This window comes from Crinia signifera, chromosome 5, assembly GCF_055691185.1.
Source record: "Crinia signifera chromosome 5, ASM5569118v1, whole genome shotgun sequence".
Lineage (NCBI taxonomy): Eukaryota > Metazoa > Chordata > Amphibia > Anura > Myobatrachidae > Crinia > Crinia signifera.
The window spans coordinates 305,822,989-305,895,077 of NC_139221.1; the positions used below are offsets into that span (position 1 = coordinate 305,822,989).

General features: G+C 42.3%; 1 protein-coding gene across 1 annotated transcript; it reads left to right on the plus strand.

The window, feature by feature from the left end:
- The first annotated feature begins 18,702 nt into the window (after positions 1-18,702).
- LOC146081305 (sterile alpha motif domain-containing protein 9-like) lies at positions 18,703-34,889 on the plus strand. Its single transcript, XM_083189452.1, has 2 exons — positions 18,703-18,795; positions 29,136-34,889. Exon 2 carries the CDS (start codon positions 29,161-29,163, stop codon positions 33,910-33,912), a length of 4,752 nt encoding a protein of 1,583 aa, XP_083045578.1. The 5' UTR covers positions 18,703-18,795; positions 29,136-29,160; the 3' UTR covers positions 33,913-34,889.
- The last annotated feature ends 37,200 nt before the right edge of the window (positions 34,890-72,089 follow it).

Consider the following 72,089-nt stretch of genomic DNA (forward strand, 5'->3'; position numbering starts at 1 on the left):
TCGCATCCGATGGTCGCATGCGATGCGATGCGATGTGCCCGATCCGACCCGATTTAGAAATCGGGCGCCCAGATAACTCACAAGTACCGTTAAATCTTATTGTATCGTCAATCTTGGTGCACCAACAACAGACATTCTTTTTCTTTCAAAAATTTTGCATACAGAAATTGAGACCAGTACATATTTTAAGGCTGTAGATAGTAATAACTACTTGGACTTTAAAAGGTGCCACTTTAAGAACTGGAAAATTAATTTACCCTACGCACAAATTCATAGATTACGGTGGAACTGTAGCTCTCTAACTAAGTTTGAAGAACAGGTTCCAGTTTATGTAGAGAGGTTTAAGGAAAAAAGGTTATCCGTTAGATTTGATATCGGCAGCAACTGTTAAAGCACGCAATCTGGATAGGAAGGAGTTAATTAAATATAAAACAACTGATCTAAAGACGCAGAATAAAAAAGGAACCCCTCTTTGCCCCTTTGTAACACAATGCAATGTACAAAATAGACATATACTGTATGGAACATTCTTACTAAATATTTGCACATAATTAAAATGGACTCTATTTGTATTACAGGTCGAGTATCCCGTATCCGAATATCCGTTATCCGAATTATTCCGAAATACGGACATTCCAGAAAGTGAAATTTTTTTTTTTTTTTTGCTAAAAACTCACTGGGGACATTTGTAACAGCATCACTGGGGACATGATATGTAACTGGCACTATATATGTGCAAGACAATGATTGCTTGGCATTCAAATTCAGTGCTGAGATAGTACACACATTTTGTTTCACGATTTGAAACCTTGTTTTTTGAACAATTAAAATATATTTGTGTGTATTTTATGTGGTAATAAAATATATTTGTGTGTATATTATGTGTTTATACAGCATAAATGCAAGATACTTCAAAATACATCATTGAAATATTAAAATATTCCGAAATACGGAATAATCCGTTATCCAAAATTCTCCTGGTCCCGAGCATTTTGGATAAGGGATACTCAACCTGTATATCCTTGTGGTAAAGATTAGTATATATACCCTTAAAAAAGGAAAAAAAATCTTCATATATCAGTGAAAAATGTATCCTATATATAAGTGAAGCATATAGAAAATATTGGTGTATTATTTATTTGTTCATATACATTATTTTAAAGTTAATTATGTGTGTATCCTGATTTTTATGTAGGTTCTGTGGTAGAGATCATCCCTTAGAACTTTTTAAAATGTTTTTTTAGAAAGTATCTTTCCCCTTTTCTTGCATATAATCCTCTTTTTATGTATAATTGTCATATATGTATTTTAATAATAATTGTGTGGATATAGCTATGTGCTTTTTTATCTTATTGTATCAGCAATGAAAACGTGGACTAATAGATTAATGTGTAACATCACGCCTGGCTCTTTCTGGTTTAAACTGACAGCCTGCCGTGTGAGTATTCAAGTGGCATCTAATTAACACAGCATTTGCTTAATGAATAAGCCAGAGTGGGATATATAGAGGAATCTGGCTGACGCTAGGCCAGCCCTCTGATGAAGTCCTTGATGATGAAACGCATAACGGGTGTGGCCTAGCGTCGTCTTGCTGCAGGAGTTTAACCGCTCCATCTAACTGTGAGGCTCACAGAGATTCATGCTGAAAATCTCTACATTTGTGCTAACCGTCACAAAGTGTATGTGACCCATTGCTTTTATATTGTGGAAAACTTCTTGTGAATAAAACTTTTTATCGTTGATAATGCACTATGGAGTGCCCCTGTTTGTTCTTTTAGAATAATTTGACCTGTGAATCTGGGTATATTGGAAATGAGCTGCCGGTCTTGAGAGTGCTGGGAACAAGCCACATTGGGACTATTAGTTCCTCAATTGGACTTTAAAAGGAATTGTGCACTCTCATTTGTTCTTTTTTGATTGATATATATATATATATATATACAGTATATATATATATATATATATATATATATATATATATATATATATATATATATATATATATATATATGATGGAAGAAGAAAGGCGGCACTCTCAGACTTTTCAGTAAAGTCAGACCTTCACAGGTATATCAATGTTTCGGTTTATATAGAACCTTCTGTTAAAAAATGGGAAAACTCTCATAAAATCTCTCACTTTCTCCACACCCTATTACATTTGGCCCTGGGTCTTAATCAAGCTCTATCTCAGTTAAATGAATTTACATACCCTCCAACATGACCCATTCCATTAGGTACAAAATGCTCTATTCCTGCCAGTGGCAGTTACAGAGGATTGACTGCAGCACAGTCCAATATTCAAAAAGGGGAGCCACTCCTAATGCCACTCCAAACATCACTGGCAGTTGATGTGACTCCCCCCTCTTTGAATTTTGGATTGTGCTGGTGTCCAACCTCTGCAACTGCCACTGACAGGGAAGTCCAGGAACAGAGCATTGTGTACCTAATGGAATGGGTCATGTTGGAGGGTATGAATTTATAGACCAATGGTCCAATTGAGAACAGGGCAGATACATGTTCGTATGTGATGTCACATTTGATAAAGTTACATTTGATTTGATTTTCTAACTTTTTTTAATTATAGTGAATAAATAGGACTCTGCTCTGTGATCAATAACTGTATATTCAGTTTCAGATGCAGAAATCCCCAAATCGTCCATTTGTGCTTCGGCATAAGCTGACAAATCACAGGGCTCATAATGGGAAGGGGTGGCAGCGGTAGCAGCAATCATTCACCCTGAAACACCGCAAGGCTGAACATCTGCCCCCGCCGTCGAATCCCCCCGGTAACATGCAAGGGGATGTAGGCAAACACATACCCTCACTTGAGGCTGAAGAGGGAGAGAAAACATTAGATGGAATATAAGTCAGTAAGTCTCAACTTACTTTCATTTCATTTGGTGTCCGCCAAAGAGGCGGCAGACACTGACGTCATGCAACGCCCTTCTGCGTTCCCAGGGTGTCAATGCCTAATTTTTCCCAGCATATAATTTCCATAATTATAATTATAACCATGCCCATAACATTAATATAGTCAGGGATAAATAATCTTTTATCCCATAGGCCAGGAAATATTGCATATCAAGTTACACATTTTATCCCATATATGCCAAGTTTGGTCTCTAAATGATCAGAATTATATTAGCTGTCAGATGACAGTTATTAGAATTCTATATCATGTTACACTCATATATTACACAAATTATAAATTCACACTAGATTAAGGTACAGTAACAAAGGGGCGTGTCTATAGGCTATTGATAGAGTGTGATGAATGGTTCCCGGGGAAAGACAAAAGGATTCACCTGAGCCAGTCACAGGATACCGTAAACAAATGTGAATGAAAGGATCAACCCCTCCCCCTAGATAGTTTTCTTGAGGAGTAAAAGATTGAGATACACTTACTTGCTTTTGGAACCTTGCCCTGATAAGATGCAGTGCAACAGTCCTGGAGAAGATTGGAGAAGATTGGACACATGGCTTTGAGTAATGTATACTTGTAGGACTGATCGAATTGTGTACTAGGACCCCGGTTATGGAACATGGATTATGTTAGAAAGTAGGAGCAGTTAACTTCCATTCTTAGTTACTTTCGGACATTAACATGTGCTTAGGCCCAGAGTATGTTTACACATGGTTACACAAAGAAAGCTTCTGTCTGTAGTTGAGAGTGACCTGTATGAATGATGTTTAGCTAGGATCATTGAGATAAGGCATTGTAACAGAGGATCTGTTTGGCTTGTTAGATTGAGATACTATCCTATATCATACCAGAGGGATAAGCAGAATGAGGCCTGGAATCAATTATAGACATGTTCTCAGGCCCCGGCCTGCAGTGTGTCCTTTGTGTAGGTAAACAGTTAACATTGGTGTTTGGACTAGCCCATGTGTGTCCTAGTGTGGTTGTAAAGGAGTTCTGTAGTATATTGTATGGACTCTTTGTATGCAAGTGAGTATGTTTGCTCAAAGGGACGCATGTATTTGAACGCATGTGTAAGGCTATGCGTGAGCATGAATGGACTCTTTGTATTGAAGAGTGTGAATGCTTTGTGTAATATCCAGTGAGAATATCTAGATAAACTGGTGGATAAAACCAACTTATATGTAACAAGTGTTGTTAGCATGATGCTCGGATGGTGTGTGTGTAATGGCATGTAATGTGATTATGGTATAGCTAGGCCTGGAAGTGTATAGTACCAGTTAGGTGTTCTGTACAGAGAAGTACATTGTAGCTTAATGATATTCAAATAGTGTATGCTGCAGGGATAGTGTGTTTGATGAATGTGCAAGTTATATTCAGGATTGTGAGTATCGCATGATGCAGGTTAGAGGTAATTTGGAGTAAATGTTGTGGACAGAATATATGAAAGTACAGGCAGTTTATGTGTGATTGCCAGGCAGCTGTTTGAGCCTGTAGATTGTTAAGGTTCCTTTGTGTGCCATGTGGAGGAATCCAAAATGGCGGAATGCCATGCGGCATCTTGAGGCCCAGTGTTTTGTGTTACCTTGTGGTGCATAAGGCTTGGGCTAAGATGGCCGACAATTAGTTATTATAAAATGGCTGCTGCCTCATAGCCACGCCCCCCCCCCCCCCCAGCACTGTATTCACATACACATATATATATATATCACAGAGGTTATCTTTATTAAAGGATGCTGGAGTAATAATCGTTATTAAGTATAATACTTGTATTGTTATATTTATTATCCATGATACAGTTTCATCTGGTTACACTCATAAATAATATTCATTGATTATAAATCTGGACATTCACTTATTGGTTGCGTGCGACATGAATAAATTAGATAGACTTTGCATTTATAAATAAATGGACTTCCATAGATGCGTGCTCGTCATGGGATATTATATACTTAAAGATATGCAATATTATGCAGATTTGAGCCAATCAGCAAGGGAGGGATCACATATAGAATAGAAATAATTATTTTAAATTTTTCGGTTTGTTTTGGTTTTTTTCTAATGCTGATAGTCCAGGCCTGCATATGCATAATCTGTAAGATACTAATTTGAACTTTGGGACAAAAGGAAAAACATTTATTTATATTTAAATACCAAGATGCGATTCTATAAGTATATATGTTATAATAATTTGTTTTTTCACATGCGATGTTATCCCCTTTTGATGTTTATCTTTTAAATAATAGTCAGATATGATTGGCAAGGGCTATTTCAGGTTGAATTGTTTTTTTTTTTAAATTTAAATTGTTTTATAAGCAGTGCAAATTTTAAATAAATGCACATCTTTTATAATTGCCGCAGAAGCGAATTATAAAGGAATAATGTATAGCCATAAATTGCAGGTATTTTACTGCAGACCATCTCAACCTGAGAAAGCCATTGTATAGTTGTATGTTGCAAAGAACTCTGGGTAAAAATGCTATTTCTACTAAATAAATTTATTTTATTTTAGTATACCTTTCAACATATGGTAATGAGAATAGTAGGCAAGGTAGAAAGCATTGCCAGTGTTAAAGTGTACAGTGCTAAGAGTAAACTTAGTTTAATGGTAAACTTTCATTCCCATAATTGATAGGATTGAGTCATAAGTATTTTTACTTTAGAAAGATAAAAGTAGAGAGAGATAAAATACCAGTCAAGAAAAAAATCAGGTACAGTTAAAATCAACAAATTCCAAGCAGTATGAAATTTGAATGTTACTCTAAAGTATTAAACCTGAAACTGAAAACTAATTGTTACCAAATATGATATATAACATTTTTTCTTTTTTTTATTCCAGGCTAAAAGACAGATTTCCCCTAAACATATAATTACACAGCACAAAGATTCTTAACTTTTAAAAGTACCAGCCAGAGGGTATTTAGATGTAAATTAAGGTGTTGAGACAATAGACTTACAACCATAGCCAAAAGTAGAATTTGAATAGGAATGGCTCATTTATACTCTCCCAGCAGAGACTGTAGTTTCAATAGTTCACAATAGAAACAAAGTTTTTTTTTTCCTGTTGTGATCTGTTACCCCAAATGCATAAGTGCATGAAAATTGGTAAGAGGTATTGTACTGTGTGGAATTTGTACCTGTTAAGAGTAAAATTGCATTTGTTTTCCCCTGTGAATGTGAGATATCTACAGTATTGTAAGAGGTGTTAAATTCATAGTGCCATATCCTTGATAACCACAAATGTTATAGAAAGAGTGTGCTGTTTAGATTTCTTGAATAGTTAAGTTAAGTAGAAGTGCAAATATGTTTGCGAAGTATGCAAAAGAAGGCGGGACTCGGACACATGGGTGTCAACGTCTGCCGCTCAGTGAGACACTGTTTGCGTGATGGACACATGTGCTGGCGCGTGTGATTGCCTACATACGCTGTACAGGTAAATGCCCAACATGGGTAGTGATACTTAAGTGAGTGATAATTACAATTCATATATTGAGTAAGACTCCTGTTGAGTTACAAACAGGATTCTTTTATTATTGTTCAAAATTCAAGAAATTCAAATAGTATTGATTAAATTCCCATTGATAGTCAAGGGAACACTCGTGTGACATCCAGAAGAAGAGCTACCAGCCTAGGAAGATTTTCTGTACAGAAATATTTCAAGTTTAAGCATAAGACCAAGGTGTATAGCGCCCAGTGTGAAACAAAACTGAGGCGAACGGGTGTGTGACGGCACGACTCAAGCGCAGTGTAGTCCAGTGTAGGACAGTCCAGTGTAGGACAAGGGTGCACGTGGCGACGTGCCCATAGGAACTGCCCCTTCAGTGGAACTACCTATTTTGATCCACTAGGAGGGTACAAGAAGCTACATCGGAACCCAGCGATCCGATTAGCTGATTTAGGAAATCCAGTTTTTGGGGGTACAGGAAAACAAGTTTGTTGTACCCTGGAAAAATTAGGCCGCACCTTGCAAGTTGACTAGAAGTTCGCTGCTAGTTGAAAGACTTGGTGATTGAGTACATTACCTCGCATAGTGGGCTTCACGCTTGATTGCGGAATAGTGCCATTTTGTGGAGAAGTGAGTGTTTTGGGGGCCCTCAACTTAAACAACCCACCGGTATCTACTAGCTGTGAACGTCTATTCCTGTAATTATGGGTAATAACGGGTCACGCTGTGATACCGAGTCAGTTAGGGAGGAATCTAGTCGACCCAAAGGGTCGGCGGCTTCCATAATGTGTTGGAGCACAGTGAACGAGCAGTTGTTTACCAAAAGAAATGGAAAAGAATACACAAGGCAGCAAGTTAGAATTTCCCAGTGTTGATAGCTTCGAACCGGATGAATTACACAATAAGAATTGAAAATATGTCTGCTCTCATCAACGCGAGGTAAGAAGAGGCATAGTGATTGTTTAAAACTGTGGTATAGGAAAATGGCAATAGGAAAAGTGATGGTACAGATGCAATTAGACTGTTAAAGCGGAATAGCAATACCCCCCCCCCATTCGTATATAATGAGACCAGTTATTCTAAAGTGTCTGATGAAATTGTGAAACTGACTAACCTATACCCTGTGTCAACTCCTTGTTAAGGATTAGTAAGTGTTGACGTAATGTTCCAGACCGCTGTCAACTTCGAGACGAGAGAAGTCAAATGTAAGGCGGAGTCAAACAGCCAGAGAGGATGCTGTTTTTCCCCAAGTGGTAAGGTACGGTCGATGCCAAATTGACACAGATGGAGAAGTAGGTATACTGGTTTCACACTGACTCAGGTAATAAGTATTAAGGTAACAAGATAAATTGAGAATGCCAAATTGTATTTAAAATTAATTACATCCCCAGGTTAATAACTGCTGTAGGTATAGAGAAGCAGAGATGTCGCACAAATGAAGAACGGTAACTAGCAAGACTCCTAAACTTTCTTTCTCCCCTTTTAGCAAGTAGATTAAAGATTTAAGAGTAGAACACAATATTACAGCGAACACATGAAGGTTTAGACTATGGTAAGACATACAGGTATAGAACACAAGGAAAGGTAGAGAACAAGATAACATGTTCTATTCAAAGGAGTACTGCATACGATCCGCCCTCGGTACCAGGGATGACGTATTGGGAAATTTGTTTTTGAAACATGCTTGTTCATCACATGACATATAGTTCCCATGACACATATGTATGTAAACACCTGGATATCGGGAAGTGGTTAAAAGTTAATAGCCACCTAGTGGTGACTTGTATGTGATGTAATTGTCAGTCCAGGTTCTTAGGAATCAAGTAAGGAGAAAAGGAAGGTAGCCTATACGTACTCTCTTTTGTTTGTTTGATTGTCATTGTTTGTTTTGATGGTTCTCAGAATCAGACATATGTCGTGTAAGGTGTCTAAAGATTTGTTTTTCTGTTTGTTGTTTAGTTAAGCCGGAAAGAGCTGTGATTGGACCCGGTCAAATGTGACGCATTGGATTTGGAAACCCCTGTTGCTCCTAATTGCATGGAGAGCGTATGGACCTAACATTTTGAAAAGTTTCATCCCCTAGACAACGAGATATATTACAGTGTTTTTTAAATGAGATTTCAAGATATTGATAGTGTTAGGTCCAGACGTCAAGTAACTGATAGTCCCTAGTGATTGGACAGAGAAGAGGAAAAGGAGAACTTGAATATTGGAACGGAAGCTGAATATCTCAGATTTCCTCTAGTCACATTTTTCCGAAGAAGAACGCAGATTATTTGGCTCAGACAACTGTATTTGTAATATATGGAGTGGTATAGAGGTTAAATTGAAAGAGGTTTGGTAGTACAGGGTAGAAATATCCTTAAATAAATTAGAGTGCCACCTAGTGTCAAAAGACAGTAAGGCGAGGGTTAAACTATAGCACTCTAGAGTGTAGAAGCTTCGCAGATGTGGGAGGCGGGATACTTTTAACGCTTGGGAAGTTCTTTCTGTTTATGTCTCTGCAGGGAAACAAGTCGACAACAGAACTATCGGAAGTCTACAAGTGGATCGGATGGAATACAAGAAGCCAAGAATGGTAGGGAAAATAGGTGGAAATGCAAAGATATTGATACTTCTTTTTCCTACAGATGCAATGGATAAGAAAAGACAAGCCCAGCTGTAGACAGATGATGGTCCTCGAGATGACGACTTGGATACCAACAGATGACTGGACAGGAACCCAGCTAGAAAGCCCCAAGAGCCGACGAAATACACAAGCCAACCAAGAGAATGATGACCCCTAGACGACCCCACGTCGTGATGAGCAGAAGACCCACTAGAGACTTTTTAGCCCTTAGTTTAATGTCAAGAGACACTAGGAATGACCCAAAAGTGCGTTAGACGGTTTTTATCCTGGGAGGTCTAGCCAGGTTTTTTCATCCACTAACTGCACTAGGAGAAATGACTGTTCTCCACTCTTTCAGGAAGTCTTTATAATACTCTGTTAAATTGTTTGTTATGATTGTTCATCCATGTTTTCCCAGCATCCTTTGTAGGACATATGAAAGGTGTTCACCCCTGTACATCCTGCGGTAGGTAACACAACACCTATGCAGGAACACTACACCCACATAGACTACACATACATTCCCCAAATGTATCATTCAGTCGTGTGTGTCTGGGCTGTGGCCCTACAACTATTGTGAGGTCATGGTCTGGACATGCCGGCGTTAAGTAAACGCACTCCCCCATTTATTATTAATCTAGGATTAAGCCATTGCGCAAAAATGATACATCCCCTTCTTTCTACATATACACATATGCTCCACACTTCAAAATTCTTTTTTTTATCAATGAAAAATATTTTTATGAAAAATGTTGAAATTTATGAATTATGAAAATTAATGCGGAAATTATGCATTATTAATTTTAATGTGACAGTTGTATATACTGTCAAAGGGACGACTGTCAATGCCTAATTTTTCCCAGCATATAATTTCCATAATTATAATTATAACCATGCCCATAACATTAATATAGTCAGGGATAAATAATCTTTTATCCCATAGGCCAGGAAATATTGCATATCAAGTTACACATTTTATCCCATATATGCCAAGTTTGGTCTCTAAATGATCAGAATTATATTAGCTGTCAGATGACAGTTATTAGAATTCTATATCATGTTACACTCATATATTACACAAATTATAAGTTCACACTAGATTAAGGTACAGTAACAAAGGGGCGTGTCTATAGGCTATTGATAGAGTGTGATGAATGGTTCCCGGGGAAAGACAAAAGGATTCACCTGAGCCAGTCACAGGATACCGTAAACAAATGTGAATGAAAGGATCAACCCCTCCCCCTAGATAGTTTTCTTGAGGAGTAAAAGATTGAGATACACTTACTTGCTTTTGGAACCTTGCCCTGATAAGATGCAGTGCAACAGTCTTGGAGAAGATTGGACACAGGACCCCGGTTATGGAAAATGGATTATGTTAGAAAGTAGGAGCAGTTAACTTCCATTCTTAGTTATTTTCGGACATTAACATGTGCTTAGGCCCAGAGTATGTTTACACATGGTTACACAAAGAAAGCTTCTGTCTGTAGTTGAGAGTGACCTGTATGAATGATGTTTAGCTAGGATCATTGAGATAAGGCATTGTAACAGAGGATCTGTTTGGCTTGTTAGATTGAGATACTATCCTATATCATACCAGAGGGATAAGCAGAATGAGGCCTGGAATCAATTATAGACATGTTCTCAGGCCCCGGCCTGCAGTGTGTCCTTTGTGTAGGTAAACGGTTAACATTGGTTTTTGGACTAGCCCATGTGTGTCCTAGTGTGGTTGTAAAGGAGTTCTGTAGTATATTGTATGGACTCTTTGTATGCAAGTGAGTATGTTTGCTCAAAGGGACGCATGTATTTGAACGCATGTGTAAGGCTATGCGTGAGCATGAATGGACTCTTTGTATTGAAGAGTGTGAATGCTTTGTGTAATATCCAGTGAGAATATCTAGATAAACTGGCGGATAAAACCAACTTATATGTAACAAGTGTTGTTAGCATGATGCTCGGATGGTGTGTGTGTAATGGCATGTAATGTGATTATGGTATAGCTAGGCCTGGAAGTGTATAGTACCAGTTAGGTGTTCTGTACAGAGAAGTACATTGTAGCTTAATGATATTCAAATAGTGTATGCTGCAGGGATAGTGTGTTTGATGAATGTGCAAGTTATATTCAGGATTGTGAGTATCGCATGATGCAGGTTAGAGGTAATTTGGAGTAAATGTTGTGGACAGAATATATGAAAGTACAGGCAGTTTATGTGTGATTGCCAGGCAGCTGTTTGAGCCTGTAGATTGTTAAGGTTCCTTTGTGTGCCATGTGGAGGAATCCAAAATGGCGGAATGCCATGCGGCATCTTGAGGCCCAGTGTTTTGTGTTACCTTTGTGGTGCATAAGGCTTGGGCTAAGATGGCCGACAATTAGTTATTATAAAATGGCTGCTGCCTCATAGCCACGCCCCCCCCCAGCACTGTATTCACATACACATATATATATATCACAGAGGTTAGCTTAATTAAAGGATGCTGGAGTAATAATCGTTATTAAGTATAATACTTGTATTGTTATATTTATTATCCATGATACAGTTTCATCTGGTTACACTCATAAATAATATTCATTGATTATAAATCTGGACATTCACTTATTGGTTGCGTGCGACATGAATAAATTAGATAGACTTTGCAATTATAAATAAATGGACTTCCATAAGGGGAACACCCAGCGTTTTAATGGGGACGCCCACCCCGTCTGGAGCAAACAGCGTCCCGGAGTCTGCATATGCACATATGCCGATACCCCACCGTTGTAACAAATCCGTCCCTGTCCAAACGGTGTTAAATTACCTACTTCCGGTAAGTCAAAGGGGGACATTTAGTAAGATGTGTATTCTACTTCACATGTGACGTTGCTATGGGTAACCAATCAAATCCTGCCTACTATCTTCTAGAGCAGGCCTGGCCAACCTCTGGCTCTCCAGATGTTGTCAAACTACAAATCCCATCATGCCTTGCCACAGTTTTGCTATAAGGGAGTGTTAATACTGTGGCAAGGCATGCTGGGATTTGTAGTTTCACAACATCTGTAGAGCCACAGGTTGGCCTGTACTGTTCTAGAGGGTGCTAAATAAATAAGAAATAGATGCTGATTGGTTGCCCATAGCAACATCACATGTGTGAAGTAGAATACACATCTTAGTAAATTTCCCCCAAAATGTGTTAGTGTGTGTTTGGGGTGGGGGGTGGGGGGGATTCGATTATGATCCATACACTACTTTGTGTCTCTATTTCTCCTATTTGTTCATGTACAGTAAGTATACTGAAAGGTGTATTACCTTAGAACATTGTTTTTCAACCCCTAAGCAATCTGGTGCTGAGTCATTGCTAGAATATTTGGCATTCTGCCACGGGATCGGGGAAATGAAACTATTTCTAGACAGTTTCAGGGACAAAGGAGATTCACTAAAGGAGAAATGCAGTAAAAAAATTCTCTGTGTTTTAACGCGTTTCTAAATGCACTAAACTCTGAACACTGCACGCCATTGGCTGGCGTTATCCTATAGAAGCCTATGGGCATTTCCTACTGCAGCGGTGAGAGATCTGACACGGCTCCCTCCCAGCATGCTCCGCTGCTGCCGGCATCACTCTGCGTATAAACAGAGCAACTCCCAGACAGACCCGGAAGTCCAGTGATGGGCGTGCAGCGCAAATGGACAGGTGTTATCGGAAGATGTTAGTGCATACTGTATCATACTTGCCTATCCTCCCAGAATGGCCGGGAGGGTCCCGCAAATCTTGTCCCCCTCCCGGCCCCCCGGTGGGCAAGTCTCCCGCTTTTTAACCATAGCCCCTGCTCCCCTCTTCCCCGCAGTCTAAAACTATGAATTTTGCGGGTCCGCGGGGAGGGGGATGGGCTAAAATGGCGCGATTCTCATCATTTCAGCCCCTCCCTCCATCCACGGACCCCACAAATTGATGCTGCAGCCTGTCATGGGGGCTTGGTGACATCAGCTGCGCCCCGCCCCCAAAACAAAGCCTCTTCCCACCCCACTTTCACTCCTCCGGGCTTCTCCTGGAGAGGAGTTTCAAAAAGTCGGTAAGTACAGTATGTACTGTATGCGAATTAGTATCAATGCAGTGCTCACAAGATGTGTGGCGGCAGGCACTTGTGAAATATAGTGCATCAGAGATACAACATGGAATCTTAGGGGTTTACTGAAGCTTCTAAAAACAAAAAGCGGTGGTAAAGTGGTGATGTTGCCCATAGCAACCAACTATATTCTGTCAATAATTTTTCTATTGTATCATAGGAAATGAGAGACAGAATCTCATTGGTTGCTGTGGAAAAAATCCCCTCTTTTCATTTTTAGAATCTTCAGGAAATTTTCCCCAATACAGTGTTTGTTTGTTTGTTATGCAGGTGTCAATCAACCATTTGCTCCCAACCACTGCAAAATGGGCAAAAACAATTTGGTAGATTTGTTAAAGTAAATGGATTCAACCAATATCTTTAGATATATCAGCGGACCAAAGCTATATATATTCGTGAACGATGTCGTTCACTGATATATCACTGGTACACATATGCCGATGTTCCCTCAATATATCGACCGTTCAATCAAATGGCCAATATATCGACCAGTGTGTAATGTATACTGACATGCTGCTGCCTGCCACCGCCCACTGGCTGAGCACCGGAGGTGAGTCATGGCAGAGACGACAAATCCCCCCCCCCCACACTGATTCAATTGACTGTACACAGAGCCGGCTATTGGCTACTGTGTACAGGATGGGCGGGCGGATGGGCGTGCTGGGGAGGCCTGGGATGCGTCAGAGCCAAGGGAAGCAGCAGTGTCTATTGGTCGCTCTTATCCTGCTTCAGCTTCTCCGTTATGCGTGTGACGTCCTCACGTCACAGGCTGGGGAAACACGTTGGAGAGGAGCCTGGAGGGGGGGGGATGAGGTGGGGGGCGCCACAAAGTTTTTGGCAGGAGGTTTGCAGTACAGAGGTTTGTACTGCGCAGGCGCCAGTCCTGATGCCAGTCATCATAGCACAGGTGACAGGAATGCTGCGGGGACCAGGAGGAGCGGAGGCGGTGGTGGTGGCAGGGGTGCCTGCATCGCAGTACCCCCGCAGCGACTGTGGCCAGCGGCAACCCCCCTTCTCCCCAAAAGGTACAAGCTGCCACTGGTGATGGATGATGGGTTGATAGCTATTTAGTGCAAAAAGTAGAATAACCATCGTGTTTGGCTGTGGAACTACAAGTCCCAGCATGCTGGGACCACACTTCAGCATATTGTTACAAATAAATTAGATTTGTCATTTAGGGCCAGATGCACTTAGCTTTGAAAAGTGATAAAAGGGGAGTGATAAACTACCAACCAACCAGCCCCTTACTGTCATTTTTCAAACACAGCCTGTAACATGGTAGTTAGGAGATGATTTGCTGGTGCATTATTATCACCTGCCACTTTATAATTTCACCAGGCTTAATAGATATGCCCCTTCTTTCTGGAAAGAAAGAAAAATGACAGGTTTGAATGTATTGGTAAATTATAAAGGACTTAGGGGGCATACACACAGGGCGATAAGAGCCCAGGTTCTAATGCCCCTTTCCCACTGCAGCCTTAAAACGGTATATTGCCGATTTTTGAGGGCAAAATACCGTTTAAGGCTGCAGTGTGAAAGCGCCAGAGTTGAAATACCGTTTAAAGTTAAACGGTATTTCAACCCGTTTTCAAAGCAGGGTTTTAAACGGTAATCTACCATTTAAGAGGCAATGGGAATGCATCTTAAACGGTTTTACCAGCAGATGCAGCGAGGATGGCTCATATTTGAGCCATCATCGCTGAATGTGTATACAGCAGCCGGGCTGAAAGATGCGCGGCTTTCAGTCCAGCTGTCTGCTCCCTCCCTTGCCACCCCCCTCCCCACCCGCAGCGTCATATACTCACCGCTGCTCACCGGCGCCGTCCCGCTGTCGCTCACCCGCGCCGTCCCGCTGTCACTCACCGCCCGGCAGTCCTGCTACCCTGCCCGGCCACACAAGCTGGGTGCTCCGCCCCTCCCGGCCTGCTCGCCCCGCTGAACACGGAGACCTGCTCGCCCCGCCCCCCCGCCTGCTGAACACGGAGCTTATTTATCAGCCAGTAATATATACATTGCTGGCACAGGCCAGCAATGTATATATTACTAGCACCACTGCACACCAATGATTATTTATCAGCCAGTAATATATACATTGCTGGCACAGGCCAGCAATGTATATATTTTTTTTAATTAAATTCATCTTTATTAAATTTTCCAACATTACAAAAAGAAAAGACAAAGATTACGTAAACATAGACAAAGATACCTCACATATACATATACAGTAAAAATCCACCATCACTCTACTTACTCCTACTGTCTAGCAGCAACCCTTATATATATGACGCTTGTACTGGCAGGTATACTATAACACTCTAGCCTCTCATTTGGTCTTATCTGCAGCCCGCGGCTACTACCTCCACCACCTGGTTTTCCTTTCTTGAGCTCTTTTTATAGTGAATCGTATGTATTTACTCTTAAACCACTTATCTCTATTATTATTTTTTTTTTTTTTTTCTTCCTTTTCTTAACTTTTCTCCTTCCCTCTTCCTTCCCCCTTTAATTCCTTTAATATATGCTCAAACTTTTTACTAATAATGGATTCTTGCACATGATTTCCATAATATTGTTCCATCCCTCACTTCTATATTAATCTAATTATTGTGAAACTTATTTTTTGTGTCTAATAAAACAAGTTATTTGCAAAATATTCAGTGTTTAACTTTCTAAATAACATACTATATTATCTCACTAATTTAGCAAAACATTTATAATGTGTTTTATAGTGAACTTTTACCCATAAAGTAACAAGTGCATTGCTTTAATTTGTGATCATGAAGTGATCTTTAAAAAAAAAAAATCAATAAAAAAAAAAAAAATAGAGTAATAATTTATTAATTAATGAATTATTAAATACTAAAATCCAGGATAGGATTTTTCTCACACCTTTCGTGTTCTAATTAGTGCATTATCATAATTTTTGACATGATAAAACAAGTGTCTTACTATGTTTTGTAATACTTTGAGTAGTACTGTACCACCCTCCCCAAATACCATAAAACTTTTCGATTGAACGCCTAATTAAGTGTATATACTTTTCATGTTCTAATGTGCAATTAACTAAATTAACCCACTCCTTAATTGTAGGACCCTTGTGTGCCATCCACGTACGTGCAATAAGAACCTTTGCTATTGAACATATATTAATCGCGTATTGCCTCTTCTCGTTCGACATTAAATCATGGGGCCACACCCCCATAATACATCCTAGTGGTTGAATACACTGATTTGGTATCCCAGTCTCGTTCAAAATTCTAGCAACCCCCTTCCAAAAGATATTTACATTTTTGCACTGCCAAATTAGATGCCAGAATGTACCGTTAAACTCTTTGCACTTTGGGCATCTGTTCTCTTTTTTTACATTATTTCCCCCTTGGAATTTACTTAATCTCTCAGGTGTTATATATGTTCTATGCAGTATATTCACCTGAATTTGCTGTATCCTAGAGGAATTGGTAGCAATCCTTGGAATTGACATGGCCTCCCTCCAATTTTTTTCTGAAATTGGTGGTATTTCCTTTTGCCACTTTGTTCTAAGCCCCACCATCTTGTCCTGTTTTATCTGGTCTCGTAAAAACCCATAGAATCTATACACGCCCTTTTGACCCTCCATCTTCTTAATGGCTTGTTTAACCACTGATTCAGCTATATTTATAGGTCCATCCCTTTGATACTGGGAAAGGCCACTCCTCACTTGTAAATACCTATAAAACATCTCCTTAGGCATATCAAATTCATGATGGAGTTGAGAAAAGGATTTTAGGGTATTCGCCTCATACAACAGCCCGATTCTATTTATTCCAAACTGTTTCCTGGATTCCCCTCCCTGTTGAATATCTAACTGTTTCAGTGGACTTAATGAAAAGATATAGGTATCTGGATCCATTCCTACATCATCCTTCCCCTTTCCTGCCCAGTTCCATATTTTTATGGCCTGGGCAACAAGAGGGGGATACTTTCTTTGGATTTTCCCTGTCAAAAGCAGTTGTAATGGAGTATACCCTGGAGCAGCGATCTCAACTAGCTTAAGCAGTTCCGGGGGGGCTCCTTCCTCCTTAACCCAAAGGCGGAGATGAGCCATCTGGGAGGCAATATAATACATTTTAAAATTCGGCATTACCAACCCACCTAGCTCACACTCTCTGCATAGTGTGTCCATTTTGATTCTGGGGCGTTTGTTTCTCCATACGAATGATATAATAATACTGTTGATTTTCCTAAATATCTCGTCATTAATAAAAATAGGTGTCTGCTGAATTATATATAAAAACTTAGGAAGAATTACCATCTTTATCAAATTAACACGTCCCAGGACGGTTAAGGGCAACTTCATCCAATTTTTACATTTAACCTTAATTTCCCTTATCAAAGGGTCGATATTATCCACCACATAGTTCCTAGAGTCTTTTGACATCATAATGCCGAGATATTTAAATTTGTTGACCTCTGGAAGTAACGGGTCATTCCAATTTTCCTCCCTATTAACCTGCTTATTTATCACCAACAGATTGGATTTGTTTTTATTTATTGTTAATCCTGAGACTACCCCAAATCCCTGTATGGCCTCGAGTATAGTTGGCAAAACCCTTGTATATTCCGAAAGACCTACCAAAAGATCATCTGCATATAAGGATACCATGTTCTGCCCCGCTCTCGCTCAGTATATCCCTTATGATACATGCTATCGGCTCAATTGCTACTGCAAATAATAAAGGGGATAGTGGACACCCCTGTCGCGTGCCTCGAGAAAGGGAGAATGACTCTGTAACATACCCATTTATTAATATTCTAGCTCTTGGTCTCTGATATAAAAGAAAAACCCATTTGATAAATGATTCACCAAAGCCAAAGGCCATTAGAACACACCTAAGATACAGCCATTCAACTGAATCAAAGGCCTTGTTCGCATCAAATGATGCGACCGCTGACTCTACCTCCGAGGTTTCTGCCACTTGAAGAAATGAAAATACTTTTCTCAGGTTTATTGATGTGGACTTCCCATTCATAAACCCGGTTTGATCCGGGTGAATGATATCGTCGGTCACTCTATTTAATCTATTCGCCAGGATCTTGGCCAGTATCTTTGCGTCTACTGTTATCAAGGATATAGGCCTATAGGAGTCAACCCGCGTTGGGTCCTTGCCACTCTTTGGTATCACTGCTATTATTGCCTCCATCATTGATTGGGGCAGTTTCCCTTTAGTATCCATATCCAAAAATAGATTAAGGAGCTGGGGGGCGAGGATGCTCCTAAATCTTTTGTATACCTCTCCCGGAAGTCCATCTATCCCAGGTGTCTTACCAGTGGCTAACAGCAATGTATATATTACTAGCACCACTGCACACAAATGCTGTAAAAACGTTTTGAAGAGCTAAAACGTTTTACCTGCAATGGGAATGGTACTTAAATGGCATTTAAAACTGTAATCTGCTGCAGTGGGAATGCTAAATACCGTTTAAGATTACCTGTAATTTAAAACGTGTCTGCAGTGGGAAAGCAGCATTAGTGATCTGACTAGGCAAAGCGATCTGTTGACAAAAATCAGATTCCATTCTCCACTGGGCAGAACTGTTGTTGCATAAAATCCACACCCACACCTGCTTCCTGGTATACGCAGTCTATATACTTTCCGAGTTATCAGCAAACCTTTGGTAAGGGTGCAGTGTACTTCCCTCAGTGGACGTTTCCATACTAAACAAGGAGACAGATCTGGAATCAGTGAAAAGTAAGTGATATGTTTATTGTAATATCATTTACTATTAAACATGCCATTGCAATGGTTACTGTGTATTTTTCTCTAAACCAGTGTTTTCCAATCTTAGTCCTCAAGGCACACTACAGTGCAGGTTTTAATTATATCCATGCTTGAACACAGTTACATTTTATTAACTGAGGTACTAGTGAAGTCACCTGTGCTCAAGTATGGCTAACCTTAAGACCTGGTCTGAGGAATAAATTTACTAAGATGGGATGTTGCCCATAGCAACCAATTAGATTCTACATCTTATTTATTTGGCACCTTCTAGATTCTAGAAGATAATAGACAGAATCTTATTGGTTACTTGGCAACAAACCGTTTTCAAAAGAACTCCCATTGTCCCCTTAGTGTGTCTTTAGGGCCAATGTTGGGAACCTCGGCTCTGAGCTATTATTCAAAAAAGTAAAATGCAAAGCCCTAAATATATTGTTACCTACTGTAAATGATGCTGAGTACACACTGCATGATGTGTCCCCCCAGTGCGATTGTTAGCATTAGGACCCAGCAATGATGCTGGCATCGGCCCAAAAAAATAGCATGTACTGAAAACGGGGTGACAGAGCATGCATTACTAACGGTGTAGTGGGTACACACTGGACGATTTTAAGAATTTGTTATAATGATATGTTGTTATCGGCAAATCATCGGCTGTGGACCCAGCTTTAGACTGAGGGGTCATTCTAGTTATTTTGCTCCCCCGCATGTTAGCACAGGGAGTGATGTTTTGTTTGTGCACATGCGCATAATGATTTATGCGCATGAGCAGGCTCTCTTGGGGAACAGACTCGGTGACGCCTACTTGCTGGCCCATTTGCGTGGAGTAGTGCGGGCGGGGGGGCGTCGGATGGCGGACCCAGGTCATTTCCACGGGTTTGCGGGCCGGAGGAGGTGTGCAGGGGGCGGGTGGCTGATGTCGCATGACATCAGAATCCCACCCTGTCTTCGGCTGGAAGCCCGCACATATACAGTAAGTCTCCATTGACTTATATTTGCATGCCATAGAGCAGGCATGTCCAAAATGTGGCCCTCCAGATGTTGTGAAACTACACATCCCAGCATGCCTTGCCATAGTTTTAGCATTCCCTAATAGCAAAACTGTGGCAAGGCATGATGGGACTTGCAGATTCACAACAGCTGGAGGGCCATAGTTTGGACATGCCTGCCCTAGAGAAATCATTTGGTCGGCAACCATCGAATGATTTCTCCTGCTGCGGACACATGCGAGGGGATGCGGTGGCGGCAGGGGGGGGGGATTCGGCAGGCGGCGGGGCAGGCGAAATCATTCACCTGTGTGCTAAACTTTTGTTTACATTTTACATGTGTAGTGATGTGTGATAAGCGATTTGTGCTGTGTAGGTTTATATATCGATCGATATCACTCATTCTGTACACAGGAAGCCCTTTGAAATCTGTTGTTAATTGACTTGATTAGATATTTACTGCATATGCTAAAGACCTGAGTCGGTGATTGCTATGGGGTGTACACATGAAGCGATTTGTGCTTTATTAGAAAATAACCCAAAAATGGTCACGGGTGTCTGCTACTTAAAGGCTCGAATGCACTATGTGATTTTGACCTGATTTCACCCGATTTCAAGGGTTCGGTCCGAGAAATCGGGGGAAATTGGCCCAAATGTGTGTGACATCCGAATCAATACACGGTCCCATGCGCATCAGATCGGAGTCTGAGGTCGGACCTGCTGCTCGTCCAACCTCATGAATGGTGTCGCATGAGATACATCACAAGTGAAAGGTCCTTGGGGCTCAAGGAGGATTGGTTAGCCGGCTAAGGATTCCATGGATTACGGAGTGAGGGTGAGCTCCATCCATTACTCCCATTCTGAAACTTCAGGACCTCTAACATGTAAGCATTGGCCGATATATCGCTAGACCATTGGGCAGTGTGTACCAGCAATATGTCTGTGAGCGACTTCATTCACTGACTTATTGCGTCGACTTTGCAACACAGTTGATGCCCGATCTATCTAAAGATAGATCGAGCATTGGCTGTGTATATGGGCAATCTGCTGATCGTCTGTACGCCTGCACCAGGAACCTGTGGTGATTGACATCTCAACTGGGAACTCACGCTCACATGACAGGAGCACATGTCATGCTGAGCAGCCCTTCCCCTATTATACCTACGGACTTCCTGGTTGCCTCATGACAGGCAGAAAGAGGAGTAGCTGGGACAGGCAGGCTGGGCATAGCGCGTAGTGCATCACCGGGGCAGCCACAGCCATGTAAACAAGCCCGCCCAGTTGGGACATCGGGCAGTGTGTATGGAGAAAACAATGCCCAATCCGAGGAGAGATATATCTGCAGATCAGCCTACGATTGTGCTAGGCAGCATTTTCATCTGAGTGAGTGATAAAAAGCAACCAATCTGATTTTACTTAACATTTATCTAGCACCTTCTAAAAGAACATATCTTCATTCTGATTGGTTGCTATGGCAAAATCTCAGCTTGTGAGTTTCAACCCATACTACTCGGTACAGTAAAGCTGGGTACACATATATACAATCCCTGTTTCTTGCAACCGTTCGGCCGACCGTACTCCCGTCGGACTGTCCACAAACAACAGCCGATCACACGCGTACACACCTGTACAATTTTACTTGCGACGTCCGATGTACTCCCGTCCAAACAGTCGCAAGAAAAAGATTGTACCACTGTACACTCTGTCTCGATTTGGGCTTTTGACACGATATATATGAACAAAATTATCATAATGGGCTGGGTTAAGGGCATACCAAAACTAAGAGGCGTGAGTACAGAACCTAAACAAAAGTGACAGGGTACGCGTCTAAACATTAGTCAGCCTGCAAGGTGACTAAACTTCTATATAGAAATGCCGGTCTGGTCCCGCAGTTAAAGTATAGACGCTGACTAGTCACCTCCACACATGATTTATTCAAGTGTGCGTTCTGAATGCAATTGTGACTCACCCCAGTCTATTACTATATACTTACATATAGACTAGGGTGAGTCACAAATAATGAACTACACTAGTTACACTATAATAAGTACATTGCATTCAGAACACACACTTGAATAAATCATGTGTGGAGGTGACAGGGTTAATGTAGTTCACGGACCCGCGGCTCCGCTGCTCAAGATATATAAGAGCAGGCTGTCACAACATAAAGGAATTTGAGAGGCACAAGCAGACAGACAATAGCCCTTAAAATGGCTAATGATAATACAAGGCACAGTTGCTAATATTTCAATATGCATTAGATAATGTGACACACACGGAGCGCCAAACTGCTATAAAGCCGGGTATGCGACTAGTCAGTTTGCGGTAGTCACCCTGCCAAACTGCTATAAAGCCGGGTATGCGACTAGTCAGTTTGCGGTAGTCACCCTGCCAAACTGCTATAAAGCCGGGTATGCGACTACAGGGTGACTACCGCAAACTGACTATACTCGCATACCCGGCTTTATAGCAGTTTGGCAGGGTGACTACCGCAAACTGACTAGTCGCATACCCGGCTTTATAGCAGTTTGGCAGGGTGACTACCGCAAACTGACTAGTAGCATACCCGGCTTTATAGCAGTTTGGCGCTCCGTGTGTGTCACATTATCTAATGCATATTGAAATATTAGCAACTGTGCCTTGTAATATCATTAGCCATTTTAAGGGCTATTGCCTGTCTGCTTGTGCCTCTCAAATTCCTTTATGTTGTGACAGCCTGCTCTTATATATCTTGAGCAGCGGAGCCGCGGGTCCGTGAACTACATTAACCCTGTCACCTCCACACATGATTTATTGAAGTGTGCGTTCTGAATGCAATGTACTTATTATAGTGTAACTAGTGTAGTTCATTATTTGTGACTCACCCTAGATCATGTAGCTATGGAACGCCAACATGGGCATTCCAGCTTTGGCAGTATAGTCGCAAGGACGGCAGCATATCGATCGAACGTGCGCACACACTGCACTTTTGTTCCGATATGAGGCCGTCCTGTCGGATGAAAATTAAACAGCAAAGAACCGTCGACCGACCGAGTATGGACGGTCAAGACAGTTTTTTGCCGTTTATCGCTCGTACGGGACAGTGTACACACCTATACAATTGAACGGCCGTCCGACCCAGAACGGAAGAGCGGCACGACAATTGTATATATGTGTACCCAGCTTCAGTCTGTGGGCTTTTTGTACAGAAAAGTGAACCGTGGTATCACTAATTTCGTAAGTAAACTTGATTGATGGATTCCATTCCATTAATGGAATCCATCAATTGAATACACTCAGTTTTACCACCTGACCAAATCATAAAAAGGTCAACTATGTAGCGAACGAATAGGTGAATATATTTAACAACCTCTTCATTCTTGAAAAATAAATCACGTTCTGTCTCAAACATGAAACCATTAGCAAATGCAGGGGCTACTTAAGATCCCATTGTGTAGAGAATATCATTTCTTTTTTCGGTACTTATTTCCTAGCACGGCACCCATCGCATCATATACCATAAGCCTAAATATGGTATGCGATGCGATACGATCAGACCCGATCTTGTACAATAAAAAATCGTATAGCATTGTATGCCATACAATGGCATACAATGCGATGGTATACCATTTTTAATTGTATAAGCACCCTAATGGGTGCTTACAATGTTAAATGCACCCCCACGCCACCCCCACTATCAACGCCAACCCGAAGCGTGGCGAGTGCAGCGAGCCCGCAAGGGGCGGCGGTACGTGTCCTCCGACCTTTTCATGCCCCACTATCCACGTGGAGTTGATTTAAGATAGTGTGGCGAGCGCAGCGAGCCACCAAGCCCGAAGCGTAGCGAGCGGACACGGAATACACGCCGCGCTTCGGGCTCGGTGGCTCGCTGCGCTTGCCACACTAACTAGAATCAACTCCACGCCATCATGGATAGTAGGGGTATAAAAAGGTTGGAGGACGCGTACCGCCTCTCCTCGCGGGCTCGCTGCATTCGCCACACTTCGGGTTGGCTTGATAGTGGGGGTAGCGTGGGGGTGCCTTTAACATTGTAAGCACCCATTAGGGTGCTTATACAATTAAAAATAGTATAGGGGGGGGGGGGCATTTAACATTGTAAGCACCCATTAGGGTGCTTATACAATTAAAAATCGTATCGCATCGCATGCGGCTATATGCCATGCGATGCGATGCATAAGATGCCATACGATGTAAATCGTGGGCGCCGTGCTAGGAAACAAGTACCCTTTTTTCATGTCAGTGAGAGGAGTAGACAGAAAAAAGAAATATCGGGACCATGGTATACATTGTTTTGAGTTAACAACCCCCGTGCCACCTCTACTAAATGGGAGACATTAGTGTAGAGGGTGACAATGTCACTTGTAGCTTTAAAATCAGCGAAGTTATATCCTTAAGATATGTAGACTGGCATTGAATGGTAGGCTGGAAAAAATTATCTAGATATTGCAACACCTTATAGTAATTGAATCACAAGCAGCTATAATTGTCCGGCCCGGTGGGTTGCTTATATTTTTATGCAGCTTGGGCAGAGAGTAGAGAACTGGAGCCACAGGGTGGTGTAAACTGATGCGCTGTCTATAATGTGAATAGGGTCCCTGGGACCCGATTTTACATTGGATTCAATGTAAAATATTCCCTACACCCCCAATTTAACACCGTAAACCCCACCCCAAGATTGACGTGAACCCGAAGTGTGGCGAGCGCAGCGAGCCCACGAGGGGCGGCGTTGAGCGTCCTCCGACCTTTTCATTCCCCTACATTCCACGTCGGCATGGAGTTCAGAATATAAAGTGTGGCGAGTGCAGCGAGCCGCTGAGCCCGAAGCGTGGCGAGCGTACGCGTATAACTTCACAGGTATACGCGTCCTCTCGCTGCGCTCGCCACGCTTCGGGCTCCGTGGCTCGATGCGCTCGCCACACTTTATATTCTCAACTCCACGCCGGCGTGGATAGTAGGGGAATGAAAAAGTCAGAGGACGCGCACCGCCGCCCATCGTGGGCTCGCTGCGCTCGCCACGCTTCGGGTTCACGTCAATCGTGGGGTGACGACGGGGACATATATAATGTGAAATGGGTCATATTGGCCCATTTCACATTTTTTACTATGTGAGATAGACTAAATCAAGTCCATCTCACCTTGTGCCATTATAATGGCACAAGACCGACGCGATGCTCCCAATTTCAATGTTAAAAAATATTTTAACATTGAAGCCTATGGCAAAATCGCGGGCATCGTGTCGGTCGCGTCGGGGCCAATGTTAATGGTCGTGACCGACGCGATGCCCGCGATTTTCCCTTTGCCGGCAAAAGGGACCTGATTTCAAAGGAAATCGAGTCCATCGCGGGCATCGTGTACCTTAACTTAAAGGTACACGATGCCAAAGATTGTGGCCGTGCTAGGAAACAAGTACCGTACCATATGGTAGGTGGGATTCTCTAGTTTTTAATTCCATTAAAAGCTAAGAAATCTAGTTCCGGGAACTGGAGATATCTGCAGTCAAGCAAGCTGTCCTCTCACCAGAAAATTATGAATAATAAGCTCACTCCACTATACACCCCTCCTCTGCGTATTAAACATCCTCTACCACCCTGGAAGTTATGTATCAGGGCCCCTTCATTCAGCCCAATGCCCCCTTTTCCCACCTCATCTCTCATCTACCACCATCTGTGCAGTAAAGGGCTAATTAGTGGAAATTACTGAGCCCTATATGCTGAGCAGTTGATATAATACTCCCTACCACCTGCGGGACATCAAAGCTTCCGCTCATAGCACCCCCCACCCCTACCGCTGAAGGTTAGGTAGGGGCCCCAATACATTGCTATGCCCAGAGGTCTACACTGCTGTTATATGTGTGTGTGTGTGTGTGTGTGTGTGTGTGCGTGTGTATATATATATATATATATATATATATATATATATATATATATATATATATAGGAAAACTTTGAGAAGTCCGCACACCTTGCAGGGTTTATGTTGGGTGCCAGGTCCACACAGAAATACTGTATAAGAAAACTTAATATCCAGGGATATATGAAGGACAGCACTCCTTGATTTTTAAAGTCCAGTAAGGCACAATTTATTTCTTGTCAATAAATTTGAGCTTCAGACTTGTATGCAAAAAACTTATTAAGAATAGTGAGGGTCACACATATAATCACCCATCCTTGTAGTTAAGCAGTCGGCAGTCTGACTGCCGACTGCTTAACTACAAGGATGGGCGATTATATGTGTGACCCTCACTATTCTTAATAAGTTTTTTGCATACAAGTCTGATGCTCAAATTTATTGACAAGAAATAAATTGTGCCTTACTGGACTTTAAAAATCAAGGAGTGCTGCCCTTCATATATCCCTGGATATTAAGTTTTCTTATATATATATATATATATATATATATATATATATATATATATATATATATATACATATATATATAATTATTATTATTATACATTTGGTCTATCTATAATACTTTAACTGACCCGGCACATACTGGGACTCCTAAGTGTCCATCTCCGTGCTTTGCTCTGCCCCTTTTGGAAACCCCCTTCTGAAAATCCTGCGTTTGCCCCTGCACCCGGGTATTAGAGTTTGAGATGGGTTTGCCTCTCAGGATGGAATTCTGGCAAAGGGTCCCAGGACAAAAAAGGGTAATGAATCCTCCCCACCAACGCGTTTTGGGTCGTTAAACTGGCCCTTTTTCAAGGTATGGAGGATAGCTATACAGGCAGGGTATATATACCCTGAACCATTACCTAATTCAAAGGATAAACATAAAAACCTGGCTCGGAATCCAATCTGATGCGCAGGTACACACTATATAAAAAATATAGACTGCATCCTTAAACAAGTCGATAAACATTACACTAGTACATACAATGATTATACATTAAGATTCACATAATTTATATTCGAGATGATGCGAAGTATCAGCAGATAGCCAATTGTTCCAGTGCAGATTTCATCCATGCCCAGATTTGTATTGGCACGGAGACGCCGTGTATAGCATGATGGCGGCGGGACTCTCTTGCTTCCGGGTATCAGTCCGGAAGTGGATGGTGTTGTCATATCCAGTGCCACTGGAACGCACAGATCGTTCTGAAGTGGAACGCATCTTGGTTTTTTATTCAAATCTGCTGTGTTCTATTAAATTAATTCAGTTTATGAAGGTGCGCACAGAGCTCCCATCAGATGTATATCGGAATTACATATAAAAAAAGAGAAACAAAAACAATATGTTACACATCAATAACTAAAACTCTAAGTGCAATCACTATATCACAGAATTGGTTTAAAAACCAAATGGGATTAGAAAAAACATTTCAGTTCGAAGTCCATATTAATTCCCTTAGGTTCTAAGGTTTTAAATTCATATATGGACCTCATTTCAGTTCTGGACAACCTCAAATCTATGTCATCAATTCTCCAATGTGGCTTAACAGTTTTAATGCCACAGAAGGATGATAAATGGGAAATGTCACAGTGACTGTATGTAGCTTCTTAAAATGGTCAGATACATTGTGGGACTCTAATTCACATTCCTGACATGTTCTGCTAAACGTACTTTTAGCATCCGCTTTGTTTTGCCTACATATTGTTTGGCACAATTACATTCTAACACATAATTGCAATATTTACATACCCTCCAACTGTACCGTTTTAGCTGGTACAGTACCGTTTTTTTATGGCCTGTACCGGCTAAAAAAACCTGTACCGATTGTACCGTTTTTTAAGTAATTCTACCTTCACTTTGCATGCAGGCAGCGCGCTTCCTCCCCGAAGTGGCCAAGGGGACTCTGGGAGATGTAGTTTGCTGAACCGCCGGCTGCTTCCTGAGTAGCGTGAGGGGCAGCGGCTAACAGGACTACAACTCCTGAGGTGCACCGGGGGGAGGGAGGAGAGTGCCGAGTGCCGCGGACCAATCACAAGGCACAGTGTATATATTGGCGCCGCGGCGGCTGTGTGTAGTGTACAACTGGGAGAGCGCCAGGTGGGGGACGTGGAGCAGGGCAAGGTATGCACTATGTTGGCAGACGTTGTTGGCTAGAGATCAATGGAAAAGGGGGAGCATCCATGCAAAGTGCAGCAGCCAGCCAGTTGCGCATAAAGGGGATCCTCTAAACAACAGATCAAATGCTACCCTCCAAATTTACCATTGAAAGTATAGGAAAGGAGGCATGGCCACGCCCCTTTCCTAGTTGTACCGATTTCTGCCCTTCATATGTTGGAGGGTATGTATTTACTGTTATAAGAAATGAAATCCTCTATGCTATAAATCTTATTGGTCACAGAGTTCGGAGTCTCACAAGTTTTGTTAAATCAATTAATGGATCAATCAATCAATCAATCAATCAGTCCTTAACCTGCCTTACTCTGCATACTCCCCCTTCATTTCCCCATGCTGCCCTCAGGTCTCTTTATTATTAAATTAAACCATTATTTCTATGCGATCATATCGTTTATTAAACTGTCATCCTGTCTGCCACTGCAGTGCTGTAATGTTTCACAGATGTGCTGAAGTGGTTTAAACTGCCTTGTGTTTGTGCTGCTGCTCCGTTTTATAGCTTAGCCAGACAGCCTTTGGTCAATATTGTTGAACAATATTGTTAATAATGAGGTAGTCAAAATTGACTGGAAATTAATGTTATTAATGTAAATAATACTGTATGAATAAAAATAAGACCAGAGTACATGAGTTAAGCAGTTTTTAGCATTTGAAAAAAAGAATATAGACCCAAAGCACATCAGGGTGGTTTTGCAAAACCAAAACACGAGGATGAAATTAGAATCAAAACACGGGGGTCAGCGAACAATACATTGGGGAAGTTTAAACTAAAAATAGCACCATATTGGATCTCTGATACAACTGTCCAATCAGGTGGAAGCTACTTTACCTCTGCGCAGGCTCTTTTAGAAAATAAATAAGTTAAGCTGCATTGGGGATCCTGACTGCAGAGAATAGAATAATGACTGTGGTCATGATTCAGTGGTGGACATAAATAGTCTAGCAACTGCAATTCCGTACAAAGAAATAAGCCACATGTTGACATAGAAGATATGTATGCAGGCTCAGACATGCCCCGACAACGGTTATGACAGGCCTGTGTTGCACTACCCGCTCCCCTGTGGCCTCCCATATATGTTCTGTATCTGTCAATCTGCATCCAAGTTCTCACTGCGACTGCCATCAATAAGTTGGCAAATGTGCAGTCCATGAAAAAAATGTTTGATCAGATTTGCAAACAGGCTGTGAATCAGGCCCTATAACCTTTTATCAAGCGATAGAATAATTTTATAATATTCTTTTTATATTACTGTTTTCTAGGTATTGGAAAGAATATCATTTAAAAATGGAAACTCCATTGAATTTGCCTTCAAACATTGATGACTGGACAAAAGATCATGTAAAACTTTGGGTGATCAGAGAACTTAAACTTGACTCGGCTGTTGGAGATATCTTATACAATCAAGACGTAACCGGAGATATTCTGAAACTATTGTCTAAACTTGACTTTGTAGAAATGGGAATTAAGCATGGACCATCAGCCTTATTAGCTCATCGCTTAAATGAAATGAGTCCACCCAGCACCCAGAATTTACAAGAAGACACTGGGAGCACTAAAGAGAAAACTGCAAAGACGAAACAAAAAAAATCCAAAAAAGGTCAGAAAAGTTGTGTCACACCCCAAGATAAAACAGACGCAACTACAGGGATTGCTGAAGAAAATTTGCCCAATGAATTAGAGACTCTAAAAGCCCATTGCCCCGAGACTGATTATAGTGTTGTAAGGGTAACAACTTACCCTTTTGATAGCACTCACGAGAGCAAATGCTATACCCAACACCATTATCTTCAGCCTGAATCAGGTACATCCAATTACATAGACCCAGTGCATGAGTACAAGGAGTTTACCAACACAGCAAATGCCACAGAAGAAGATAAAAAGATGAAGTTTTGCAATGAAGTTTTCAAGTTTGCAGCGGCATGCATGAATGCCCGCACAAATGGCACTATCCACTTTGGAGTGCGGGACAAACCACATGGCGAAATTATTGGTATTGTCATAGAGGACAGTGAAACTTATGTCAGGTATATTGATCAAATGATAAACAAATACTTTGAGAAAAAGCAAGTAGACATAGCAAAACAGTGCATTCGTCCACCTCGTTTTGTCCGTGTACTGTATCAAGAAAACATAAAGTCTGATTTAGTTGTTATAGAAGTAGATGTGGTTCCCGAACACGCTTACTGTAAATCAGAAATATTCCATACGTACCCATCTATTCTCACCGATGATACTTGGATACAGAGTTTAGAACAATATTGCTTCATTCGAGAAGGAGGGAGCTCAAAAAATGTTTTAGCAAATTTACCGCACAATTGTGCCGATTACAAATCGTTTTGCACAAAATTGAAAAACAGAGATGATGCCAGAGAAAGAGCAGAACTTAATCAAAAAACAAAGCAAAAGAAAACCCAAGAACATGGCTCCAAACTTGTGAGTTTAATAACTGGAAACCGAGACACATTGGACAATTCCTACTATAAATGGTACATTTTGGTAGCTAATAAGTGCCAGGCCAAGCATATAAAGCATCTACAATTCATGCATGAAATAAACTGGTTTGCCATTTTGGATTTTGATCCAGAGTCAGCCACAAATGGTTTATGTAAAGCTTACCAGGAAAAGAGGAAACCCAATTTGCATTTTCCAAATCAGTACAGAAATATGGATAATGTCACAAATGAGAAGATTGAAGAACTTAAACTATATCAACAGCCCAGCTGGATCTTCTGCAATGGGAGGTTGGATCTTAATAGTGAAGTGTACAAACCATTAAATAACAAGCTCTGGCAGAAAGAGAAGGCGGCTGAAGTTAGACGACTCGTGTCTTTTCTTTGCAGGAAGGATGTGATGGAACAAGGGAAATTCCTTGTTGTGTTTTTATTGCTTTCCACTGTTGAAGACAATATGGATCCTATGAATGAAATGTTCACCGCATTTTACCAGGAACTCAAAGGTATGACTGATATCTTATGTATTTGTGAAAGTGAACAAACTTTTCAGAGATGGAGAGATTTACAAACTAGGATTATAAATGAAGAGGAAATGGAAGAAAGATGCATTTATTACCTGGGTATAGAGAATATAAATGGAACAATCCTTAAACTGAAATCTAACACTCAGACCTCTAATCGCTTCTTGCCATCTCATGGTGGTTCTTCAACCATTCTGCACAGAAAAGATGAAGATCTGTTGACATCACTAGATATTCTTTGTGGAAATGAATGCCATGATACAGAAATTGAGAGAAATAAACCTATGTTTGATGAATTCATGAAGACTCAAGAAGAACATTTCTACCGAGGAGGCAAAGCAACATGGTGGAATTTCTACTTCTCATTCAGAGGCCATACAGGGTCTTTTATTAAGAGGGATGCCCAAAAGAAATTGGAAGAACAGATAAAATCTTGGTCTGAATGTAACAAGCAAATAAGTGTGAAAGTAATAACACTCTTTCATCACCCTGGATGTGGAGGTTCCACCACTGCAATGCATGTCCTCTGGGAGCTGCGAAATACATTCAGATGTGCAACTTTAAAAAGAAAGACAGATGGCTTTAAAGATATATCAACAGAAGTTATCAATCTGGCTGTTCTTGGATCATCTAATGGTGCAGATTATTATCGTGTCCTGCTGTTAGTGGATGACTATGAAGAGGAGGAAACTGTATCCATTTTGCAGAACTACATCAGGTCAAATATTACAGAAAGCAATATAAGATTTGAAAAACCAGTAGTGATTATCTTAAACTGCAAGAGATCTCAGGACCCAGAGAAAAATTCAAAGTCAAATTGTATGGAAAGTGTTGCTCTAACTTATAAACTTTCTCTGGATGAGCAAAGAGCTTTTGAAAAGAAACTTAAGGAGATTGAAAAGAATTATGAAAAGCCAGAAGATTTCTATTCATTTATGATCATGAAAAGCAATTTTGATGATAAATATATTGAAAATGTTGTACAAAATATACTAAAAGGCTTAAACAATGCAAGCAAACAAGCCAAGCTCATCTCTTCTCTGGCTCTTCTAAACAAATATGTAAAGGACTCAGCAATTTCTGCTTCGATGTGCGAGCAGTTCCTTGGCATAACTGCAAAGAAAACATTCTGGGGCAATGAGAGCATAGAAGATACAATGGGCGCTTATTTTACATTAATTATTCGTACAGAAGGGGAAGAATATGGTAGATATGAAGGGCTACGCATAACCCACCCATTGATTGCACAACAATGCATAAAGGCGTTAAAGAGCACGTATGATATTCCGCAGAGTAGTATCATGTTGGAACTTTTGCAGAACAATGTTTTCCATGACATTGGAATAGGCCGAGAGATCTTAACTCAGAACATGCAAAGTATGTTGGTCACAAGACATCGAAAACAATATGGCGATCAAACAGATACTCTCTTTTCTCCTTTAATAGAGGAAATACAAGAAGATGAGGGGAGTGCAAGTGTTGAAAAAGTTCTGAATGAGGGAACAGTAAGGTTCAATCAGAATCCTTACATCTGCCAAGCTTTAGCAAGACACTTCTATATCAGAGAGAAAAGGTTACCAGATGCATTTCATTGGGCAAACGAGGCAAAGAGAATTGCGCCAACAAATTCATTTGTATTAGATACTCTGGGTCAGGTCTTCAAGACTCAGTTAAAGACCATGATGGACAAATTCAACAAAGACAATCCTATCTCAGCTATAGAATTAAACAACCTTCTAGATAAGGCTAACTGTGCATCAACAGCTTTTATGGAATGCCAAGAGCAATCCGACAAGACTGAAACCGATAGAGAGAAATATGAGATTACAAAAGCCAGACGTTATCATCTGTACAATACAGCAGGATACATGGGCCAGATTGAAGTCTGTCTTTATACAGTAGAAATACTTCTAGAGATACCATGGTGCATTTCCAAAGATAAGCTCTCGAGAAGACACCTGATTCAGTACCTGTCCGGTAAACAGAACAGTCCAGTCGACAATGTTAGCAAAAACAATGAAGAGTTCACAAAAGTTCTCAATGATTTTAGATTTTTTCTAACCAAATTAAAAATATATTTAAAGAAGGCTTTTGATTTCTTCCAAGACTTTTTTGTGTACTTAAAAGAAAAGTTCATGCTGAAGGAGAGCACAGAATTTAAAACATGCAAAAAAGTTTCAGCGTATTACAAAACATATATGCGGTTTTTCTGCGAATATGACCTTATGGAAATAATGAATGAGAATGTTGCAATAAAGAGGGGCCCTTCACTACGAATAGAGGAGGTAAGGGTATGTCTGGAGTCATACAAAGCTGACAAGTTCTCAGGAATTCTGGAATACCTGACAGATCATGGAAAAGATGTTAGTAAGATGGAAGCCATTGTAAAAGCCTACACGTATTTACTAGAGAATCGCACAGAAAAATTCATTGTTAGAGATAAACAAAATTTCATTCTGGCCAATATTGTGCTTCATTGTATTTCTCCAAGTTCTAAACATATTGCTCCAGTTGACTCACTGAAAAAGTTTCTTAGAGACATTCTGCAGATCTGTGATTTTGAACACAAGTACCCAGAACCTTATTTCTTGGCCTCATTACTCTTCTGGCCCCACAATATTCACCACCTGGATCATGATTCCAAAAATATAGAAAAATATGTCATCTCTATGAGAAGGTCTTTTAAGAGTGAGTATCGGCACATGTGCCGTTCCAAACAGACCATAGCACATTTCTATCTCGGCAAGAATGCTGATCTGAAGAGACTAATTCACAAAGGGAAACTTGATCAGCGCTTTGTGATCATGCCAGTATCAGATTTAAATTATCTTTGGCAAAGTGGTGGCATATGGAAAGAATCACAAACAAAGGATTCACTTTTGCTTTTAAAGGGCAGAGCTGAAAATGACCTAATCTATGTAGCATGCGGGAATGGTATCGAGATTCCAGTAAGACCTGTTTACCTTGGACAACTGAGAAGTGGAAAAAGTATTGAGCGAGTGTCTTTCTTTTTGGGGTTTTCTATGGACGGCCCAATCGCTTATAACATTGAAAGTATATGAATGACTATACAGTACTATCAGGACCTACTGTACAGCCAAATCTTAGCTACAATGTACAGTAGGGATTACACAGTAAACACTAAACAATGTAGCTTGAAAAACAAAGACTCATCAATGTCTGTGATAATAGTGTCTTTGTCTTGTTCATTTTGACTTTTTTGAATTATCTGAATTCTATTTTCTAGGACATAGGGAGAACACAGTTCAACTAACACATTACAGTTCCATCATTTACCCTGGTGCATTTCTGTTTTTTATTCTATGGACTTTCAGTAATTTATCAAAAGGATATCTTTATCTTTTTATGTTTTATTTTCCTTATTGATTACTGCTATTACATAAACATTTGATATTCAGTGTAGATTTCTTAAGCATGAACATTTTTGGTTTGTAAAAAATAAAAATAAATAAACATACTGAAACTTGGGGATTCCGATGAGAACCGATGAGATTCCGATGAGAACCAAGTCTTGGCTGCCAAGTTTGCATCTAAAAATGAGGCAAAATTAAATTTTTCTAGATTGCTTTTAGAATGCCATTGGGGCAGATAATTGGTGTAGGTAGTGGGTGGTAAGGATTACTGCAGACATTTTTTGTCACTGTGTGTGTTTGTCAGATAGCTCTTGATCTCCATCAATTCCCCCTAAAACAATGACTGCAAGAATACCTTTTCTGTTGCTGGTATGTAAAAAAAAGCCAGTTTTCTATACTCAAATAAAAAATATGTGCATCATGTGTTTTTTGATACTACTGTTCTTACTGGATGTGGCAGTATCCCTTCCAACTTTTCTTGACCATAAAAACATTGCCAGTGTTTTATGAGCTAATTAAAAATCTATATATAGATTCTTTTTGAGATGCAGCATATACAGTATGACTATTCTTACTGGGTGTTCTTGTGTCCCCATCAGCTGCACTGCAAAAATCCAAAGTACAGGTAGAAATAAATTATTCTGTGTTTTAATAAAACTATAAAAATAAAAATGAAAAATAAAAATAGAAAACATGGGAAAAATAAAGACAAAAAATAAATAAAAAATAAAGAATAATAAAAAAAATTACATCCCTGTGTGGTTTTATTTCATATGTCAACTGTGTGTTGATGATTCAGACTTCTGCTCACTTGGTGCTCCACTCCACAATATTTTTCATAAAAAATGGAAAAAACAGATAAGAGGACGTGTGAGAACTGTGGATCATTTATGATAGTATTCAGTCAGTCTGGCACGTCTACTTCAAAGCGTACCTAACTTACAAGTTAACACTTGCTAGAACACATATATTGGTATTTTTAATCGGAAGTTCAAGGGGCATACCTGTACTCACGATGAATATGGTGGATATCCTCATATAAAGGTATCTTTCTTTAGGCTTTCTGAATTCCAAAGATGACCAACTTGTGGTATAATAAACTTTTATTAATATTCAAATGATTTATAAAAAGTATATAAAAAGTATATAAAATTTTGAGAGAATAGGTGGTATCCCGGGCATAAAATACCGGTATGAGATACTAAGGTCCGGACTCGGCCAACATCCAACACTAGTATAGTGCCGCAGGTCTTACCTTCTCTCTTCCGTTGTTAAAAAAGATGCAAAGCACTCCTTATACCGACATGTTTCGGGACATATTGTCCCCTTTTCAAAGTAAAGGAATGTGGTGCACTGGCTGGATTTTTATATTGTTAAAGATGGTGGACTTCCGGTTCCAGGTAATCATAGGGTTTCCGGTATTCACAACACATAGATAATCAGCATCAAATATAGTTTCTTATGGTTTTCTACATACGGTGTATAGGGCGTTAGAGTCCTTTGTTGTGTCTGGAGCATGTGACTTCCGGGTGTCCGTCAAAACTGGAAGTTCCGGTAGTGTTCCACGTGGTTCTCTCCTTTGGCTGAATGCAAGGGAGGATTCAGATGACGGACATATCAGAATGGAATTAAAGGGTACTTTTTTTTCTCTCTCTCTCTCTCTTTTTCTCTGAATCATTTTAGTTGATGAAGAACCTTATGGGGATATCAGAAAAAAGATATGAGTCTATGTGAATGAAGAAATCATAAATAGAAAGTGAGATATAATAATGAAGAAATTATGATGCAATATGAAAAATAATGATAAAATTATAATGCAATATGAAAAATAAAATAAAAAAATAAATTAGAAATATAATATAAAATATATTTTCTACAGGAACCACTTTAGTTCGAAGTCCTGGTTGAAGCCCTTTGGGGCTAAAGTTTGTAACTGGTAATTTAACTTAATTTCTGTTTTTGCTAAGTTCACTTCAACATTTCGGTCCTTCCATTGGGACACTATTTTTTTATGCCGATGAAACGACGTACATGGCCTGTGTTGCAGTTGTGTTGTTCTTTGAAGTGATTGGATAAGTGATGGGTGGGTAATCCTTTTTTAATATTTCAAAGGTGTTCAGCGTTCTGGGTTTTCAATGGTCTTGTTGTTCTTCCTATGTAATATAACCCACAGGAGCATTCCACTGTGTAAATCATGTTTGATGTATGACAGGTAATAAAGTCCTTGATTCGCATTGAAGTATTGTTTTTTTTTTCCAAATACTTTTTATTGCAAAAATTATACAGTACAATGTGGTATAGCATTCACATCAATATATATTGCAAGTATTTTCAGTATTTCTTATTTATCATATACAGATGTGTCCACATACATCTTGGCTTTTTTTCTCAATTTGTCACAACATGTAAAACACGGCTTAGCTGTTTTCCCAATGTAGCAAGTAGATAGAGTCTAAAAAATTTCTGAAGCAGTAGAACTTGTATAAAGTAATAGATCAGAGAAGCAAATTTGTACTTTGCCATACATGGTGCAGTAAAACCAAGATGTACGTGACCACATCTGTATGTTGTTAAATATGTCCAAGGGTTTGAGAACTAAACAACAAAGATTATGTATAGGTATCGACTGTAAATGTTAAAATCAAAACATTTGAACATGTAAAGAAATCATTTCAACAAAATGTATATTTTATTAAACAGTTTCTATATAAATGTCATTTTGTTCAAGACAAACTTCAATAAATGAGATTTATAATTAAATTTCCGAATTAAAGTATTGTTTATGACTAATGATGTCGTTTTTGATTCTCCAGTTTGTGTTTGTCGACAGCCTGGGCATATTCCACAACAATGAAAGCCCTTTGTACATATAGTTGCTGGTCTTTCATCTTCCTGTAGTGAACTCTTTACTAGTGTATCTTTGAGGTTTTTAGATTTTCTGTATATGAACTTGGGTCTGGACGGTAAGAGAGGTTTTAATATGGGGTCTTTTTGTAAAATATGCCAATTATTCCGGAAAATATTTTCGATTTTCTTATGATTCTGATCGAAATGTGTAATGAAAGCAAACTTATACTCTTTATCGTGACTCTTTTGTTTTGTTGTTAGATAAGGTATTTTCTGTCTTTCTTGGTAACTTCCTCTATTGTATTCCACAGGTCTGCTTCATCGTAGCCTTTCTCTAGGAAATTCTCTTTTATTTTTTCGATTTGTAGATTGTAATTGTTGGTTTGACTGCAATTGCATTTTACTCGCAAAAATTTACTCTTTGGGATTCCTTTTAACCAGGGTTTGTAGTGTTGGCTACTTACTGGGATATTTGTATTCACATCGGTTGGTTTATTATACATTTTTGTATGAATGATGTTGTTATCTATATAGCTGGTAAGATCCAGGAAGTTTATTTCACATGTGCTCAGATTGAAGAAAAATTCAATGTTTTGATTATTATTTAATTTCATTATAAACTCTTGTAGGGAGGCTTTATCTCCTTCCCAAATTATGAGAACATCGTTGATGTATCTTTTCCATTAGATCATACTTCTTTTCCATTCTTTGTCTTTATATATATATATTCTTCTTCCCACGCAGCCATAAACAGTTTTGCGTAAAACGTGGCAAACTTTGTGCCCATAGCTGTTACCTTAATTTGGACGTAGTACTTTCCATTAAAATAGAAGTAGTTGTTATTTAAAATAAATGAGATGGCCTCCAGGATAAATCATTTTCTTGGCTACGTGTAGTTTGATCGTTCTAAAAAGTGCGAGACTGCTTTAATTCCATCTCCAGTTATGTCTCCAGTTGCTAATATTCTTCTTGAGTTCCATTCTTTATTTTGTAATAAGCTTAAAATGCTGCCTGTATATTTGAGATATGCCTGATTTTTAGTGACTAATGGTTGTAACAGTTTGTCGATTACTGATGAGAGGTTAGAAGTTATTGAATTAGTGCTTGCTATTATTGGTCGCCCTGGAGGTTTGGAGACGTTCTTATGCTTTTTTGGGAGTGTGTATATATATATATATATATATATATATATATATATATATATATAGACAGGTTACCCCAACCGCGCTTCTATATATGTATGGCAGCAATTCTGGGGGGCCCTCTGTTAGGCAGGACCCAGGATAGAGATAGGAAAGAAGGAGGTTCCCAGAATGCGCCCTTCCTAAAGTGCGGGATAATGATTGTTTTATCCAACACCAAACAAAATTTACAATGCCGGTACAAAAGGATAATTCTTTAACAATAAAAAGTTTTTATTTAAAAGTTGTCTTCTCAGTGAGGATGTTACCACTGTGTGAAGTGTTCATTATTGAAAGCTACGAGTGCCGCACCTTCGTTGGATCTATATATATATATATATATATATAAAAAATAGGAAGCCAGCACATCCATGGAAAATATAACAAAATATTTAATAAGTTCAATATAGAAAAAAGTCCAAAGGAGGGACACACCAGGCATGATGCGAATACAGCATATCTTTCAAGTGATACATATTACCAAAAATAGTGGCAGAATATCAGCATGGTGGTCCAACCAGAGAGTCACTGATGCCCGACGGCCGTTTCGGTGCTTTCTCACCGTCCTCAGGAGCATAAGTGACCTCTGGCAAAGACCGGGCATATATAGCAAACATAATCATAGATTATCCACAACACCTGCTAGCCTGTACATTCTCTTACCCCATAGCCGCAAGCCACGCTCACACCAACACGCTGAATACAGCGTGTCAAATCAGCTGTGTTACCCTGCGTCATGAGCCGGATGTGTCATGACGTAGGATCCGGCAGAAGCCGGCCACTACGTCAGTCACCACGGCAACGCTTAGACGCTTGTTCTGAACATGGGCGGCTCTGTACGCGGCGGAGACCCCGTCACAGAGTCCGTTCCCATGGAAACGGGGAAACAATATAGCGCTAACATCACCTTGAACACCGGTGATCCCAGCAATCTGCCAGGGCACACCAGGGTCAGGGGAAAAGCGCTGTTAACTGAAAAGGCATGTAAAAATATAAAGAAGGGGAGCATTTTAGCGGAATACTGGGGATCAGAGAACAGGCCAGCTTAGTGTCGATGTGCGTTAATGCACCGATCAAAGAAATATACTTTAGAAATATATAGCATGATAATACTCTCAAAGATAAAGACAATATAAGAAGAAAAAACAAAAACATATATCAGGCAAAAATAACAAGAGACATAATTAAATGAAGCAGTGCAATGGCTGCTCCTCATTCAGTCCATTAGGGGAAATACAGTTCAATTGATTAATCCATTGACACTCCTTGCGGAGTAGAAGATTGCCACGATCACCCCCTCTTCTCAATGGGGGGACGTGGTCAATGGGCAAAAACCGGAAGTCCTTCATAGTGTGTTTCAGTAGATTGAAGTGTTTAGCAACCGGAGGAGTGGTGGCATCGATGGATACAAAAGCTTTTTTCAGTGAGGTTCGATGCATTGCAATTCTTTCTTTTAGAGTCCTAATGGTTTTTAAATGAGCTTGCAAGTGCATACAATGGCATACACCACATATCGGCTATCACATGTCAAATGATGTCGTATAGGGTAGGCAATAGAGGTTCTAGGATCAATGAAAACAGAGGTAGTTAACAAGAATTGACAATTCACGCATTTTGAACATTTAAAACTTCCATTTTTGGGTGTAAGCCATTTGGAAGTTTTAACTGGAATTAGATCAGACTTAGCTATGACATCTCTAGTGTTACTGCTTTTCTTATAACAAAACATCGGACTTTCAGTACAGAATTGTCCCATAATTTCATCAGCCTGCAAGATATGCCAATGGCGCAATATTACATTTTTGATTTTACTTGAAGCTATAGAGTATGTGCTAATAAAGGTCATTCTATTGGCTCGAGTGTTCCTGTTTTTAGATATCAATGCTTCATCCTGTGTCATTTCAGTACAGTGTGTAATGGCTTTATTGATTTCATCAGCAGGATAACCTCTATTTAAGAACCTACTACCCATTTCAGACAAGGCCGTAGAAATTTCACTCTCAACTGAAGTAATTCGTCTTACCCTTAAAAGTTGTGATAAAGGCAAACCACGTTTAAGTGGCATAGGATGAAAACTATCAGCCTCAAGTAATGTATTTTTATCGGTGGGCTTTCTATAAATGCGAGTAGAAATCAAACCCTCACTGATAGTAACACCCACATCCAAAAAATTGATGCAACTCTCACTAAAAGCTAACGTAAATTTAATGGAAGTTTCCAAACCATTCAAAAAGTCAACAAAGTCAGTGAGGAGTTTGGATCCACCAGTCCACACCATGAAGAGATCATCAATATAACGAACGTAAAAAAACACAAATGAAGAAAAACGACTATTAGACATAATGTGTTGATTTTCAAACATATGCATAAAGAGATTGGCATACGCCGGGGCCATGTTTGACCCCATGGCGGTACCCTGTAACTGTAAATAAAAAAAATTTTCAAACAGAAAATAATTTTTGGTCAACACAATCTCCATCAACAAAAGCAAAAAATTAACGTTCGGTCCTTCATAGTGTGGGCTGGCGGAAACCAAACTCCTCACCGCATCCAGTCCCTCCCTGTGCAAGATATTAGTGTAGAGACTGGACACGTCTAAAGTCACTAATAAAGAATCTACCGGTAATCTGTCCAAATTTTTGAGTTTTAGAATAAAGTCGGTGGTGTCTCGCAAATAATAAGTGGTATGTTGTACTACGGGCTGTAACCAAAAGTCGATATACTGGGATATCGGCTGACAGATAGAGCCACAGGAAGAAACAATTGGCCGGCCCGGAGGATTGACCAAGGTCTTGTGGACCTTTGGCAATATATACAGGATAGGTATACGAGGATGGGTTTGTGTTAAGAAGAAAGCAGTAGGTTCATCCAGCCAGTCATTTGACAGACCAAGGAGGATGACAGCATCAATCTCCTTTTTATAGGAGTATGTAGGGTCATAAGTAAGTTTTTTGTAACAGACAGGGTCTTGTAATTGTCGAAATACCTCAGAGACATAATCAGCTCTGTTTAATATCACCACTCCGCCCCCTTTATCAGCAGGGCGGATGGTGATATCAGTATTAGAGCCTAAGCTCTTAAGGGCGGCATTTTGTTCCCTACTGAGATTACAGTAGGAAATTTTTTGATTACCAATGGAATCCAAAGTGTCCCTTTTGACAAGTTTAATGAAGGTGTCTATAGAGCGATTGGCACATGGGGGGTCAAAAGTACTTCTAGTTCTAAAGGGGCTGGGTTGTTTGATAGGTTGGGGATTTTTTGCAAAATAATCTTTTAATTTTAAAGTCCGATAAAATCGGTACAATTCGACTTCAAAATCAAATGGGCGCTGTTTAAAGGTTTTAACAAAACTTAGGCCCTTGGCCAACACTTCCAACTCATAAGTATTGGGTACATAATTAGAAAGATTAAATATTACGGTTTCCCCTTGTTCTTCCGTCCCTGCTGTTTTTTTCCGTCCCCTCCTGACCCCAGCCCTTCTAGTAGGTCTCCTGTATTCTGGGTTTTGTGTTTGGAGCGTGTAACGCTGCCCTTGGGAAAAACCCGTTTGAAGGACTGGTCTGAATCGCTAGCAGATGTATGTGTCTCAATGTCAGAGAACCCTCTGTCTGTTCTACCTGACCGTCTCCTACGTCCCCTAAAGTTGTCTCTCCAATTAGTTTTGGGCTCATTGCCCTGTACCCAACCATACACACGTAATTCTTTGTAGTCCTCTTTAACCACTTTGTATTTGCTTTTTTTAAAAATCAATAATTCCGCACGGAATGTATCAATGGCATCCTGCAATTTTACTGTCAAGTCACCTGCTGGATCATTTTTTAGAGAATCAATACCCAGATTTTCACATGCATCAATCTCTTGTTCTACCAATTTAAAATCACAATTCACTTGCTCTATAACTAATAATATCAGCTGAATTGAAGTCGAATTGTACCGATTTTATCGGACTTTAAAATTAAAAGATTATTTTGCAAAAAATCCCCAACCTATCAAACAACCCAGCCCCTTTAGAACTAGAAGTACTTTTGACCCCCCATGTGCCAATCGCTCTATAGACACCTTCATTAAACTTGTCAAAAGGGACACTTTGGATTCCATTGGTAATCAAAAAATTTCCTACTGTAATCTCAGTAGGGAACAAAATGCCGCCCTTAAGAGCTTAGGCTCTAATACTGATATCACCATCCGCCCTGCTGATAAAGGGGGCGGAGTGGTGATATTAAACAGAGCTGATTATGTCTCTGAGGTATTTCGACAATTACAAGACCCTGTCTGTTACAAAAAACTTACTTATGACCCTACATACTCCTATAAAAAGGAGATTGATGCTGTCATCCTCCTTGGTCTGTCAAATGACTGGCTGGATGAACCTACTGCTTTCTTCTTAACACAAACCCATCCTCGTATACCTATCCTGTATATATTGCCAAAGGTCCACAAGACCTTGGTCAATCCTCCGGGCCGGCCAATTGTTTCTTCCTGTGGCTCTATCTGTCAGCCGATATCCCAGTATATCGACTTTTGGTTACAGCCCGTAGTACAACATACCACTTATTATTTGCGAGACACCACCGACTTTATTCTAAAACTCAAAAATTTGGACAGATTACCGGTAGATTCTTTATTAGTGACTTTAGACGTGTCCAGTCTCTACACTAATATCTTGCACAGGGAGGGACTGGATGCGGTGAGGAGTTTGGTTTCCGCCAGCCCACACTATGAAGGACCGAACGTTAATTTTTTGCTTTTGTTGATGGAGATTGTGTTGACCAAAAATTATTTTCTGTTTGAAAATTTTTTTTATTTACAGTTACAGGGTACCGCCATGGGGTCAAACATGGCCCCGGCGTATGCCAATCTCTTTATGCATATGTTTGAAAATCAACACATTATGTCTAATAGTCGTTTTTCTTCATTTGTGTTTTTTTACGTTCGTTATATTGATGATCTCTTCATGGTGTGGACTGGTGGATCCAAACTCCTCACTGACTTTGTTGACTTTTTGAATGGTTTGGAAACTTCCATTAAATTTACGTTAGCTTTTAGTGAGAGTTGCATCAATTTTTTGGATGTGGGTGTTACTATCAGTGAGGGTTTGATTTCTACTCGCATTTATAGAAAGCCCACCGATAAAAATACATTACTTGAGGCTGATAGTTTTCATCCTATGCCACTTAAACGTGGTTTGCCTTTATCACAACTTTTAAGGGTAAGACGAATTACTTCAGTTGAGAGTGAAATTTCTACGGCCTTGTCTGAAATGGGTAGTAGGTTCTTAAATAGAGGTTATCCTGCTGATGAAATCAATAAAGCCATTACACACTGTACTGAAATGACACAGGATGAAGCATTGATATCTAAAAACAGGAACACTCGAGCCAATAGAATGACCTTTATTAGCACATACTCTATAGCTTCAAGTAAAATCAAAAATGTAATATTGCGCCATTGGCATATCTTGCAGGCTGATGAAATTATGGGACAATTCTGTACTGAAAGTCCGATGTTTTGTTATAAGAAAAGCAGTAACACTAGAGATGTCATAGCTAAGTCTGATCTAATTCCAGTTAAAACTTCCAAATGGCTTACACCCAAAAATGGAAGTTTTAAATGTTCAAAATGCGTGAATTGTCAATTCTTGTTAACTACCTCTGTTTTCATTGATCCTAGAACCTCTATTGCCTACCCTATACGACATCATTTGACATGTGATAGCCGATATGTGGTGTATGCCATTGTATGCACTTGCAAGCTCATTTATATTGCAAAAACCATTAGGACTCTAAAAGAAAGAATTGCAATGCATCGAACCTCACTGAAAAAAGCTTTTGTATCCATCGATGCCACCACTCCTCCGGTTGCTAAACACTTCAATCTACTGAAACACACTATGAAGGACTTCCGGTTTTTGCCCATTGACCACGTCCCCCCATTGAGAAGAGGGGGTGATCGTGGCAATCTTCTACTCCGCAAGGAGTGTCAATGGATTAATCAATTGAACTGTATTTCCCCTAATGGACTGAATGAGGAGCAGTCATTGCACTGCTTCATTTAATTATGTCTCTTGTTATTTTTGCCTGATATATGTTTTTGTTTTTTCTTCTTATATTGTCTTTATCTTTGAGAGTATTATCATGCTATATATTTCTAAAGTATATTTCTTTGATCGGTGCATTAACGCACATCGACACTAAGCTGGCCTGTTCTCTGATCCCCAGTATTCCGCTAAAATGCTCCCCTTCTTTATATTTTTACATGCCTTTTCAGTTAACAGCGCTTTTCCCCTGACCCTGGTGTGCCCTGGCAGATTGCTGGGATCACCGGTGTTCAAGGTGATGTTAGCGCTATATTGTTTCCCTGTTTCCATGGGAACGGACTCTGTGACGGGGTCTCCGCCGCGTACAGAGCCGCCCATGTTCAGAACAAGCGTCTAAGCGTTGCCGTGGTGACTGACGTAGTGGCCGGCTTCTGCCGGATCCTACGTCATGACACATCCGGCTCATGACGCAGGGTAACACAGCTGATTTGACACGCTGTATTCAGCGTGTTGGTGTGAGCGTGGCTTGCGGCTATGGGGTAAGAGAATGTACAGGCTAGCAGGTGTTGTGGATAATCTATGATTATGTTTGCTATATATGCCCGGTCTTTGCCAGAGGTCACTTATGCTCCTGAGGACGGTGAGAAAGCACCGAAACGGCCGTCGGGCATCAGTGACTCTCTGGTTGGACCACCATGCTGATATTCTGCCACTATTTTTGGTAATATGTATCACTTGAAAGATATGCTGTATTCGCATCATGCCTGGTGTGTCCCTCCTTTGGACTTTTTTCTATATTGAACTTATTAAATATTTTGTTATATTTTCCATGGATGTGCTGGCTTCCTATTTTTTATACCATGAATCCCTAAGTGGCCCAGGCACCCACAAGTTGCCATTTAAGTGTGCAGTTTGGTTTTTCTCTATATATATATATATATATATATATATATATATATATATAGTCAGTGTTGTGTAATCTTCGATATTTATGTAATCATGTTTCTTTTTGTCTATTCCGTTAAATGTTAAATGCTTTGAAATTTGTGTTGACTTTGGTAGTAGCATCGTGATTAGATTTTTTTGTATGTTTCCTTATCATTTAATTGTCTTTCAATCTCGGCAATGTAATCCATTCTGTTGAGGACTGCTACTCTACCCCCTTTGTCGCATGGTTTTATGATGATGGATTTGCCTCTTGGAGGTCTTTTATTGCTGTTCTGTCTTTTTTAGTTAAGTTGCCCTTTTTCTTTTTCTTTTTATTGGAATTTCTCAGGCCCTCCATCTTTTCGACAACAATTTTATGTTTCTATGAAGTTCCCTTTAATATATATAGGGTCAAATTTTGATTTCTTTTTTACAGTTCCTTCTTAGTTTTCGGATGCTGTGTTAGTGTCATGATTTTCCTTTTCGGTTCTATTTTTTCTCCTTCTTCTTCCTTTTCTTTTAGTACGAAGAATTTCTTTACGGTGATTTGTCTCACAAATTATGAACGTCTATGAACTTCTCGAAAAGGATCCGCCATCTATGTGGGTGCATATTTAAGGCCTTTTTTGAGTACTTCTTCTTTATCAGTCAGAAGTCTATTGCTCAAATTTTATATGTTTATATATTGTTTCCCCCTATTTGTTGTTTTTTTCGGAGGAACTGTAGAAAAAAAATCAAAATTTTACCCCACAAATGTGCCCCCTATAAGATAAATAATTGTATAAGCACCGTAATAGGTGCTTACAATGTTAAAAGCACCCCCACGCCACCCGTACTATCAACGCAAACCCGAAGCAAGGCGAGTGCAGCGGTACGCGTCCTCCGACCTTTTCATACCCCCACTATCCACGTCGTGCGGAGTTGATTTTATATAGTGTGATGAGCACAGCAAGCCACCGAGCCCAAAGCGTGGCAAGCGCAGCTAGCCCCGCGAGGGGATGCGGAATACATGTGAAGTAATGCGCGTCCCCTCGTGGGGCTCGCTGTGCTCACAGTGCTTCGGGCTCGGTGGCTTGCTGCGCTCGCCACACTATATAAAATCAACTCCACACCGACGTGGATAGTGGGGGTATGAGAAGGTCGGAGGACGCGTACCGCCGCCCCTCGCGGGCTCGCTGCGCTTGCCACGCTTTGGATTGGCGTTGATAGTTGCGGTGGCGTGGGGGTGCATTTAACATTGTAAACACCTATTAAGGTGCCTATACAATTAAAAATTATATATACAATTTAAAATCGCATTGCATTGTATGCCATTGTATGCCATATACAATGGTACACAAATTTAAATTGAATACAATGCCATACGACTGAATATCGTGGGCGCCATGCTAGGAAACAAGTACCGAAGAATATACTGTATATATAAAGACAAAGAATGGAAAAGAAGTTTGATCGAATGGAAAAGATACAATGATGATGTTCTCATAATATGGGAAGGAGATGAAGCCTCCCTACAAGAATTTATAATGAAATTAAAAAATAATAATCAAAACATTGAATTTTCCTTAAATCTGAGCACATGTGAAATAAACTTCCTGGATCTTAACATCTATATAGATAACAACATCATTCATACAAAAATGTATAATAAACCAACCGATGTGAATACATATATCACAGTAAGTAACCAACACTACAAACCCTGGTTAAAAGGAATCCCAAAGAGTCAATTTCTGCGAGTAAAATGCAATTGCAAACCAACAATTACAATCTACAAATAGAAAAAATAAAAGAGAATTTCCTAGAGAAAGGCTACGATGAAGCAGACCTGCGGAATACAATAGAGGAAGTTATCAAGAAAGACAGAAAAGACCTTATCTCACAAAAACAACAAACCAAAAAAAGAGTCAAGATAAAGAGTATCAATTTGCTTTCATTACAAGTTTCGATAAGAATAATAAGAAAATCGAAAATATTTTCCGGAATAATTGGCATATTTTACAAAAAGACCCAATATTAAAACTTCTCTTACTGTCCAGACCCAAGTTCATATACAGAAAATCTAAAAACCTCAAAGATACACTAGTAAAGAGTTCACTACAGGAAGAAGAAAGACCACCAACTATCCGTACAAAGGGCTTTCATTGTTGCGGAATATGCCCAGGCTGTCGACAAATACAAACTGAAGAATCAAAAACTACATCATTAGTCATAAACAATACTTCAATACAAATTAAGGACTTTATTACCTGTCATACATCAAACGTGATTTACACAGTGGAATGCTCCTGTGGGTTAAATTACATAGGAAGAACAACAAGACCATTGAAAAACCCGGATCGCTGAACTCCTTCGAAATATTAAAAAAGGATTACCCACCCATCCCTTATCCAATCACTTCAAAGAACAACACAACTGTAACACAGGCCATGTACGTCGATTCATTGACATAAATAAAATAGTGTCCCAATTGAAGGACCGAAATGTTGAAGTGAACTTAGCAAAAACTGAAATGAAGTTAATTTACCAGTTACAAACTTTAGCCCCCAAGGGCTTAAACCAGGACTTTGAACTAAAGTGGTTCCTGTAAAAAATATATTTTATATTATATTTCTTATTTATTTTTTTATTTTATTTTTCATATTGCATTATAATTTTATAATTTATTTATTATTTATTTATTAGCAGTTTCTTATATAGCACACACAGATTCTGCAGCGCTTTACAGAGAATATTTGACCATTCACATCAGTCCCTGCCCCAGTGGAGCTTACAATCTATATTCCCTACCACATGTACATGCACACACAGACATTCTAGGGTTAATTTTTCAGAGCCAATTAACCTACCAGTATATTTTTGGATTGTGGGAGGAAACCGGAGTACCCGGAGGAAACCCACGCAAGTACGTGGATAATATACAAACTCCGCACAGTTAGGGCCATGGTGGGTATTGAACCCATGACCTCAGTGCTGTGAGGCAGTAATGCTAACCATTACACCAGCCGTCATTATTTTTTCTTATTGCATCATAATTTCTTCATTATTTTTTCTCAGTTTTTTATTTATGATTTCTTCATTCATATACACTCATATCTTTTTTCTGATATCCCCATAAGGTTCTTCATCAATTAAAATGATTCAGAGAAAAAGAGAGAGAAAGAGAGAAAAAAAGTACCCATTAATTCCATTCTGATATGTCCGTCATCTGAATTACACTATTGGACACTGCACACAAAGCATCGTCCCTTGCATTCAGCCAAAGAAAACACCACGTGGAGACACACTTCTGGCTAAGGAGAGAACCACATGGAACGCTACCAGAACTTCTGGTTTTGACGGACACCTGGAAGTCACACGCTGCCACACGAGACTCGCGGCTAGGAAGTTAGAAAAAATTCCGGACACAACAAAGGACTCTAACGCCCTATACACAGTATGTAGAAATCCATGAGAAACTATATTTGATGCTGATTATCTACGTATTGTGAATACCGGAAACCCCATGATGACCCACCCGGAACTGGAAGTCCACCAACTTAAACAGTATAAAAATCCAACCAGTGCACCACACTCCTTTGCATCTTTTTTACAACGGAAGAGAGAAAGTAAGACCTGTGGCACTATACTAGTGCCAGTCATTGGCCGAGTCTGGACCTTAGCCTCCATCTCATACCGGTATTTTATGCCCGGGACACCACCTATTCTCTCAAAATTTTATATACGTTTTATATACTTTTTATAAATTATTTGTATATTAATAAAAGTTTTTATACCACGAATTGGCCATCTTTGGAATTAAGAAAGCCTAAAGAAAGATACCTTTATATGAGGATATCCACCATATTAATCGTGAGCAGAGGCAGAACTCTGGGAGGCAATGGAGTCATCTGCCACCGGGCTCCTGCTCCCAAGGGGGCACCTCTCCTCCCCTGCAAGTCTTAATTAGTGAATTGAAAGCCAACAATATCACTTCTGTGGCTGAGTTCTGAGAAATATGTGTGTTCTCTCCTCTCTTCTCTAGATACAGATATAGAGAGCGATATAGATATAAATTAAACACATATATTTCAGAACAGACATATATTTAGTGGTGGGGGTGGCGAGGGGGCACAATATATATATATCTTGCCTCCGGGCATTTGGAGCAAACTTACGCCACTGATCGTGAGTAAAGGTAAGCCCCTTGAACTTCTGATTAAGTAGGTAAGTTAGGTATGCCTTAAAGTAGACGTGCCAGACTGACTGAATACTATAATAAGTGATCCACAATTCTCACACGTCCTCTTATCTGTTTTTTTCATTTTTTATGAAAAATATTGTGGAGCACCAAGTGAGCAGATGTCCGATTCATCAACACACAGTGACATATGAAAGAAAACCACACAGGGAAGTAATTTTTTTTTTTATTCCTTATTTTTTATTTATTTTTTGTCTTTATTTTTCCTATTTTTTCTATTTTTATTTTTCTTTTTTTTTTCTCTCTCAACACCAAACAAAAGTGAAGCGCCTGTATTATTCTATTACCACACCTTTTCTGTTGCTGGTATGTAAAAAAAAAGTTTTCTATAATCAAATAAAAAATATGTGCATGATGTGCATGAATACTGTTCATACTGGGTGTGGCGGTATCCCTTGCAACTTTTCTTGACCATAAAAACATTGCCAGTCTTTTATGACCTAATATATAGATTCTTTTTGAGATGCAGCATATACAGTATGACTATTCTTACTGGGTGTTGTTGTGTCCCGAGCAGCTGCACTGCAAAAATCAAAAGTACAGGTAGAAATAAATTATTCTGTGTTTTAATAAAACTGCATGATAAAAGCCCCATACACACTAAATGATATTTTAAACAATATCTCTAATATTATCCCTTCTGATCAATATCATTTGTTTTTTTTTCCAAATATTTTTATTGAATCTCATAAAATAGAACAATGATACAGCACATCCAAACTTGGATGATGACATTACAATAGCATCAATGAAGATCCAAAACATTTTCTAACATTTTCTATAACAGTTCACTATATAGGTAGGACGAGGAGTATTTTCCCGAGTTATCCAGAAAGGTATAGTCATAGAACAATGCTGTTGATTCTCAACAGGTAATTTTTAGGATAAACTCCCCATTTATCAACCCGGCTATATCATTAAATTGACATAGTGATCAAAATATCTTAAATCATAAATAAAAGTAAACAAAAAAACAAATAAACGAGCTATGAATAGTAGCAAGTAAAACATACAAACGGACAATCTGGTCCTACCCTAACGTGGCAGGCATCCAGAAAAATTTTGAACCATAGTACCTGCCCAGCAGCCGTCCCTGACCGCCGACCCATCCACGAAGAGGTCCAATCGGTGCACAAGTCATGAGGAGAAGGAGAGTCAAGGATTACGAATTGAGGAGAGGGTGGGAGAGCGAAAAGGGAGGGAGAAAATATATGTCTAGGTTAGTGTGAGGGGTTTTGATCAACGATCAGTGATCGATGATAATGGGTGGAGCGTTCTGTAATTGTTGAAGGGAATACCAGGATGTGTTTTGAAAGCAGCCCTGTATGGCCTGTTTAGTATGGGAGGGGAGGGTATGAATGGATTTGTTCCAACAGGTAAATAATTTGGGGGTGAGGAGTTCCTTATGAAGCGAGGTCTCCAGCCAGTCCATTGTGAACAGGAAGAGAAGGCGTGAAGTTGCCATTTCTACCGATGGGGCCGCGGTTTGTATCCACTGCTGCAGAATCGCCTTTTTTCCCACCGCTGAGAGGAGTACCAGTAGTTTTTTGTCATTTTTTTAGTATGTTAGGTTGGTCAGCAATGTGTCCAAAAAGGGCCCAGGAATCAGTGCAACTAAATGATAGTTTAAATGTGGTCGTGGCATAATTATGCAACGCGTGCCAGAAAGTCTGTATGTGGGGGCATTGTCAAAGACAATGATGAATATCTGCTTCCGGGGCATGGCATTTGGAGCAATCTGACCTTTCGGTTGTACCCATCAGGTAGCAACGTTTGGGTGAGAAATAGGCTCTATGTAAGATTTTATATAGCATTTCCTGGTAGGAACTGGCTGTGACAAGTTTAAAATTAACGAGGAAAGTGTCTAGTATGGCTTCAGAGTCCAGAGAGGAGGATTGGGAGGCCCATTTTGTGAGTGCCGGCAAATCTGTATCGGTGTCTAGCTCCGGACGTATACGTCCATATATGTTGGAAACAGAGTGTGTTTGGGTGCGGATCACCGAATCCAGTGGATTCGTGATATCCTGGGGTTGGAGTTTATTCAGGACAGATCTGAGGTAATGAATGGCTTGGGTGTATGAAAAGGCATTACTAGGCAAGAGCTTAAATCGTTGTGTCGCTTCTTCAAATGTGAGTGGGGTATGAGAAGTATTAAGTAAATGTCTTAGACATGAAATGCCCTGGGATCGCCAGGCCACAAAAGGTGATCTAGCTTCTCCCCTCTGGAACTCTAAATTACCAACCAATGGAAGGGATAAAGAATAGAAGTGTTTTAAGCCTAGGGATTTTCTCGCACGTCTCCAGGCATAAATTGTGGAGGCCAATAGAGGATTATCGAATTGAGGGGCGTTTAATTGTGATGGGCGTGCATGTAAAAGAAAGCCAAGTGAGAGAGGAGCACTTAGTTGTAAGTCCAGGGCCGCATCAGCGGTGTCATTGATCCAGTCCACTGCAAAGCGGAGGATGCATGCCAGGTTATAATATTTTATGTTAGGCAGATTAAGGCCTCCTCTTTGAGTCATCTGCATCAATTTATAGAGACTAACTCGAGGTCTTTTAGCATTCCAAATAAATTTGGTAAGCATGGGGGGAGTGAGGATATATCTAATTTAGATATTAGAACTGGTGTCATCTGCATCACATAAAGTAATTTTGGAAAGCTGTCCATTTTGAATAGGTTGCATCTGCCCAGTAAGTTCAGTGGCAGGTTTTGCCATAGGTTTAGTTCTGTTTGGATTTTATGAATGACCGGGGTGATATTATACATATATAATTTATGGGGATGGGGAGGTAAAGCTATGCCTAAATATGTGATGTATGTTGTGGCCCATTTGAAAGGAAAGGGGGTAGTCCAATCAGCTCTAACTTGGCCATAGATGGCCAGTGCTTCTGATTTGGCAAAGTTTATGGAAAAACCGGCAAAATGAAGAGAAGCGTGTTATGACTTCTATAAGATAGGGGACAGAGTGTTTTGGGTTAGATAGGAAGAGGAGGACGTCATCTGCAAATGCGATAACCTATAATTCTCTGTTACCAATTGTTATTCCGGCGAGGTCCGGGGAGGAAATGATATGTCTTATAAGTGGTTCAAGTGCTAGATTAAAAAGCAGGGGCGAGAGGGGGCAGCCCTGTCTTGTACCCCGTTCTATGCCATTTACCATCACCTGGGCTGTAGGGAGAGTGTACATCGCCTGAATCAGCCCCCTGAAGGGTCTCCCAAAGAGTTGCTTGGATAGTATGTTGTGTAGATGTGTCCATGAAATCTTATCGAAAGCCTTCTCGGCATCTAGATTGATAAGTATATTGCTTTGGAGGTTGTGAAGTCGGGTGTGCGTTATTGCTGCTATGGCTGCATGAACGCCCATTACCGATTGTCTGCCCTTCACAAATCCCAACTGGGTTGGCGAGATCAGGCGAGGTAGACACTTCTGCAAGCGGTTAGCCATCAATTTGGTTAGGATTTTAAAATCCTGATTTAAAAGAGAAATTGGGCGATATGAACCCATTAAAGAGGGGTCTTTACCAGGTTTTAATAAAACTATTATTCTGGCTTCATTGAATCTGAGTGGCATTTCTCCAGTTGTAATTAGGTGATTATACAGTAGTGTAAGGGTTGGTGTTATGTCTCCCTTTAATAGTTTATAGAATTCTGCCCCGTATCCATCTGGGCCAGGACTTTTGCCATTGGGTAGGGCTTTAATGGTGTCCATCACCTCCTCCTCTGTGACTGGACAATCTAAAAGGTCCCTTTCCTCTTGGGTCAGTGTGGGTAGTTCGGTTCCTGCTAGAAATGCCTCACTAGCCTGTGTGTCTGATGGTTCTTGAGTATATAGGGATTCATAGAACTTAGAGAATTCACTGCTTATTTGGTTGGGATCAGTGACAAGGATACCAGAGTTGTTAATATTCTTGACCCATGTACGGGATTGGGGGCCCTTCATTAGGTTGGCTAATAGTTTCCCGGATTTATTACCAAATCTATGTAATTTATTACGATAATAGTTATGTGAGGATTGGGCTTGTTCTGTGAGGAAAGTATCATATATTTGTTTCGTCCTGTCTTTTATATGTGTTATATGCCAAGGTCAATGCAGTACTAAGGGTATGTAGTTGGGTTGTGAATTTTTTTCGTTTGAAGTGGACATATGACATAATATGTCCCCTAAGCACCGTTTTCGATGCGGTCCAGTATATATGGTGATTATCTGCCTGAGCTGAGTTATCAATGACAAAGTTGGACCATGCCTGTTTAAGATGTAGAAGAAAGTCTTCCGAGTGGAATAGGTGTGCAGGGAACCGCCAGCTTTTAGTGAAGGTTTGGGGTCTATTCAATTGTATAGTCAGTAATATAGGTGCATGGTCGGATATTATTATATCATGTATAGCCGTATGCGTCACCTTGGAGAGGAGATGATCAGAGAGAAAGAGATAATCTATCCTGGAGTGTGTTGAGTGTGGATGTGAGTAAAATGTGAAATCCTGTTGTAGGGGGTGAAATATGCGCCAGGGGTCACTGATGCCTAGTTGAGAGCATAGAGGAGAGAGGAGGGTAGAAGAGGTTTGAGATCTGACCGCACTTACCCCGGATCTGTCCATGGATGGGTCCACGACCGTGTTGAGGTCTCCACCCAAAATAAGGTTGGTATAACCCCATGACAGCAGTTTCTGTAACAAAATGGCGAAAAATGATGCATCGGGGTTAGTTGGCGCATAGACATTCAGCATTGTGTATTGAGTATCGTCTAGAAGCATATCTAAAAGAATAAATCGGCCCTCTGGGTCTATAAACCGTCTAGTAATGGAGTATAGAAGGCCCTTGTTGAACAGAATAGCTACTCCCCTGGTCTTGTTGGTAAAGGATGCCGAGATGCATTCTCCCAGCCATGGGGCCTTGAGAGAGGGATGAGAGCCCTCCACCCAGTGGGTTTCTTGCAGAAAAACTATATGGGGTTTTATACGGGTAAGATGCAGTGGCAAACGCAGGATTTTCAGAAGGGGGTTTCCAGAGGGGCGGAGCAAAGCATGGAGATGGACACTTAGGTGACCCAGTATATGCCGGGTCAGTATTATAGTATATAGATAGACAAAATGTATATAAATAATAATAATAATATATATATATATATATATATATATATATATACATACATACAGGGGCGTCAACAGCAGTGTAGACTCTTGGGCATAGCAATGTATTGGGGCACCTACTGATCCTCCAGCGGTAGGGGTGGGGGAAGCTTTGATGTCCCCCAGGTGGTAGGGAGTATTATATCAACCGCTCAGCATGTAGGGCCTAGATGAGTAATTTCCACTTATTACACCTTTACTGCACAGATGGTGGGAGATGGGGTGGGAGAATGGGGCATTGGGCTGAATGAAGGGGCCCTGATACATAACTTCCAGGGTGGTAGAGGATGTTTAATATACAGAGGAGGGGTGTATAGTAGAGCGGGCTTATTATTCATAATTTTCTGGTGGGAGGACCACTTGCTTGACTGCAGATATCTCCAGTTCCCAGAAATAGATTTCTTAGATTTTAATGGAATTAAAAACTGGAGAATCCCACCTACCAAATGGAATTGGGAACTAGAGGATCAGATTTCAGGAGGCAGAGCAATCTGCCAATGAGTATATAAAACTACATACCAGGTGTGTGGAGCTGGAGCAGTAACCAGCTGCTGGAATGCTGATATCTCTGGTTCTGGGAACAGTAGAGACAAGCTACTAGTGTCCCTCAAAGGGGGAGAATCCCAGCTTTTGGAATTTACTCTCAGAAAAACTCTACGTCAGACAAAACCTGAAATATCTGACTGGGAAGAGCAATTAACAGGTTTGGATGGGGACCATTGCTTTGAAGTCAGATATCTCTGGTTCCCAAGGGCCGATTTTTTTAAATCTTGTACCCATGGAAAGAGGGGACCCTCAGCTTTCAGCTTAAGTTCCTTAGACTCCTGGGGGGTTTCTGGGTACTCAGAAACCCCCCTGCGTGCGCTACTGAGATGGGACATAACCTTTTTACGTTTGATGGGGTGATTAAGGCCCTCGACATTCCAAGAGACTATATTAAAGGTAAGAAGTGTGGAGTCTTCTCCTGTTGTATTTGAAGAGGGTAATTGACTGGTCATATCAGCCAATTCCCGCTGGGCGGATCATAGTGAAATTGAATATTATCCAAAAGAGGGGCCCCTCTCTGTCCCAGCGAGCAGAGGGGGGTGAGCCCATAGTGGGACGGGGTCCGTTAAAAGGACGGGCAGGCACATAACATAACAACAAAACGTGTAATAAAAGTAGAAAAGTCATAAATCTAAGCCTAGCTGATGTTCAGCAGCTAAATCAATATATCTTCTCAGCGAAGAAACAGTAGGAGCACAAACTACAACATGGGGTTGCAATGAAAAAAATAGAAAGGCACATATCAGCGGGCCCTCACGTGTCTAGGGACGCCAGACCCCAAGTCTCAGGGATTGAGAAATGAACCCTGGCTTTTGCAGGGTCATCAAAGAAAAGATTCTGGCCATCCCCACACACACGAAGGCGAGCTGGATACATTAATGAAAATGTTATCTTAGAGTCAATGAGATATTTGCATATCAGTGCGAAGTCCCTGCGTTTAGAGGCCACCAGATTAGAGAAGTCCTGGAAAATGAGGAGTCGGTCGCCCTTGTACGTGATACTGTCCATTTGTTGCACGCCGCCGTCCGGTGCTCTCAGTGCCCGGACGGACGGCGAGTGGGGAGCGCAGCAGCAGTGCTGCTGATGCGGTCCAGCCGCGTTCCAGGCCTCCTCCCGAGGCAGAGCGTCGGGGCGTTGCTAGGCAACTTCCGCCTGGCCACTACTCTCGCGCGCGCCTGACGTCACTCAGGCAGCGCGCAATATGAATAAGAAGCCGGCGTCTGCTGGGCACAGACGCCGGTTATAGCGCTTCCCTTGCGTGTTCCCGGTCCTGAGCGCTTCCCACAGCCTCTCTTCCCTGGTCCTGCTCCTTGGTGGTGCCTGCCTATCCTGCTTGTGGGATCCATTTCTGGACTGCTACGTGGGTCTCCCTTTGGTCTTGCGGAGTGCTCCCTGGGTTACGTAAGTGCTCCTGTGGAGCCTGGTATATTTTCCTGGTGGAGCTGCTAAGTTCCTATTCATTACCTTAGCAGTCACTCCATTCCAGTTTCCCTTGCGGGACGCTGGACCAGCCCCGCCGTGGGCTCAGCGTATGTTTATGTTCTTATATTGCTTTCAGCTTCTCTTTCTGTCCCTGCTTCCATTTAGTCATTAGGTGCTAGGCAGGGTATCCGTTATTCCTTTCCCCTGTGTCTGTTTTGGGGATTCGCTTGCTAGCTTGGGATTGTTATCTGTGGTGTTTCCCCTTCAGTCCTCCTTGTGTCTGCGACTGGGTCGCATTCCCGTTATTGGCCTGGTGTCGGCAGACAGGGGTTCGTTTTCAGTTAGGCCCAGTAGTTAGTCTTCCTTTTGAGTTACCCCTGACGATCGCTTTTCCCTTGTCCTCACATAGACCTAGCTGCATCGGGGTTGGAGCGGGCCTAACTCGCTCCTTCGGACGCGGCGGCCACAGGTGAAGCCTAGTTCCCGCAGGGATTTGTCATCTGCCCGGGGTTCTCAACAGAGTCAGCGTAGGTTTCGCCGTGGCCGTCCTGACCGGCGGTCCCGGCTGTGGGCTCACGCCTAAACCTCCATTCCCCGTTTCCCTGTATCTGCACTCCGGGCTCTACGGCAGCCGTAACACCATTTTCCGGTAATGATCCAGGACTTTGACTTTGTCGGCATAATTGAGGATGCGCATGATGACCAGCCTTGGTCTGCCATTGGGGTTAGGCCTGTCTGGACCGATTCTGTGTGCCCTCTCAATTGCCAAAGGTGAACCTTTGAGGTCCAGTGCTAATTGCTCTGGGATCCATGAAGCTAGGAGGTCCATAAGTTCATGTCCCTTAACTGACTCCGGTATGCCCACCACCCTCAGGTTATTACGACGATTTCGGTTCTCCAGATCACCTAATTTTTAAGACAAGGTAAGTATCTCCTTGGAATGTGCGGCCATTGTGGTTTGTGCGGCCTGGAGATCATCTTCAAGAGAGGAGATTCTTTGTTCAGCAGTGTCTAGGCGTTGGGAGTGTTGAGTAAGTTGAGCCAAGGTAGAGTCAATGGAGGTCTTGAGCCCCGCCAACTTCTCATCTAGCATTGGGCCTATAACGGCCGCAATATCCGCTGGTTTCATTTTAGAAGATCTGGGTGTGTTTGTGGCTTTTCTTTTATTTTGAGAGGTTAGGCGGGTAATGGAGCGATCAGAGTCTGACGAGTAGCCACACTGGGAGTCAGTAGGCGGGATACGAGAGGAACCTGTGGAGGACATTGAGTAAGGCACTAAGAATTTTTCCATGCACCCCCTCCGGCAGGTATGGGTGATAGGTACCGGCCAATGCAGGGATATATGGGTGGACTGTTGCAGGTGTGCTTAGGCAGGGAAAGCAAGTCACATTTCACTGAGGTGATATTATTCACAAAGAGGTGCAGCTAGTATCCGCTTCAGCATCTGAGGCTAAATGTATTGCAGTCACATTTTAGAGCAGCCAGTGAAGAAAGACAGCATATAAGTAAGCAGCAGTATCAGCCATGTTGGACCAATCTTGCAGGTGTGTTGTTCAGGTTATTCAATTGCGTACACAGCTCTTCTCCCAGCACGGGGAGAGAGATAAAGTTGAAAAGAAGCCATGTACAGTGAGGGGTGGCGGCCACACTATATTGAAATACTTGGCAAAACTGTGGCACGATTCTGTGTCCAAAGGGCAGCTTTAGCAGGTAACTGTATGCGAATAATGCAGGTCTCAGCCCAGCAAAGAGAGGTGATAGTAATATTGGTGTAGGTGCCCCGACTTGGAATGGCTAGGTGGTTGGTAGCCAGGTGGGCACTTAGTTGTGCCTCTATATGTGAGGGTTGCGGAGTGAAGCCTGGGGCCTCTCTGTGAGTATGAGGTCCGGGGTTGTGGACTTTATAGGGAGCAGCGTCTTGTATATGGCCTGAATAAGGTGCAGGCTGCGGGGATTTCCTTATTTAAAATGGCCGCCGCTGGTGACTCTCTGCACCCTCCTCCACCTCCCCCCCAAGCTTCCAGCGTAGGGAGGCCGGAGGTGTGGGTTAGGTAATGCCCTGAGTCGGGCTGGCAGGCTGGTGTGCTGGCAGTCACCTCGGGCTGCTATGGATGCGGTTTATGGTCGCTGTGTCCCCCGCCAGGCAGCGTATCTGCAGCAGCGTCCGGCCGCCTGCACGTGACCCCGGAGTCTCTGCTGAGTGCTCCGGAGTGTCAGGGTGGGGCCCCCGCTTGGCTTACCGGAGCTCCGGGTGTGGAATCGTTGTCTGCTCCCTCCGTCTCTGCTCCCGTCGATGCTGCGGGGCTTGTCCCGCGCTTCTCCGCTCCGGACGTCACGAGTGGCGTGTCGTCCCGAAAATCGAGGCCCCGCTTCAGTTCCTGGTAAGGCCGCAACCTGCAGGAGCACTTATAAGTGCTCCCCGGCTCTGTGGCACGGCTTCTCCGGCGTCTGGGCACGAGTGGAAACATCAATATCATTTGTAATACAGGCTGAGTATCCCTTATCTGAAATGCTCGGGACCACGAGCATTCCGGATAACGGATTTTTACGGTTTTGGGATTATTATTATTTTTTTACATACTGTACTTACCTGTTCCCCCAATGGTCCCACGGCATCCCCCGGCTTCCTCTGCATTCCCCGGCGTCCACGGCAGCCTTCAGGGTCTTCTTTAGTGGTCCCAGGAATGCATTGCGCAAGTTTGCAGGCGCGCCGGTGACATTACAGGTGTGCCCACGCACCCGCGCCATGCACTCCTGGGACCGTTGAAGATGCCAAAGAAGCTCCTGAAGGCTGCAGTGGACACCGGGGGACTAGGTAAGAATGAAAAAAGGGGCAGGGGGGGGGACAAAAAAAAAAATCCGAAATATTTAAATAAAAACACGGTTTTTGGAATATTTTGGATACGAGAGCTCCGGATACGGGAGACTCGACCTGTATTGTATAATATGTTATGTATGCTCAATATCTTTAACTATGCATGCTTTCATTGGTCATTGACAATGTGCTCCATCTGCTGTACATGGAACTTACTTTGATTATATCGTCAATGGCTGCATGTACAGAGAATCTCCTCCACAGTTGTTTATCTTAAATGAGATTTTATAGCTCCAGTATAAAAAATAGGGTGCCATGTTTTGAAGCTGTAATTTCTATGTCTCTGAAATCCCAACACACACACACACACACACACACACACACACACACACACACACACACACACACACACACACACACAGAGGCGTAGGGTCTGCTGCCACCCTGCTGTGCTGTATATATCTCTCCTCAAGGTGAATTTAGTTTTTTTATAAAGATAAATAATTATGGGAGTAATCATGGGGTTTGGGGGATTGTTGGGGCCCGAGGGGAGGGGAGGGGGGGGGCGCAAAATATGCCCTTGCTCCGGGCACCATGGCACCTAGATATACCGCTGCGCACAATCACACACACTGTCACACAAACACACACACTGTCCACTCCACTGTCCTCTCCCTCTGAACCCCAGGTACTCTATACTCTTATTTCACCCTATAAATGAAATATGATTTTAGTCAACAAAATGTTTTATTATTATTATTATTATTATTATTATTATTATTATTATTATAATAAAATAGAAATTAATTTTTTTGAGCAAAAAAAACCAGTACAGAGCCACTCTGACTTCCAAACCCAAGGATCTGCGTGTCATATGCAGTGATTTTAACACACCACAAGAACTACAGATGGAAAGTTACTTGACTCTTACATAGTAAAATTTAGATGAAAACTGACTGATTTAGTAATAGAGTTCTGGTTCCACAGTATAGTCACAAATATAGCAACAGTTGAAATATAAAAGATGGTGCCATTTTACCCAAGCGCTAAAATGTGTTTTTTGGGGGGCTCAAGTACTGCATATGAATTATGGTGCCATGTTTTCAAGTGGTAATTTCTGAAGGTGTGGATTGTATTATCGACCACACTTAGGTCTACAGTCATTAGGTCGACTCCGTTGGCATACCTCCCAACTTTCGTGCCGAAGACCGCGCGAGCGCCCGAAAAGGGGGCGGGGACAGCGGGACAGGACCCGAAAATTGGGACTGTCCTGCTGTAATCGTGACAGTTGGGAGGTATGCGTTGAGTCGACAGGCAACTAGGTCGTCGGGGTTCTAGGCCGACATGGATGAAGGTCGACAGGTGTCTAGTGTCTAGGTCGACATGGTTTTAGGTCAACAAATGCGTTTGGTCGACATGGGTTAGGTCGACAGATCGCGAGGTCGACATGGGGTTTTTCCGGTTTTTTTAACCCGAATGTCAACACAGTCAACATGGACACAGTTGGAACTCAACCGCAGACCCTTGCATCACTCCCAATGCTTCGGGCATGGTGCCTCACTGTGCACGGCACACTATTTTATTCCCCCACCATGCCCTAGTGGATGGTAGGGCATGAAATACCGCCTGTTGGCACATGTCGGCTCAAAAAACAGTGAAAAAACCCATGTTGACTTTGCGACCTGTCGACCTAACGCATTTGTCGACCTAAAGCCATGTCGACCTTGTCCCATGTCGACCTAGACACCTGTCAACCTTCATCCATGTCGACCTAGAACTCTGTCGACCTAGTTGAATGTCGATCCAACAGTGTCGACCTAATGACTGTCGACCTAAGTGTTGTCGATAATACGACCGTATCCCATTTCTGATGACAGTTTCCATGGCACTATTTTCAGAAAGGTGTATGTAGACATATATGTATGAAAGGAAAGTTACTGTTGAAAAACACAATTGCCAACATTCCATACACCACACAGAGTGAAAAAGAAAGGCTCAGACCATGGTCTTTATTTGCAAGTGGTGGTCCTGCTTTTGCTCTTTCATGCACTGAAAGGCCTATTAAGAAATCCAGGGCCAAACACAGGCCCTTATTCTGATCTGTGCGGCCGGAGCCGCATACGTTGCTCCGGCCGCACAAACCAATCCCCGCCTACAATACGGATCGCCACGGCCGTCCGTACGCGGACGGCTGGCGATCCGCATGAAAATGGTGGGGCGTACGCCTCCACCATGGTGGGAGCTGCCCCCTGCATTCGATGGTCGGCGACCATCGAAGGCAGGGCCGCACGCTCCACCAGCTCCCGCAAGCTTAGACCACACGGACAATCGTCCGTGTGAAAGCTTGTATGGGGGCGGAGAGCTGACATCCGGCGATGTCAGCTTTCCGCCCCCATCACTGGCGTCATAGCCTCATTACCATGCATACGCCCCGCGTTTGCATGGGAACGCCCATGAAACGCTGGGCGTATGCATAGGGTAATGAGGCTATTAAGCCCCTCACGCCCCTATACGCCCCCTTTGCGGCGTATACATTTTTTGTGCGGCGATTTCGCCTGCACATGCGCAGAGTGACCTCTGCGCATGTGCAGAGTGAAAACATCGGCGGTACGGCCGCACGCGGGCCGTACCGCCGAGATCAGAATAAGGGCCACAGTGAGGCATCTTCTATAACCTTCTGATTCTTCTGACTCCTAGTCTAGATTTGTCACCTTTAAAAAGTGGCAAAGAAGAACAAAGCTGAAAAACAAACAATGTTGGCACCAACTTTATAAATTCCTGAGGAGAGTCTAAGGGTGTCCACGAATGATACTGTATGTGTGAGTCTGAAATTTCTAATTCTGAAAAGGTAATCAGAGAAGCCTCCTTTTACCATTTCTGAATCATCTGCAATGTGAGGTTGAGTATTACTCAAAGTAATGAAGGATTCGATAAATAAATTGAGGATGCTACTTTGGAAGTACAACAGGTTGCGGGGAATGATTGTCTAAGGATTTTGATGATGAATGTGTTGCACAAAACAAAGTGATTAAAATTCTGGTGTGTCATAGTAAATCAGCCACTCAAAACTGGATTAAGACATTGTGGGGCCCTAGACTAGATACTTTGGTACTTGTTTCCTAGCACGGCGCCCACTACGCAAATAGCTTAGTGTGCTATTCTGCGTAGTGAAATCGCATCGCGTACCGTCTACAGTGCTGTGCGATGCAATATCCATGTTAGCTGCACAGGAGTGCTTATACAATGAAATATCGCATAGTATTGCATGGCACCAATGCGATGCGATGTGATATTTCATTGTACAAGCACCCATGCCATGAGGTGTGATGGGTGCTCACAATGACATGTGATGCTATGGGATGTGTGCATAGTATGTGATGGGTGCTTACAATTGAAAGCCCCCGCACCTATGCCAACCCCAGTATCCACACCACCCTGAAGAGTGACGAACGGCGGCGGAACACATCCTTCCGACCTTTTCATACCCCCACTTTCCACGTCGGAGTGGAATTGATTCCAGATAGTGTGGCGAGCGCAGCGAGTCACCGTGCCCGAAGCGTGGCGAGCGCAGCGAGCACCCGCGAGGGGGCGCGGAATACATGTAAAGTAATCCGCGTCCCCTCGCGGGGCTCGCTGCACTCAGCACGCTTTAGGCTCGGTGGCTCATTTCGCTCGCCTCCCTATCTAAAAACAATATAAGGGGTGGGGTCCTGGGGTGCACACCAATTGAGAGGTGCGACCATGCGGAGACCTTTCAGTAGAACTGCATACAAAGTCAAAGTTGCAGGTGCACAAATCAAACTCCCAATTTAATAAATATTGCAATAAAATTTTGCATTTTTAGCGAGGTTCTTTGCTTATTTATGGCCATAAGTAACGGCTTATGCAAATTTGATTGCAATATTCATTAAATTGGGAGTTTGATTTGTGCACCTGCAACTTTCACTTTGTATGCAGTTCTATTTAAAATCAACTCCACGCCGATGTGGATAGTGGGGGTATGAAAAGGTCGGCGGACGCGTGGACAGGTACACGATCCTGGGACAGACAGGTACACGATCCACACCTAAAATGGCTCCTGTAGGCTGCGGTTATGTCGTCTTGGCGCCTCTGGAGTTTTGACTGACAGGAAGGCGTGAAATCGCATCGCATCGCACACATCGCACGGTAAAAACATACCATGCGATGTGATGCGATTTCACTACATTTGCATACGTAAGAAATCTGGGCGCCGTGCTAGGAAACAAGTACCGATACTTTTTCAGGAACCTCTCAATATATTTTATAAATGTTATGTATTAAAATATATTTTATTTAACAATACTATTGTCTATTTGAGAAATTGTACTGGCTGGCATGGGAATGGGTATTTTTGATTGGCCGTTATGGATGTTGACAGTATTATCAATGTGCTGAGGTGCTGGTGCAAATGGTGCTCCGATATCCCTCCTCCACTGCCACCAATATTGAGAGGTATGCCTCTTTTAATTTTTAGCAGCTTTAGTAAATATACCTCACAGTGAGGGTAGGAGAGGGAAGAGCTATAAGTTGTACAGAGACTGGAGATGTATTGAGTGGGGGCAACAGGTAGGACTTGTGCAGAGACACTGAAAGGTATAGACTGGACAGAGCTGGATTTATACCTGTTGGGCCATAGGTAAGATACCAGTTTGGGGCCCTCCAACACTACAGTCCCATGTCACACTGCAAGAACAATATATGGTTACAACAATCTCACAGCACAATGGCCCTTATTCTGGTTGGTGCGGCCAGAGCCGCACACGGGGCTCCGGCCGCACAAACCAATCCCCGCCCACCCTACGGATCGCCACGGCCGTCCGTACACGGACGGCTGGCGATCCGCATAAAAATGGTGGAGGCGTACGCCTCCACCATGGTGGGAGCTGCCCCCTGCATTCGATGGTCGGCGACCATCGAAGGCAGGGCCGCACGCTCCACCAGCTCCCGCAAGCTTAGACCACACGGACAATCGTCCGTGTGAAAGCTTGTATGGGGGCGGAGAGCTGACATCCGGCGATGTCAGCTTTCCGCCCCCATCACTGGCGTCATAGCCTCATTACCATGCATACGCCCCGCGTTTGCATGGGAACGCCCATGAAACGCTGGGCGTATGCATAGGGTAATGAGGCTATTAAGCCCCTCACGCCCCTATACGCCCCCTTTGCGGCGTATACATTTTTTGTGCGGCGATTTCGCCTGCACATGCGCAGAGTGACCTCTGCGCATGTGCAGAGTGAAAACATCGGCGGTACGGCCGCACGCGGGCCGTACCGCCGAGATCAGAATAAGGGCCACAGTGAGGCATCTTCTATAACCTTCTGATTCTTCTGACTCCTAGTCTAGATTTGTCACCTTTAAAAAGTGGCAAAGAAGAACAAAGCTGAAAAACAAACAATGTTGGCACCAACTTTATAAATTCCTGAGGAGAGTCTAAGGGTGTCCACGAATGATACTGTATGTGTGAGTCTGAAATTTCTAATTCTGAAAAGGTAATCAGAGAAGCCTCCTTTTACCATTTCTGAATCATCTGCAATGTGAGGTTGAGTATTACTCAAAGTAATGAAGGATTCGATAAATAAATTGAGGATGCTACTTTGGAAGTACAACAGGTTGCGGGGAATGATTGTCTAAGGATTTTGATGATGAATGTGTTGCACAAAACAAAGTGATTAAAATTCTGGTGTGTCATAGTAAATCAGCCACTCAAAACTGGATTAAGACATTGTGGGGCCCTAGACTAGATACTTTGGTACTTGTTTCCTAGCACGGCGCCCACTACGCAAATAGCTTAGTGTGCTATTCTGCGTAGTGAAATCGCATCGCGTACCGTCTACAGTGCTGTGCGATGCAATATCCATGTTAGCTGCACAGGAGTGCTTATACAATGAAATATCGCATAGTATTGCATGGCACCAATGCGATGCGATGTGATATTTCATTGTACAAGCACCCATGCCATGAGGTGTGATGGGTGCTCACAATGACATGTGATGCTATGGGATGTGTGCATAGTATGTGATGGGTGCTTACAATTGAAAGCCCCCGCACCTATGCCAACCCCAGTATCCACACCACCCTGAAGAGTGACGAACGGCGGCGGAACACATCCTTCCGACCTTTTCATACCCCCACTTTCCACGTCGGAGTGGAATTGATTCCAGATAGTGTGGCGAGCGCAGCGAGTCACCGTGCCCGAAGCGTGGCGAGCGCAGCGAGCACCCGCGAGGGGGCGCGGAATACATGTAAAGTAATCCGCGTCCCCTCGCGGGGCTCGCTGCACTCAGCACGCTTTAGGCTCGGTGGCTCATTTCGCTCGCCTCCCTATCTAAAAACAATATAAGGGGTGGGGTCCTGGGGTGCACACCAATTGAGAGGTGCGACCATGCGGAGACCTTTCAGTAGAACTGCATACAAAGTCAAAGTTGCAGGTGCACAAATCAAACTCCCAATTTAATAAATATTGCAATAAAATTTTGCATTTTTAGCGAGGTTCTTTGCTTATTTATGGCCATAAGTAACGGCTTATGCAAATTTGATTGCAATATTCATTAAATTGGGAGTTTGATTTGTGCACCTGCAACTTTCACTTTGTATGCAGTTCTATTTAAAATCAACTCCACGCCGATGTGGATAGTGGGGGTATGAAAAGGTCGGCGGACGCGTGGACAGGTACACGATCCTGGGACAGACAGGTACACGATCCACACCTAAAATGGCTCCTGTAGGCTGCGGTTATGTCGTCTTGGCGCCTCTGGAGTTTTGACTGACAGGAAGGCGTGAAATCGCATCGCATCGCACACATCGCACGGTAAAAACATACCATGCGATGTGATGCGATTTCACTACATTTGCATACGTAAGAAATCTGGGCGCCGTGCTAGGAAACAAGTACCGATACTTTTTCAGGAACCTCTCAATATATTTTATAAATGTTATGTATTAAAATATATTTTATTTAACAATACTATTGTCTATTTGAGAAATTGTACTGGCTGGCATGGGAATGGGTATTTTTGATTGGCCGTTATGGATGTTGACAGTATTATCAATGTGCTGAGGTGCTGGTGCAAATGGTGCTCCGATATCCCTCCTCCACTGCCACCAATGTTGAGAGGTATGCCTCTTTTAATTTTTAGCAGCTTTAGTAAATATACCTCACAGTGAGGGTAGGAGAGGGAAGAGCTATAAGTTGTACAGAGACTGGAGATGTATTGAGTGGGGGCAACAGGTAGGACTTGTGCAGAGACACTGAAAGGTATAGACTGGACAGAGCTGGATTTATACCTGTTGGGCCATAGGTAAGATACCAGTTTGGGGCCCTCCAACACTACAGTCCCATGTCACACTGCAAGAACAATATATGGTTACAACAATCTCACAGCACAATGGCCCTTATTCTGGTTGGTGCGGCCAGAGCCGCACACGGGGCTCCGGCCGCACAAACCAATCCCCGCCCACCCTACGGATCGCCACGGCCGTCCGTACACGGACGGCTGGCGATCCGCATAAAAATGGTGGAGGCGTACGCCTCCACCATGGTGGGAGCTGCCCCCTGCATTCGATGGTCGTCGACCATCGAAGGCAGGTCCGCACGCCCCGGCAGCTCCCGCAAGCTGAGACCACACGGACAATCGTCCGTGTGGTAGCTTGTATGGGGGCTGAAAGCTGACATCCGGCGACGTCAGCTTTCCGCCCCCATGAGTTGCGTCATGCCCTCATTACCATGCATACGCCCCGCGTTTGCATGGGAACGCCCATGAAACGCGGGGCGTACACATAGGGAAATGAGGGCATGAAGCCTCTCACGCCCCTATACGCCCCCTTTGCGGCGGACGAAATACGTCTGCGGCGAAGGGGGCTGCACATGCGCAGATTGACCTCTGCGCATGTGCAGAGTAAAAACATCGTCGGTACGGCCGCACGCGGGCCGTACCGCACGAAACAGAATAAGGGCCAATATGAGGGGGGCAGCAGTATGTGGTATATTAATATGCACTGAATGCAGAAGTGGGCAGTGGATGACAGGAAGAGGAAGGGGGTTACAGGTGGTGACTGGGAGGCAGAGGGTAAAGGGAGAAAGCAGGGAGTTATCAGGGAGGCAGAGGGTAGTAAGAGAAGGCACTGATTGACAATGTTAGGCAGTCTGTGGCACTGGTGACTGGAGCCTCTCATATAGGCATACTGTATGTAAATACATTTATTTTTCACACATAATTTGTTTAAATACTGTACAAATTGAGAGTCTGACCTGACGGCTCCTGCACTATATTACATTTTACTGTCCTGACGATGGGGAGGGGGAGAGGATGGATAGTGCAAGGACTTTTAGGAGGGGTGATGATGATAGATTAGCAGGGACATGGAGGCAGGGGAGGCAGTGCCTCCCCTGTCATAATGATGAAAATAATAAAAAGAAGATATTTATATATCTTCTTTTATTATTTTCATAATTTCTACCTCTCCCGCTGCTTCCCACTTTCTTACACTGCTGCATTTGAGGGTGGAAGGCAAAAGGAGAGGTGCCTCCCGCTGTTAACATTAAAACTCCGGGGGGCGGGTAGGGGAGGGCAGGGGGCAGGGTGCAGCAATGAGCTGTAAAAGCCCATTGAAAATTAATGGGGAAGCGGCACTTATACTGATGCCGCAATGACAGGGGCACAAGTATGAATGCACGCCCCCAGATGTGATTGGACCAGCAGATCCAGTGCTGGATCTGCTGTCCAATCACACACATGCAGGGCCCGTCTGGTGAAGATGCAGCAGCGCGGCCAGTGGGGAGTCCGCTGCTGGGAGAAACCAAGGAGAGGACCAAGGAGAGGACTGACCGCCACCGAGGAGAGGACAGGTGAGTCCGCCCGGGGTGGAGGGGGAGTAGGCTGCCGCATGTACCCCCTGCTGCCTGTGCCCACCCGTGGGAGTGCGGGGAGGTGAGTGCCTCCCCAGGCAATGTCCTCACCGCACGTCACTGTAGATTAGGGGTGAGAGATGGAGGGTGAGACTGGAAGGGGACAGGAAAGAGTGAGTGGTTAGTACTGTACTTGCTTCTGCTGGAGTTTTACTGCAGACAACTCCAGCAGAGTTATCATTTGATCATACCCAGCCACAATGCAAACTGGTTACAGACAGAGGGACTTACTGCAGTAGCTGCAACTGGACACCACTTAAACACTTGTTTGCACCCTTTCACTTCTGAAAGCTGTAAAGGGATTTGAGAGTGGGCTACTATTCTGCACAGTTTTACCCCTGGTCTCAGGAGGAACAGACCATATATTCACAGAGAGACAGAGTCGGCACAGCTACAGAGAAGCATGTGATGGACTCCTTCAATCTGAACTCAGCACATGCTCTTCTGACTAGGGATGGCCATCGACCATCGATGATTCAAATTCATCAATGGTTTATGACATGTTGAATAGTTTTGTCTTTTTCTTACCCAAGGGGCTGGGACACGGAGTATAGCTTCGCCTCTGACATACATAAAGCCTTGCCAACAGGTTCTGATTGGCCCATTGGCCAGTAAGTCAAATTTAAGGGATGGCCATCTACAGTTGAATCCATCGATGGTCATACAACACATATTATCATCAATGGTTGTTTGCACTATTGCCATCAATAGCAACCTTCGATGGCAATAGTGTTGATGGCCATCCCTACTTCTAATGGGATTGTCTCATGGGATTGACTAAGCTTGGAACAATGATCACATTTGCCCCCACAACCCTACATATTTTGTCAAGGATGTACAAGGTAATAAAACTTGTACATCAATTGCTAGAACTAATAAAATTCATGCCATTGTATTAATACTTTTGCAGACTTTTTTCTGAATTTACTGTACCCCCCTCCACACACATACACGCACATAGGCCCCCAGCCCTATAGGTTAATAATATAGCACATACAGTATACAGACCCCCTCTGGATAAAAATGTAGTCCAGGGGGGAGGAGCAAATCATACCAGGGTCTAACAGCCGGGAGAATTACAGAACACCTGCCATTGGATGATCAGAGCAGCACAAGGCAGCAGGGAGACCACATCCAGGATGAGGCAGTGACTCAGAAAGGAAATGCTGGGGACAGTGAGAGATAGGGTGAGGAGAGGGGTGGAGAGAGCCAATCCGAGGAGAGAAGAGGGTCGATGGCCCCTCTCTCATCTAGCCAGAGACTGCATCCCTTTTGTGTAACAGCCACCAGCACAGCAGCGGAACATTATAATGAGTTAATGTCAGTCTGACTGTGGGAACCGCGTTGCGGCATACACTAGGCAATGCACCGGCTGCACTGCCCCTATGTTAAGAAGGATTTGTGATGGCCAGGGCTGGACCCGGTGCTGTCCCTGGGCAGTGGGCACCAGACTGATGCCAGTAAAAGTTTAAAAATAAAAATAAACTATTAGGTTCTGCTGAGAAACTACAATTCCCAGCAAGCCTCCCCCACATGCATGGACTTGGTGAACCAGCATAGGGGTCATTAGTGGGCCTTATAGTTCTACAAGAGAAGCAATAGGCCAAGAAAACACACTTACACCTAATAATAACAACTTTAATACACACCCCATACATTTATACTTACCTATAGGGTCTACCGTAGGCCTTTACTCTTCTCCAGTAGAAGTCATAGGGGTACTCACCATCAACTCTGGTAGAGATTGTGTCCTCTTCATTTTAAGTAGGCATCCACGGGTGTAAAAAATAACAAACCACTGACACAAATCCAAACAAGACCTTTTGACCCTGTCGACCTCAGCCATGTTGACCTTTTCCATGTGTCGACTTATACCCTGTCGACCTTCAGTGGTTGACCCAATACATGTCAACCTTAATTTGGGTGACCCAGTGACCCATAGCCACACAGACACACTGACTATTCACTTGTGGCCAGGTCCGGTGACAGGGGGGTCAAAGGGGACAACTGTGATGGGACTTGGTGATCTGAGGGGCCCCAGAGGCAGAGGCAGTGAGTTACTCCATCAGTTGTGTGTCCCCGGGCTGGCCGCCTGTACACTACTGCGCTGCGGCCGTTTGACTGCCTATACTGTCTGTGCTCCTCTATGACCACCAACTCAGCGGCCTTATGCCTGTGTCGCAGCTGCTCAGTTCGGCTGTCAGAACTGCACCCCGGCAGTGACCACCTGTACTGCATGTGCAACCAGGCTCGGACGTCTGTTCCGAGCCCTGACTGCTCCTGCTTGGTCATCTTTTGTCCACTGCAGGCAGCAGGAGAATTGAGAAGTCCTGGATCTTCTGGAGCCAGGTGTAAAGGTAGGTGACCTGGCATGGTTGTTGGAGGTGGGGTCGGGGGAGGGGAGGAGAAAAGTATTGAGGGCTTTTAATCAGACACAGTGGGAAACGGGTTCTATTGCATACTCCCTGTTGACTCCAATTAGAATGAACTTCACATGAATCACCATGCTTTCACTTCACTCATAAATTATGTGTGAAGTGAGAGCAGGGTGATTCGTGTGAAAAGGGAGTTATTTGCTGCTGGGCGCCAGCCCAGAAGGGGGCACTGCCTCCATTTTCCTCTGCTTTGTGTTTTGCTGCCTGGACATAGGAACCACTAAGGGATTTGCATTAGCAGCAAGAAATTGCCAAGAAATCCCTATACCTATAGGGAATATCTATCTATATGTATATATACAGTGTATATATACAGTACATACTGGATACCACCGCACTCGCCATTCCTATGAATTGGGTGCAAACAGCACTCGCCATTCCCAGGTTGGGGTGCAGTGGCCTGTGACCACATGCCCTAATAAATACATACAGAGCACTCACCATAATAAACTATATATAGATACATATATCTATATATATAATGCTTGGGAATGGGGGGTGCAGAGGGCCCCAAAAATATCAGTGTCCAGGGCCCCATGATTTCTAATACAGACACTGCATGTGGCACAGATGACCAGGACACAGGTACCCAGACAGTATTTAAGAACTACAAAAGAGGCCTAATGAAGAACCTCACAGTAGCAGACTGTTCAATGCTGTATAAAAGCCAAAGCCAACAGAATGACAGTTCGGTACTTGTTTCCTAGCAAGGCGCCCATCGGGTCCTATCGCATACCTTAACTTAAGGTATACGATGGGACCCGACCGACCCGATTTCGGGCTTTTTAAAAACTTTCCCGACAATTAAAAAATCGGTGGCATCGCATGCCATTATAAAGGCATGCGATGCCACCGACCCAATTTAACATTGTATGTATTGTTAAATGCAGGTTTAAAATCGGGTCCATCGCATGCCATTATAATGGCATCCGATGCGACCAATGCGATGGACCCGATTTTACATAGGAAACAATGTTAAATGACCCCCTTACCCGATTTTTGATTGTATATCCACCCTGATGGGTAATTTGTATGTCAAATGCCCCCCCATTGTTAACGCCACCCCACGATAAACGCCAACCCGAAGCGTGGCAAGCGCAGCAAGCCCGCAAGGGGTGGCAATACGCGTCCTCTGACCTTTTCATACCCCGACTATCCACATCGGCATGGAGTTGATTTTATATAGTGTGGTGAGCGCATCGAGCCACCGACCCCGTAGCGTGGCGAGCGGACGCGTAATACCTGTGAAGTTATGCGCGTCTCCTCGCGGGGCTCGCTGCGCTCGCCATGCTTCGGACTCGGTGGCTCACTGCTATATGAAATCAACTCCATGCCGACGTGGATAGTGGGGGTATGAAAAGG

Coding starts and splice junctions, on each gene's coding strand:
- LOC146081305 (XM_083189452.1), top strand. CDS start 29,161: ATGGAAACTCCATTGAATTTGCCTTCAAACATTGATGACTGGACAAAA.